This window comes from Rosa rugosa, chromosome 7 (genome assembly GCF_958449725.1).
Source record: "Rosa rugosa chromosome 7, drRosRugo1.1, whole genome shotgun sequence".
NCBI lineage: Eukaryota > Viridiplantae > Streptophyta > Magnoliopsida > Rosales > Rosaceae > Rosa > Rosa rugosa.
The window spans coordinates 10,635,887-10,696,912 of NC_084826.1; the positions used below are offsets into that span (position 1 = coordinate 10,635,887).

General features: G+C 39.6%; 5 protein-coding genes, 2 long non-coding RNA genes, 1 other non-coding gene and 1 pseudogene across 8 annotated transcripts; 6 read left to right on the plus strand and 3 right to left on the minus strand.

Annotated features, from left to right (window-relative positions):
* Positions 1-10,494: 10,494 nt before the first annotated feature.
* Positions 10,495-14,092, minus strand: LOC133720485 (uncharacterized). The gene is made up of 3 exons (XR_009851893.1): positions 13,518-14,092; positions 12,956-13,075; positions 10,495-12,275 (listed from the first exon to the last, which is right to left on the minus strand). It is a non-coding gene; the product is annotated as an uncharacterized LOC133720485 (long non-coding RNA).
* A 1,870-nt stretch (positions 14,093-15,962) lies between these two features.
* On the plus strand, positions 15,963-17,874 carry LOC133720487 (2-oxoglutarate-dependent dioxygenase 11-like). The gene is made up of 4 exons (XM_062146818.1): positions 15,963-16,292; positions 16,521-16,774; positions 17,016-17,340; positions 17,430-17,874. Exons 1-4 carry the CDS (start codon positions 16,035-16,037, stop codon positions 17,682-17,684), a joined length of 1,092 nt encoding a protein of 363 aa, XP_062002802.1. The 5' UTR covers positions 15,963-16,034; the 3' UTR covers positions 17,685-17,874.
* Positions 17,875-17,996: 122 nt separating this feature from the next.
* Positions 17,997-21,139, plus strand: LOC133720488 (oxoglutarate-dependent flavonoid 7-O-demethylase 1-like). The gene is made up of 4 exons (XM_062146819.1): positions 17,997-19,200; positions 19,777-20,024; positions 20,232-20,556; positions 20,659-21,139. The coding sequence occupies exons 1-4, from the start codon at positions 18,934-18,936 to the stop codon at positions 20,899-20,901; spliced, it is 1,083 nt and encodes a 360-aa protein (XP_062002803.1). The 5' UTR covers positions 17,997-18,933; the 3' UTR covers positions 20,902-21,139.
* On the minus strand, positions 20,065-20,138 carry TRNAT-AGU (transfer RNA threonine (anticodon AGU)). The gene has a single exon. It is a non-coding gene; the product is annotated as a tRNA-Thr (tRNA).
* A 19,611-nt stretch (positions 21,140-40,750) lies between the features above and the next one.
* LOC133722418 (protein SRG1-like) lies at positions 40,751-42,775 on the plus strand. The gene is made up of 4 exons (XM_062149318.1): positions 40,751-41,229; positions 41,494-41,735; positions 41,862-42,186; positions 42,341-42,775. The coding sequence occupies exons 1-4, from the start codon at positions 40,933-40,935 to the stop codon at positions 42,596-42,598; spliced, it is 1,122 nt and encodes a 373-aa protein (XP_062005302.1). The 5' UTR covers positions 40,751-40,932; the 3' UTR covers positions 42,599-42,775.
* A 436-nt stretch (positions 42,776-43,211) lies between these two features.
* On the minus strand, positions 43,212-45,400 carry LOC133722419 (uncharacterized). The gene is made up of 2 exons (XR_009852727.1): positions 44,579-45,400; positions 43,212-43,727 (listed from the first exon to the last, which is right to left on the minus strand). It is a non-coding gene; the product is annotated as an uncharacterized LOC133722419 (long non-coding RNA).
* A 93-nt stretch (positions 45,401-45,493) lies between these two features.
* Positions 45,494-48,544, plus strand: LOC133722817 (protein SRG1-like; annotated as a pseudogene).
* Positions 48,545-49,555: 1,011 nt separating this feature from the next.
* On the plus strand, positions 49,556-51,968 carry LOC133722410 (protein SRG1-like). Its single transcript, XM_062149304.1, has 4 exons — positions 49,556-49,922; positions 50,005-50,237; positions 50,978-51,302; positions 51,445-51,968. Exons 1-4 carry the CDS (start codon positions 49,674-49,676, stop codon positions 51,700-51,702), a joined length of 1,065 nt encoding a protein of 354 aa, XP_062005288.1. The 5' UTR covers positions 49,556-49,673; the 3' UTR covers positions 51,703-51,968.
* A 609-nt stretch (positions 51,969-52,577) lies between these two features.
* Positions 52,578-56,239, plus strand: LOC133723555 (2-oxoglutarate-dependent dioxygenase 11-like). The gene is made up of 4 exons (XM_062150405.1): positions 52,578-52,852; positions 52,931-53,163; positions 55,387-55,711; positions 55,835-56,239. The coding sequence occupies exons 1-4, from the start codon at positions 52,604-52,606 to the stop codon at positions 56,090-56,092; spliced, it is 1,065 nt and encodes a 354-aa protein (XP_062006389.1). The 5' UTR covers positions 52,578-52,603; the 3' UTR covers positions 56,093-56,239.
* Positions 56,240-61,026: the final 4,787 nt, after the last annotated feature.

Genomic DNA, 61,026 nt, shown 5'->3' on the forward strand with positions numbered 1-61,026 from the left:
AGCCCTAGCAGAGCTCTGCTAGGTTTCATTTTTAAATATCTACGAACTATTACCTTAGCTCTAAACCTTTAATTGAACACATTTGGTTTTTGTGTTGCTTCTTTAACAAACATGGCCATTTTCGTCAATATGGTGTTAAATTGTTCACGTAGAAGAGCTCCTATGTTTAATCTCTTTAGCCAAATTGGTCCCTGAGTTTTACCAAAAAAGTGGTTTAACCAAGAAATATAACTATACAAGTTAAACAAACTCTGCAGATGGTAAATCATGGAGCCGCAAACAAGTTGTTGCAGGGCATGAAGGATGTTGTAGCTGAGATTTTTGAGCTCCCTTTAGGAGAGAAGAATAAGGTTTGTATGCCCTCAGATGACATACAAGGCTAGCTATGGCCATGCTTATGTGGTTTCTGAAGACCAGATATTGGACTGGTCTGACGCGTTGGGCATCGTTGTTTTTTTTTTTTTTTTGGCGATGGGAGGATTTTTATTCAACAAGACGCAACATTACAAGCGAAAGACCCAAACTGGGCCCAAAGAAAAAGAACAAACAAACGAAAACAAACAGCCCAACAAGCTTCAAACACAGTGCAGATCAACCAGGAGAGATGAGGCAGTGACGTCGCCGCCACCAGCCAAACCCAAGGGTGACACAGAAACGTCACCAGATCGGCGGGCGAAAACTTGGAGTCCAACCAACAATCCCAAACAAGAATAGTGGCACAGAACCCATCGAAATATCTCCATAACCCAAATCTCTAAACCATACAAAACATCTTCCGAAACAAACATAGGAACCAACAAAGAAGAAAAAAATAAACGATCCGCAGAGGGATCAAAGGGACAGACGGCCAAAGACCATGCAGACCCTTGTTGCACTATCGAATTCATCGGATGTACACGCGATAAGGGGACAACCCCGTTTAAAGAGACGATCCAAACCACACCGACGTCGGAGCTCCAGAGGACCAACGAGCTATCAGTGAAGTGGGCATCGTTGTTTACCCATCCCACTATAGAAAGCTTAAGCTTTGGCCAACCACGCCCAAGAGATTCAAGTCTGTTTCTGAAATCAAATACAAAGTCCATGAACAAAGTCAAGAAGAAATAAGAATTATTTTTTATTGGCCTTATTTGTTTTGGTTCCAACAATTTTGTCATGCTGGCGTTTAGAACAATACTTATTGCTCTCGTTGAGAACGATTTCTAGACCAGGGCTACTTGCTTTAACCATCTGAATTTGCAATGATATGTTGTTAGTAATTGTTACATTTTGTATTGGTGAAGGGAGATTCTTGAGACATACTCTAGTGAAGTTGAAAAAGTTGGAAAGGAGCGAGCTCCTGAGTTCTATATCATTACTTACGGTGATGAAGAAGGATGCTCTTCTTGGACTACATCAAGAGTTGGTACAAGATTTCACAATCAACTATTATCCACCATGCTCTACGCCTGAGAAAGTGCTAGGTCTAACTGTCTAAGCCCCCACTCCGATGCAAGCACCATAACCATACTTATGCAAGAAAACAATGTTAACGGATTACCGATTCGGAAAGCAGGGGAATGGATACTAGTGCAGCCAATTTCAAACGTTTTAGTTGTGAATGTCGGAGATGTTATTGAGGTACGGAAGTAGTAAAAATAATTTCATGTTGTAAATATTTGTGGATAATCATGTAAATAGATGTTGAGTAATAGGTGTCTATCCCTATAGATTGGTGATTGATAGGTTGTAATTGTAGGAGTGATTGGATTGTAATTAAGCATTACCCTTTTGTGTATACCATGTAGTCCTATATAAGGCTCCTCATGGTGAGATGAATAATACTTCATTCTTTACACTCTCTATTCTTTGTGTCATTTCTCTCTTCTCTCAAACTCTCTTATTTTTCATTTTACAACACGTTATCAGCATGACAAGCTCTAGGATTCAGATTGCGAGTTGCGGAGAAGAGGTGGTTCATCATTCAATCAAGAGAAGAAGCGAATAACTCCTGAGTTATTGGATTGGCTGAGAAGACAACCTTCTCAGTTCTGCACATATAAACTGAAGATTCGTCTGTTCTTCATCAAGTATTTTTCTTTCCAAAATCTAATTTTATATTCATACTTATTGAGCCTATTGATTGAATAAGAAAAATCACCATAATGCATGAACTCTAATATTTGGTATATATATTTGGATATATTCATTCATGTGTCTTGAATTGTTTGGCTTTGGATTGTTTGATTGGAAAAGAAAAGAGAAAAAAATTTATGGACCACAAATTTGAGTTATGCCATTATAATTCCTTATGCTAGAAGCATTATGAGCTAAATTATTACGGGATTATTACATAAACATTATGCCAGAAGCATTTACCCAATTTATTACCTATACGAAATGTCAGAAGCATTAATGGGATTTGAACCCATTTCCTTAGGTACATAACCCCTGCATTAAGTTGTTTCCGTTATGATGTAATAACATATATTGAATTTGGTTATGTTATAATTGTGAATTAAATGTGACTGAGTCAGAAGCTCAAATCAAGCCCAAAGTCACAACAACAAATCTGAGCCAGAAGTTTAGGCCCAAGTTGCAAGGCTAGCACAGAAGCTCGCCACGTGTTGCCATGAAAATAGTTATGAATCTTCTCAAAATAGGCTCATCCAGTTGGATGCGATGTCTAGGTAAGGTTCAAATGAGGCTGTGTACTTAAGTGAGCCTCGCTCCACCTAAACCTCATCCTTCCTTACCTGGTCGTATTCAATTGGAGTTACCGAAATGGTTGAGTAATAATTTTTCATTCTTTGGTAGACCAACCTGAGCCCAGCAGGCCCACTCTCCCTCTGCGGGACCTAGCAGCCCAGCAGACCTCACACACCATTTGACTTACGCATGAAAGCCCGGGTCACAAGCCCGCAGACTAAGCCCGATAGGCTTCACTATCAAGCCCACTCCTTCTTTGGTCCAGCAGAATCAAAAATAAAAGGAAAAATGATTTGATATTGTAAATAGATTCACCATATCTAATATGTGTAATTAATTGCCAAAAGCATTTATTCACATAATTGTGTGATAGTTAATATGTTAAATTAGTAGCATGCAATTAATATCTCAATTGATTTGTGACTTTTATTTATCCAAATTTGTGAGATTATTAAAATTTACTTTATTCAATATTATTGAGTTACTTGTCTAAATTTTCGCACTAGAATATATGTGTAGAAAATGCAGGTACCTAATGAACTAGAAGTTCTAAATGAACCAGTAGTTCATACATATATCGAACTTGTAGTTTCGATAATGCCGTTTAAGAAACTTGAAGTTTCCTTCATAAATTCACCACACATGATAAAACCAGTAGATTTTACATGTCTAATCCGATTTTTCATACCATGTTATAGAACCTGAAGTTCTCATTACTTGCTTATGGATGATATTACCCAAAGCACTAATATTATTTGTTCATTTCCTGTAAGAAATGTCAAATCTCAACATGTTTGACTTTGTTGCTTTGGAGGTTTCCAAAAGAAACTATCTAAAGTGAACTCAAGATGTGAAAATTCATCTGACTGCAAAGAAGATGAGATCAACAATCAATGCTAACAATGTCGTCATTGAGGCTTTTAATATGAGTGCCAAAATTTTCAAAAAAGAAACATATGGAGAAAACACTCCAAGTTGAGTATCCGATGAAGAGGATACACAGACTCTTTGGGTCGCTCTGGAAGAGCACTTTCACCATCAGATGACAATTTTCTTGCTTGAAGCAAGACATGATTGGCAGAACGAAATTAGCCCATATGACTGTCTGCCACTTGGCCAAAGCCCAAGAGGCCATGTAATCAGGCTCCACGTGACCAAGGCCCACGTGGTAGGAACCATGATGTCATAACTCAGCAAGCCCGAGTTGAAAGGAACACTGGTCCGACCTATCGCCACCAGAATCAACATGATCTTTGTTATCGATGTGGAGAAATTTACTGCTGGTCCCGCACCTGTTGTGCGATAGCCGAAGCAGTAGATGAGTATTACGCCAGTCGCGGAACTCAAAATATCAACTTTATTGAAGGGTCATTTTCTATCGATTCCACACTAGAGATCATGGATTGTCAGGCAGTTACTGAACATACCGAGGATTAGAACTCGAAGACATGGGTATAATTGGCCCATTGTGCCATATCTATTTCATCTTAATGAATGAAACATTTTCAGATTTTGGTGATTTATGTTTTCAATTATTTTGGATTATAGAAATGTGGTTATGTTCGAATATATTTAATTCAATAAACTTATTTATACATGTGATCCATTGAATTAAATAAATGAATAGGCATATTCTGTGGGGAGGTTTGTTGTCTGGTTAAAAGTGCTATTACGCACACCATACTCCCAGATCGGAGATGTTTTTTAAACTTATTATCTATTCATACCTCTGTGACAACCGTATCAGGGCAATCCAACCTGATAGAGGGTTATGGCAAAACCCACTGTATGTTGTCCAATGGTACTGAACCTACCATTAATGAGACATTATATTTTCCACATTCCAGAAGAGCGTTATTGAGTATTAAGGATATTCGAACCAACGGTTATCACGTTGAAACCACTGAGAAAAATGAGTGTAATATCTTTGCATAACCTCCAAGTGTGTGGCCAGAAGCGTACATTGGAGAAATTGAAATCTGTTAGGTAGAAGCTAACTAATTCAAGCAACTACTTGCTATGGCATGACCGTTTGGGACACCAAGGTCAAAGTATGATGCACCGTATCCTCAACTCATCGCAGGTGCATCCCCTTCTGAATAAGGGTCTTGTATATAATGACACATTATGTCATACTCGTTAAGAATATTTAATACTAGACCATCATATGCAAAGACTAGTACATACACCACCATTTTTCTGCACAGAATGTAAGAGAAATTTGTGGACATATCCAACCACCATGTGGACCAGTTAAATATTAATGGTTTTGGTTGATGTATCGACAAAGTGATCACATGTTACACTATTATTGTCCGCAAGAAAACGCTGCTTTTGCTGAACTCTCACCCAGATCATGAAATTGAGGGTTCACCACTCGGATTATCCCATAAAATCTATAAGACTTGATAATACCGGAGAGTTTACATCGAAGTTTTTCGATGATTATTGCATATCCCTTGGGATTGATGCCGAACATATAGTTCCATATGTTCACACCCAAGATGGTCTCGCAAATAGAATCTTGGTAACGCGCACCAAGCTTCTAGTTTTTGCGTGGGGCTATGCAATCTTGCATGCAGTCATGTTGGTCCCGTTGAGGCCCACTGCTACCAACCTTACTCCGCATTACAGCCGGTGACTAGGTACGAACCTGATGTTTCGTACTTATGCGCATTTGGGTATGCAGTCCTCGTGCCAATTGTGTCGTCACAACGTACAAAATTGGGTCCTCAACAAAGGATGGGCATACATGTCGATTATGAGTCCTATCCATTATGTTCTCTTTAGAGCCCTTGACAGGCGATCTCTTTACCGCTAGATTTGCGGATTAATTGTTACTTTGATGAGACAGTCTTCCCGCTGTTAGGGGGAGATAAGAACGTCACCGTTCCTGATGAACGGCATGAATTAACATGGAATGTCCCCACAATGTCTCATCTTGATCCCCAAACCGCACGAAAATAGTGAAGTGCGGACAATTATAGATCTATAGAGTATAGAATACAATATGCCAGACACTTTCTCTGATCTAGCAAAAGTGACGAGATCATATATACCTGCTGCAAATGTGCCTGTAAGGATAGACGTCCCTGTAGGATGTGTCGTCCCAGATGGACGAGGTACGACCATGGAGGCTAACCAGTCATATGTCCCTGCCCAGAAGTGAGGTAGACCATTAGGTTCGAAGGATTCTTATCCCCAGAATAGGGTAAACTTGGCACAAACGAATCCTCTTGACATCACAATCTCAAACCGATTCATCTCACGAGATAAATCCGGATTATGGGTCCTAGAAGAGACCATGTTGGGGGACGCTTCAACATTTGAACCCACTCCCGAGAATAGAGAAATCTCGGTAAATTTAGTGAGATTTGAAATCGGATTGAGATTATCATCGATGATATATTAGTATTTGCGGTGGCCACCGAAATTGTAATAAGCGATGACCTCGAACCCTGCTTTGTTGATCAATATCAACGAAGAGACGACTGGCCAAAAAGGAAATAAGCAATCCAGGTCAAATTAGATTCCTTGAAAAAGAGAAAGGTGTTTGGACCTGTTGTTCCTACATCTCCCCATGTTAAACCCGTAGAATTTAAATGGGTATTTGTAAGGAAGCGTAATGAGAAAAACGAGATTGTGATACACAAGGCTCATCTAGTGGCGCAAAGATTTTCTCAACGCCCTGTGATTGATTACGAGGAGGCGTATTCTCCCGTAATGGACGTCATAACGTTCCGCTACCTTATCAGTTTGGTAGTTTCCGAAAAACTGAATATGTAGCTTATGAATGTGGTCACAGCTTATCTCTATGGGGATCATGATACAGAGATATACATAAAAGTTCCTGAAGGACTTAATATACCCGATGCAAATAAGTTCTAGACCATGGAACACGCTCTTCATTAGTTTTGCGGTGTTCACTTGATGGATTGAAATAATCCATACGGAGGTGGTATAACCATCTAAGTGAATATTTAATCGGGATGGGATATGTGAATAATAAACTATGCCCATGCGTGTTTATTAAGGAAGCAAGTTCCTAGTTTGGAATTGTGGCGGTCTATGTCAATGACATGAATTTGATTAATACTCCTGAAGAGATCAAGGAAACCGCAAAGCACCTGAAGTTGGAATTTGAGATGAAAGGCCTTGGGAGAACAAATTATTGTCTCGACCTGGAGCCTGAGCACAGTGCAGATGAAATTTTGGTCCATCAACCAAATTACATCCAGAAGATGTTAAGATGCTTTAATGAGGATAAAAGCAAGCACACCCATGGTCGTCTGAAGTCTAGAGAGAACCGTATCGTCTTGCAGATGATAACGAAGAGATATTGGTGCCAGAAGTCCCATATCTAAGTGCAATAGGCGCATTATTGTACTTGGCTCAATGCCCTAGATAGGACATCTCATTCGATGTGAACTTGTTAGCTAGATATAACTCTGTGCCAACACGCCGCCACTGGAATGGCATAAAAGACATTTTTCGCTACTTTAGAGGTACGGCAGATATGGGCTTATTCTATCCCTACGCATCAAGGAATGGATCAAACCCCCTTGATCCTCAGAATGATGCTTGCCTTGTTGGATATGCTGATATAGACTATCTATCAGACCTGCACAAGGCACGTTCCCAAACTGGTTATGTCTTTACCATTGGGAATACTACAATTTCTTGGAGGTCTACGAAATAGACATTTGTTGCTACCTCTTCGAATCATGCTGAGATACTAGCTCTTGAAGAAGCAATATGTGAATGTACATGGCTAAGAGCAGTTACAAAGCATGTTCGAAGCACATGTGGACTGCATTCCACCACTGATGAACCAACCATTATCTACGAGGATAATGCTGCTTACATAGAGCAGATAAAGATGAGTTTCATCAAAGGAGACAACACCAAACATATTGCACCGAAGTTCTTCTTCAATCAGCAACAAGAAGCATTAGAAGATTGAAGTTAAGCAGACTCGATCTGAAGACAATCGTGTAGACCTCTTCACCAAGTCAGTACCAAAGTCTACATTCCAGAAGCATGTCCAAGGTATTGGTCTACATAAACTATCTGAATTACCTGAAATGTAATTTTCAGGAGGAGTCGAAATCAGGGGGAGTATCTTGAAGCATACCCACTTGACCATCGTGTACTCTTTTTGTCCTTCGTCCAGGGTTATTTTGTCCCACTGGGTTTTGTTACCTGGCAAGGTTTTAACAAGACACATCTTTAGCATGGTCAACCCACTTATACTACATCCTGAAGATGCTTTGATTCGACATATATATGCATTTGCTCATCTTTTCCCTTCGACCACGGGTTTCTCCCACTGGGTTTACCGGGCAAGGTTTTGGTGTAGCAACTCTAATGCATCCCTCTCGTAGACATACTACCTACTTATGGTGCTGATAAGAAGACTTCACCTATCTCTAAAGCTGTGATACTGCTACTCCACACTCAAGCGCGTTGTGCTCTTTTTCTCTTTCGACCAAGGTTTTTTTTTCCCACATGGTTTTTATTACTTGGCAAGGTTTTTGATGAGCCAACTTAGAAGCGCTCAGCCTATGCAACACTATTGACATGGAATATCCAAGGGGGAGTGTTGTAAATATTTGTGGATAATCATGTAAATAGATGTTGAGTAATAGGTGTCTATCCCTATAGATTGGTGATTGATAGGTTGTAATTGTAGGAGTGATTGGATTGTAATTAAGCATTACCCTTTTATGTACACCATGTAGTCCTATATAAGGCTCCTCATGGTGGGATGAATAATACTTCATTCTTTACACTCTATTCTCTGTGTCATTTCTCTCTTCTCTCAAACTCTCTTATTTTTCATTTTACAACATTTCAGATGATATGAAATAGAAAAATCAATCGACTCAAATTGAACGATAACGAGTACATAATTATGCTCATCAAGCTTACTATATATATATATATATAGAAAACCGTTCGAGAGCGGACGTCCGCAATCCAAAAAAAGTGCGGACGTCGCTTCTCCGTCCTCGATCGAGCAACGACGGCGCGGCGCGGCTTGCCGGAGGGACGCTGGGGGTCGTGCGGAGGGGTCTGCGGTCCGGTGGAGTCGCCGGCGACGATTCTGCGGTGCTGCACAGAACCTGCAACTGCAGGTGAGGTGGCTGCCCAAAAACCGGCAAGCCCGACCTCGAATGCCGCCTAGAAGAGGTCTGGGACGCCTCCGGCCTCCCTCCAGCCAGCTCCGCGCCGCCGCCACCGCCTGGAAGCCGCTGCTGCATCGACGTCCGCACTTTAGCTAAAGTGCGGACGTCCGCTCCTGATCGGGCCTCATATATATATATATATATATATATATATATATATATATATATATATATATACAGTCCGGCTACACTAAGGATGTCCTTAGTTTTTCTTAGGTACGAATTTCCGGTTTTCACCCACTTTCCGATCAAATTTTCACATCTTAACCGTTCAGTTTTTAGGTCCTAATGTATAGATCACCTCTGCAAAATTTCAGCCAAATTGGTGATCATTAAGGCATCCAAAACTGCAAATTACAACAATGTAAACGAACGGTTCCGGTTCAACAGATTCGGTTCGTTCGTGTAAATTGCAGTTTTGGATGCCTTAACGATCACCAAATTGGCTGAAATTTTGCAGAGGTGATCCATACATTAGGACCTAAAAACTGAACGGTTAAGATGTGACAATGTGATCGGAAAGTGGGTGAAAACAGTAAATCCGTTCCATAAGAAAAACTAAGGACATCCTTACCTGAGAAAAATCCTATATATATATATATATTATCTCTCTTAATTTCATTACAGATATGAAGCAATGGACAGTACAAGAGGATTGAGCACAAAGGCCATAGCTGTGACAACAAGAAATAGAGCGAGGTTCTCTTAGGAAATTGGACCGTTTGATCACATGGTCGGGTTGCCAGGGTCCATCCAAATGTACAAAAAAGTCAGATATGGAGATTATCTGGGGCAATCGATCGATGAACATGAAATTGGAGGGGAAGGCACACACTCAAATGGCAAAGGTTGAACCTTAATCGGATCGAATTTCAAGTCTTCCATATGACTTTAAGTTGGTTGTAACTTTTGTAATCTGGAAATTGAAGGTCAAGCATGGATGTAATTCCATTTTTTCTTTGTATGTTCAGCAATTTGTACGACATATGCCAGCAGTGAATTAACTAGAGGTTTTAGTTCAATTAGCCAGCCATAGCCAAATTACAGGATTTCGATAACTAACAAACATATATATGAGAGAACGATGAGTCCATTGTTATATAAACTGTAATACAACTAAAGAAAATTAACCAAAAAATTTTCAATTGACCTGATAGTTTTTCATTTGCTCATATCACGCACAAATGTGGCAATATAGACATCATTTTATGTTTCGGATATAAGAGAAGAAATTTGACAAGACAGTGACTTTGAAATCAAAGAAGATAAAGGTAATAACTCTTGTATATTTGCTTGATGTGTACGTTCATATACAGTAGGATGCTATTTATATAACCATTGATGAAGGCCTAGCTACTACTAGAGTACTAGACAATAGATCACAATCATCACATGTGCTATCTGAAGGAATTGTATTTTGTACAATTGAAGTGTGTGGTTTGGATGAAGTCTGGAGCTGACATATAGCAACAAAACTGGTTTCTTGTATTATTGATTCGGTGCACTAGTTGTCTCATCTTGTGGGGAAGAATTCCAGATAGTTCATTTGGGTAAGGATTGCCTATGTGCATCCTCATTGCTGATGCTACTGTGATAATCACCTTGCTGTGAGATTAGTGTTATTAATAAGTTGGTTACTAAATCTTGGGAGTGGAGTGGACTGATAGTAAAGCATAACAAAATGGCAAAATGCACCATAATCAAGCAGCTTAACAGCTTTGTCATAAAAAAATAAAAAATAAAAAAAAAGAGCAGCTTAACAGCTTCGATAATATATAGTTAATTATATCAACGTGGCTCCACTTTGAGTCTTTGCATTAAAAAACATAAGATTATTTCTCAAGTAAGAATATTCATGCATTATATATGACCGTCAAAAGGCAAAGATATTACACCAACTTTGATTTTTAATCAGATTTCTAATTAGTTCTACCAAAACACGTTTTATACCTAACACGCTTTATACCTAACACTTTATCCTCCACTGACACATGCTGCACGCCCAAATTAAAAAGCAAGCAATTAAGCAACCCAACGTACCCTTTTCTTTTAGGGAAAATCGTCCAAACAGTGTCTGAACTTTTCCAGACTATTAATTTTCATACCTATACTTTAAAAAACCTCATAATGGTACCTGAAGTTTTGGCCCCGACCCAATTTCCGTACCTAGCAACAGTAAAATCGTTAACAGAGTTAACTTTTGAAGGATATTTTCGTCATTTTACTGTTCATCTTCTCTGAAAATCGTCTGCTTCCTCTTCCTCTTCTTCTCCTCCACCGAAACCATCACCAACACCTCTCTTGGAAGTCCTTCTCCAGCAGAACATGTAGAACACCTCCTTTGATGGGCTGCTGTAGTCATCTTCTATCTCTCTGTTGGTCAGCCTCTTCTTCCACCACAACAAGTAGTAAAGCTCAGCAATTAGAGCCAAGAATACGCAACCAAAAACCACACTCAAACCAAGTCCTACACTACTCAAAGATTTCATCTTTGTCTCCAAATCTCATCAGAAAACCACTAATATCACCTTTAAAGACTCCAGCTTTTTTCACCCAAGCATATTATCAAACAACCAAGATGGTATCATCCAAAACATACAATGCTCATAGTTTTGGGGTACAGAACATTATTTAGAGCCATATCAAACAAGGGAAATGCAGAAAAATACATCTGAAACAAGAATTAGCACACAATTAGAAGAAACCCAATACCCTCTATGGTTCTCTGCTGAGCTCCACTCGAAGATTCTCATATGGGTACACTTTTGGGGCAAACAGAATTTTGGACGCCTTGTTCCAGAACATGGTGGCGAGGATGAACCCAGTGACCACAACGGCGCCGAGCCGGATTCCGAATAGCTCTGACATTCGTCTCGAGTTTTTCATGGAGCGTTTCGCGAGGACGGCGATTTCGATCCAGATGGGGTTGGCGAAGGTAGGGACCATGGAGTTGGGGCTGGCGTCGTTGTTGGTGGCGCCGGAGACGAGCTTGCCTCGAGAAATGCCGGCGGAGATGGCTTCTTGGAGAGGAACCATGTGTCGTATGTCGGTGGCGGAGCGGTAGTGAGCGTTGTGCCAGGACGTGTTGAACTCGACGAGGGATTGGGTCCCGCCGGGGGAGCCTTCCAATTCTCAGATCAGGTCCAGAGCGAACTCGGTTTTGTTTTCGAAGTCGAGTACGGGCCAGCCGAAGTCGGCGAAGTACGAGGGAAGCTGAGCTGGCGAGCCGCTGAAAATGGTTTGGCCGCGGCTGAGGAAGAGGAGCCGGTCCAACAGGCCCAAGATTCCATCCACAGAGAGAGAGAGAGATTTGAGCGCAGAGGATTTTAGTGAGAAATGGGAATGTCATGGTTTCGGTGGAGGAGAAAAAGAGGATGGAGAAGAAGAACAATGGTGAAGCTGCAGAGAGAAAGGAGAGTCAAGAATTTTAGAGACGATGAACAGTAAAATGACGAAAATATCCTTCAAAAGTTAACTCTGTTAACGATTTTACTGTTGCTAGGTACGGAAATTGGGTCGGGGCCAAAACTTCAGGTACCATTATGAGGTTTTTTAAAGTATAGGTATGAAAATTAATAGTCTGGAAAAGTTCAGACACTGTTTGGACGATTTTCCCTTTCTTTTAGGAAAAATTTCAGTTTACTACTCTGATGTTTGGCCTCGACATCATGTTAGTCGCTACCATTTCAATTTAATCAGTAACACCCCCGTACTTTCAATTTCCATCAACCGTACCCAAAATTTTCTCAGGCATCCAAATTGGACGTTAAGTGCTGAGCTGGCACTGACCAACTGCTGCCGTGGGCCCATTTAAAGGGCTAAATTATGACCCTAATGGGTACCCATCAAACTCTCCCTCTTGACAACTTCGATTAACCTAATTTTTTTCTAAACCCAATCTCACTTAAACTCTCTCTGAAATCCGAATAGAGCAACAATCTATTTAGAGTAGAAGCCATAGCAAAGATCCTCACTTCCACCCTAACTCTTCACAGAGACAAGGTAACAATAACAAGTTGAACAAAAGCAGAAAACCCTCCACCCAAATCAGTTTCCAGAAAAAAAAAATTTCTCATTACCTTCACCACGATCCTCAACCGCCCAACCAGACCCAGATTCCGCTACCCATTTCCCCGATTTCTACAAAGCCCCTTTCGCTTTCGTCACAAAAACAAAGCTGGATTGAACATGAGAGATAGCTAGCACAATAACAAGCCCAATTTCACACATCAGAGCCTTGATGAATGAATTGCAGGAATAGAATGACAAATCCATACCACATTCATAGTATATATATAAATTGCAATAACAGAATGACAAATCCATCCTCAATGTTTAAGAGGCAGAACATAATCTCTCGTGCTTTGAAGATCGAAGAAACTCGGAAAGGCAATAGAATCAAATGCAAAACCAATAGGCAAGTGCATATATGCTATCAAATTGCAGGGCAAACAAAAATACCCATAATTTACGATTAAATTCTGAAATCAGATTATCGAAGGTTTCCAGAAATCCTAACACTCGCTCAATTAATAAAAAATAAAACAATATTCATTTTCCTATTGTTCTTCTTTCAGCAAAGAACATATTTTTCCAGAAAATTCAACTAAAATTAAATTTAATTAATATGTGAAAATTGACCTGGCCGATGCGCCGATCATCTAGTGCTTGAGGAATTCTCTTTACCCAGAATCTTAATAGCGAAATTCTCAACAATCTTGATGTTCCGAGCAAACTTGACCTTGTAAAAATTGGACTCCCCTAGAGTCCAACCCAGATCGTACCATGGGACAGGAATCCGACTCGAGGTGCTCCACTGCTCCTCGTCGCCATCTCCGGCAAATTTCTATATCCACACCCCTTTCTCTCTTGCACGGCTGCCAAACCTGAGACTTGTCCTCTTCGTTGTCGGAGTTAGCGGAGCGAGCGACAGCCTCGAGCTCCTCCTCGTCCTCTTTCTCGTTGATCGGCTCCTCCTTATCAGAATTGGACAGGGCTTCGTCGGAAGAGACTTGGGGATTCGGGGCTCATGCCATGGATTCTGAGATCGAGGGTTTGCAGGAAACGCAGATGGGCATGGTTGGGAGATCTGAAATTGTGGTTCTCATTAGTTTTTTTTTTTTTGGCGATGGTTCTCATTAGTTTTGGAGAGAACCCATTAACCAGCTAGGTGGGTACCAAAATTTGGGTTTTTTTTTTCTCTGAGTTTTGGATGAAAATTTAGTGAAATGTCAAATTTACCTCTTTCTCTAGGCCCACTCGTTGAATTTGTCATTGCCACGTCAAAAAAATTTGAACACGGCTGATTAAAATTGAAAACATAGGGGTGTTGCTGATTAAATTAAAAGATAAGGAACTAATATGATGTGGGGTGCAAAGCATAGGGTGGTAAGCTGAAATTCTTTCTTTCTTTTATGGGAAATTCGTCCAAACAGTGTCTGAACTTTTCCAGACTATTAATTTTCATACCTATACTTTGAAAAATGTCATAATGGTACCTGAAGTTTTGGCCCCGACCTAATTTCCGTACCTAGCAACAGTAAAGTCGTCAAGGGCGTTAAATTTTGAGGGGTAAATCTGGAACTTTAGGTATTCTCAAGGGAAAATCTTCTAAACAGTATCTGAACTTTTCCAGACTATTAATTTTCATACCTATACTTTGAAAAATATCAAAATGGTACCTGACGATTTAAGCCCGACCCAATATTCATACCTAGGAACAGTAAAATGGTTGACTCCGTTGAACAGTACCAGAAAAGTATGCCAATAACTACCATGCCCAATACGAGATTCAAATACCAATATCAACATGGTATACCTAGATCTAAATATTCATATACCCGTATCCAGAAGAACTCAGGAAGATCGGCGTACGATGCCAGACCACCGCCAACAGCCGTACTCAGACCCATACTTGATCGGAACCCGACCTTCATCTACATCGACGACCTGAATTCGGAATCGTCCTCCGACACCCCAGAACCTGACTTAGGGTCTCGCGTCAAGGCTGTCTAGCAGATTGCCCAAACTACGACATCTCGTTTTGACAGAGATCGGAATCGCTTCGCCATTCCATTTCCGACAGAGATCGGACCCAGACTTGACCCAAAGTGGAATTACCAAAATTTCAGATTCCTTTGCTATCAGACTCGTCGGATTCCAACCTAAAGCATTGAAATTTCCTTGTGCATCCACCCGAATAATCTCCATGATTCCAATTATCTGGTGAACTAGGCTTAAAACCGAGCAAACCCTTGCAAACCAAACCATTTTTGCTGTTATAGCTACCAAAATTTCCACATGCATCTACCTAATCACGACTTTTCTTTCCTTCTTCTCTGTTGTCTTCTCCCAAACCCATCAAAAAAAGAAAAATTGAAATTGATTTCAGCTGCAAATAATTGAATTTGATTTTTTGGATTGTGGGTTTTGGGATTTTTGATTGAAATCGAAGCAGAGAAGATGCTGGAGAAGATCGCGTTGCCGGCGAAGCCATCACTGAGAGGGAATAATTGGGTGGTTGACGCCTCACATTGTGGATTCGATCTGTAATAGCGAATTCCAACATATCTTCTAGTACCAGAGCTTCTGTTAGGAGTAAAGAACCCGAGTTCAATTTTTTCTCCTGATAGAAAACTGAGGTAGGTAGCTGAGTTCTGCGGCTCTCAACTGAGGTAAGACGAAGACCTTTGACTTCGAGGTCTGGGGGGCAATGTTTGAACCCAACGGTAGTTATTGGCATACTTTTCTGGTACTGTTCAACGGAGTCAACGGTTTTACTGTTCCTAGGTATGAATATTGGGTCGGGCTTAAATCGTCAGGTACCATTTTGATATTTTTCAAAGTATAGGTATGAAAATTAATAGTCTGGAAAAGTTCAGACACTGTTTGGAAGATTTTCTCTTGAGAATACCTGAAGTTCCAGATTTACCCCTCAAAATTTAACGCCGTTGACGACTTTACTGTTGCTAGGTACGGAAATTGGGTCGGGGCCAAAACTTCAGGTACCATTATGACATTTTTCAAAGTATAGGTATGAAAATTAATAGTCTGGAAAAGTTCAGACACTGTTTGGACGAATTTCCCTTCTTTTATATACATACCTCCTCCTCTAGTCGTTAAAGCCAACCCATCTGCTATACACAACAGGAAATTGAAATGAGTAGTCTTGATATGGCATCTCTGCCAGTGGAACCAAATGTTCAAGAACTGGTTAGGAGTAATCCATTAAAGATCCCCGAGAAGTACCTTTTAAAGAATATAGATCAACAAGACAAGCCAAAGAGCATAGCAAACACTAGTCATGATTTTTCTTCTGATGATATCCCCATCATCGATTTTTCTCTGCTCTCAAGTGGGCACGCGGAGGAGCTTAACAAACTGGATCTGGCTTGCAAGGAATGGGGATTCTTCCAGGTAATATGTGCTATTTATAACTGTATTTGCGATTACTATAATTAATCGAGCTAGGCTGTAGCACTCTAGATTGCTATTGATCGATGTGTAAGGATGTTAATTTTTCAAATGTTCATATAAGTATGAGATACATGCAATTACCATTTCGAGGACTTATATATACGAAAACAGCCGGTGGAAGACTTCCAAAATGAAAATAAAACTAACATTAATTGGAACTTCATGTAGCTCGTTAATCATGGAGTGGCAAGAGAAGTGTTGCAGGGCATGAAGGATGGTTCTGCAAAGTTCTTTGAACTTCCTTTAGAAGAGAAGAATAAAATTTCCATGTCAACAGCAAAAGGCACAAGAGAAGGCTATGGACAAGCCTCTGTGGCTACTGAAGAGCAGACACTCGACTGGTCCGACGCACTGGTTCTCAATCTTTACCCATCCCAGATAAGGAACCTTGAGTATTGGCCAACCACACCAAGGGGATTCAAGTATGTTTCTTTTTAATTTGTCTATATATATATATATATAATTTTTTTTTCCTGTTATCCTGTAGCTTAGGTTAACTATTTTCACTTCTGCTCACCTTTTATGAAGTAATCTGGCATTTCTGTTCTACGTGGTTAACAAGTTTGCAATTTGAGCCCATATCATCGTCAATAAAACCAAACACGAAAGCTCTATTCTCTTTTTTTTTTTTTTTTGAATAATGCATACTTGACGTTTGTGAAGGGAGGCTATTGAGGCATATGCTAGTGAAGTTAAAAGAGTTGGAGAGGAGATCCTTAGATCTCTGTCTTTAACTATGGGGATGGAGAAGGATGTTCTTCTTGGACTGCATCAAGATTTGGCAGCAGCATTGCGCATAAACTACATTCCTCCATGCTCTATGCCTGATAAAGTACTAGGTCTAAGTGCACATGCGGATGCAGGCACCATTACTGTACTTATGCAAGAAGATAATGTTATCGGATTACAGATTCGAAATCAAGGACAATGGGTGTCAGTCAAGCCGATTCCAAACTCTTTCGTTGTGAATGTTGGAGATGCTCTTGAGGTAGTTAGCTAGCTAGTGTTGCATAATCAAATTGAAGGAGTACAAATTTCTTTAGGCTTTATAATTTATATTGTTGCTATATATGACAGATATGGAGCAACGGGAAGTATAAAAGCATTGAACACAGAGCTGTGACAAACGAAAGCAAGGCAAGGATGTCTTATGCATCATTTATCTTTCCACATGTCGATGTGGAAATTGAGCCGTTCGATCATATACTGGAGTCATCAGGGACCATTCAGATGTATAAGAAGGTCAAATATGGAGATTATTTGATTCAATGCTTGAAGAGGAAAATGGAGGGGAAGGAACACACTCAAAATGCAAAATTAGGAAGTACTTAATTAAATAAGCATATCTTTCCATTTTCATTTACTAGAAAAATAATTAAGCATATTTAGACATTTATATATGCATGATGATGATTTTAAATTTTTACCTGGCTCGTAATCGATAACATACATTAAAGTCCCATTTTATTGTTGTTGTGTTGTATTCGGATTATATTGCTTTAGCCTTTAGGGACTTTATCTATCATCCCACTCAGTGGAGATCGAGTGCTTTTCGTTGAATGTTAATTACTTTCATCTAAATGAAGTTTAACCTTTCCTCTCGTGATGCAAAGTGACAGAAAATTCGTTGGCAAAAACTCCCCCAAAAAAAAAACCTCTCACATTTGTTGACAAAATGGTCATGGGTAAAGCTCTAATAAAAAAGATATAAACATAATAATGAACATTTCAGAAAACCGACTAACATGGGTTCGAGCCAGCTGGCAACAACAAAGCAAACGCGTGCGCCCCAGCTGACTTGGATCGCATTGATTGACTGGTAAAGTCTGTATCACATGAAAATGTTGAAATGGAACCCTTTGATCGAATGGTACTGGAATCCCTGGGGTCGGCCACTTTGGATGTACAAAAAAGTCAAATATGGAGTCTGAGGCAAACCAAGAAGATGACATTTGATGGAAGGCACCCATGTCAATAAGTTGCCGAGATTATTGGAAGTTAAAGCAGATGGTTTTAATTTTCAAAACCCAGCCGAAGACATGCATGCAAGAGATCCAAAGAGCTAGATCGATTAAGCTTCCATCATCACTTTAATAAATTTAGTCCGTGTGATCGACAAGTTTCTGTTGTTTATAGTTTAGAAGTATTGCATCCTACTATTTAGATTATGCCTTTATGCTTGTTTGCCTAGCTATGAATGTCGAACCATCACTAAATTATAATCAACTTCCTGTTATTTTTCTCCAGGATACGAAAAATGACTTTTGGTACCTGAAGCTCCTAATTACAACTTTATTTCTCGGCCTGCAGGTTATCCTTGGAAATTCCGAAGCAAGGTAGTACAATATATCCAATAAGAAGACGGTAAATAAACCACTAAGCTAAACTAGAAAGATCGAAAGGTCCAACTCTTCTACATGTAAACACGTAACTAAGGAATATCGATACATGGGAAGATGAATATCCCACCTTAGATTACAAACAAGACTCAGTGACCGGCCGGCCAGTTAGTAGAGCGTACTGGTCTATAAAACTATGGGTGCTTGAAGTTTTTAAGTGCTGAACTGTACAAAACGGAAACATGAGTTCAGGTACACAAGTAGAGGTTGCACCAACTTTTGCTCCATCTCTGCCAGTGCCAAATGTTCAAGAGATTGTGAGGACTGACCCTTTGCAGGTCCCCGAACGATACCTTAGGGATCAAGAAGCGATTCCAGAGAATAAAGGTCATACTACTTCTGACCTATCTACGGAGATTCCTATCATTGATTTTCCTCTTCTTTCGAAAGGGAACAAGGAGGAGCTTGACAAATTGGACATGGCTTGCCAAGAATGGGGATTCTTTCAGGTTTTCTATTTATCATCTCCTAAGAAAAATTCATGTGCTATTAATTCACCCAATTTAAATTAAGTTTAATTCAAATTAATCACCTTGGTGACTGTTTTTACTTATATTATGAGTAAAACGGCACTAAATTGTTCTATACATATATGAATTTGTGAAAATCGTCAATACTATATATAAGAAATAATGAACGAATTTGTTCATATATGTCCAAGGTGTACAGTAAAACGCTGCGCACAGAGCTACAACTAAGCTTACCTAGACTCTAACCAATACCCATGTAGCTTTTGTGAAAAGTGAAAACTAAAAACAACTGCATATTACCTATGTTTCTACCTAATTTTAGTATAACCCAACCCATATAAAGGGGTAATAAAGCTTGTAGTCCACCTTCATTCAAGTGCTGCAGCTAGCCTATTCACTCCGTCTTAAAAGTTCCTTGCTCTGCCTTTTGTAAAATAGGGAGTATTTTAGAAATGTGTGCATACGATTGCATTAGGTATACTTACTAACTAGGGTGGATCGGAAGTTACAGGTTTCGAGGGCTTCGTTAATGTAAGTGTTTTATTTATTTTGTAGGTAGTAAATCATGGAGTGGAAAAAGAAGTGTTGCAGGGCATGAAGGATGTTGCGGCCAAGTTTTTTGAGCTTCCTCTGGAAGAGAAGAATAAGGTTGCTATGCCTTCAGATGACATACAAGGCTACGGCCATGCCTATGTGGTTTCTGAAGACCAGATTCTGGATTGGTCTGATGCATTGATTCTCATCGTGTACCCAACTCATTATAGAAAGCTTCAGTTTTGGCCAGCAGTACCAGAGAAATTCAAGTAAGTTTCTAAAATTTATTAACAGAGAAAAAAAATGTATTGCTCTCGTTGAGAGTCGAACTCAAGACCTCCCGCTTACTAAACGGGTGCTCTAACCAACTGAGCTACGAGAGCTTGTTGGTCAAAGAGTAAAATTGTAATGTTTTTACGTAAAGTAGTAATATTTAACTCTGACTTCCCATTTGTGGAAAAATTTGTTTGGTGAAGGGAGGTTCTTGATACATATTCTAGTGAAGTTAAAAGAGTAGGAGAGGAGCTTCTAATGTCTCTATCGATACTCATGGGAATGGAGAAGGATTCTCTTATTGGCCTCCATAACCAGTTTTTACAAGGTGTGAGGGTGAACTACTATCCTCCATGCTCCATGCCTCATAAAGTACTAGGACTGAGTCCACACTCGGACACGAGCACTATAACCATACTTATGCAAGAGGACGATGTCACCGGTTTGCAGATTCAGAAAGGAGGAGAATGGGTGTCAGTCGAGCCAATTCCAAACGCTCTTGTTGTGAATGTTGGAGATGTTCTTGAGGTAATGAGTACGAGCTATAGCTAGGGTACTGAACTATAACAAATTTAAAGAGAGTAGTACTAGCATTGTCTTTAACATGCATGTTTGTTATATCTCTGACAGATATGGACTAATGGGAAGTACAAGAGCATTGAGCACAGAGCTGTGACGACCAAAAACAAGGCGAGGTTATCCTATGCAACATTTCTTTCCCCACATGACGATGTGGAAGTTGAACCAATTTATGATATTGTGGAGTCACATATGATGTACAAGAAAGTCAGATATGGAGATTATCTCAGACAGTCCATGAAGATGAAGCATGCGGGGAAGGCACACACTCAAATGGCGAAGATCGAAAGCTAAGCAGATGTTTCTGTTTTCGGAAGCTTAGAGAAAAGATTAAGAGAGAATTTAGTCTCAAGTCTTCCATCATGACTTTTTTTTTTTTTGAAAGATGAGTGAAAGAGAGGAGTAACCTCCCTAACACTATTGAATTAATCAAAGAAAGAGAGGGGGACAAAACCAAAACCTCGCGAAGCAAACTAACAATGATATAAAACTAGCAAAACCGAAACTGAGAAGACCCAAAATGTCACTATTACAATAGGACAAATTAAAAGAATGAGGCACATCCCACCACACCAGTTGAGTTAACGACGTACCGTGATTAGCCAATGCATCTGCAACTTTATTCCCTTCATGAAAAATATGAGAATATCGAAATGTCATATTTGCGATGCAACTTAAACAATTAAGCCAATGAATACAAAGTTGCCAAGGTACAAGCAAAGGAGAGCGTAGGTAGTCTAGCACAAGTGATGAGTCAACCTCCAACCAAATGTGTTTCCAATCACGAACCCAAGCAAGCTCAATAGCCGTTATAACTGTCAAAACCTCCGCCGTTATAGAACTAGAAATGTCAATGTTGGAAGAAAAAGTACCCAGAACATGACCTTTAAAGTCACGAAATACCGCACCAAAACCTCCAACACCCTCTGCATGCTTCCAAGCACCATCTGAGTTAATCTTCACCCACCCAATGATCGGAGGATGCCAAACAACCTCAATTACTCTAGGCGCTCTCAGCAACCAACACTCTGCTCCAAAACACTTTAATATTCGAAGATCTTGAACTGAATTACTCATTGGACCCTTTGCAAGCCGACTAGCCGCTCTAATGTAATACCCCGAAAAATCCAAATTAAATTCCGTGGATTTTTAGAAATGATTTCACGATAGTGGGAGCGAGTAAGAGGCTCGGAGAAGTTGTGGAATTAGTTCGAACGATTAATTTTCGAAAAAACGAACGTTATTTAGGGGCTCGCGAAAGTTGACTTTTTATACGTTCAAAATTTGGGAAACCTTTCTTCATGAAAGTTGTAGAGCTCGTCGATACGATCGCGTGCATATGCGGAACGCAAAAATCGGAGTTCGTATGAATTAGTTATGATTTTTTGAAAAAGTTTCCAATTTAGTATAAAGCTTCCATTTTTGGAAATTTCCAAAAATAAAAACAGATTTTTCCAAAATTGGAAAATCTGCTGCGATTTTAGTTCCCCGCCGGAAATCGCCTCCAAAACTTCGATCGACGATTTCTTCCTCCTCCGGCCACCGATCCTCACCAAACTTCTTCCATTGGCTTCGTATGGTCCTTGCGCACCTGTCTGTGGCAGCCTTTCACGGCGGCGCGGCCTGTAGCGGCGGCGGCAAGCCCGGTCCGATTTAAGCTCGATTTTGGTCAACGCCGGTTTTCTCCTAGCTCCGGCCACCAAAACTTCCGATCCTTGGCTCCATGAACTCCCCTCAACCTGCTGATCATCATACTAGGAGGATTGCACCTAGAGTGACCGGTTTCACGTTCGTCGGAGCTCGGTAAGTTTTCAATCCGAAACGAAAATCTTTCGATCGGTATATCTCGAGCTGTAGTGCATCGTTTTGATTGATTCTTTTTCCAGTGGGTTCCCCTTGATGTTATTAACAACTCTCTAGAAGGCATCGAGGCCTGAAATTGAAGCTTTGACGTCGAAATCGAGCCTTGCCGGATTCTGCAAAATTCTGGAATTTTTCCGACCACCGAAGCTTTCGATCGGTATATCTCGAGCTACAGACCATATTTTTCTGTGATTCTTGAACCAGTGAGTTCTTCTTGAGTTTCTTAACAACTCTTCAGAAGGAATCGAAGCCTTAAATTGACGTTTTTACGTCGAATTGGAGCTCGCTGTTTTCTGCAGTTTCTCGCCGGTTTCTGGAAAATTCCAGCCACCTTCATACTGTTCAAGGTAATTTTCGACCCCTTCCGGTCATTTTCAGACTTCGTGCTAGTTATGAAAGTTGTTAAGCATGATGAGAGGAAGAAGAGCAGCCCGGCCCCGACACCATTGGTGGTGGTCGGCGGCGGCTCTGCCACTAACTCCGGCGGCCCTTTCCGGCCACCTCCGGGGATCAAAAATATGGTTTCTGTACATTTTCAGATTCTATATTTCAATACGATCATTTTGATATATTATGCGCAATTTTTGGATATCGTATGATGAAGTTATGAATTTTTAAGTTTCGATCGATTTCGATCGTTAGATTTGTGATATGTGAAGTTAGGACCGTCAGATGGACTTGTAGTTTTGATATGATGATCTTATGACTGTCCCAGTGGCTTTGTGTGGTCATGGGCGAAGATCCGACCGTTGGATCTTCGTATAATTGAGAAATGGTGATTCGGAAGGCGATTCGTGAGAATCCGACCGTCAGATTTTCATATAATTTTGTGGAGATGTTTGTAAGGATGATTCGAGAAGATCTGACCGTTGGATCTTCATTATAATTTTGGAGGATGATCCTAAGGGCGATCCGTGAGGATCTGACCGTTGGATCATCATTAAATTAAGATTCGACCGTCGGATCATCATATAATTAGAATCCGACCGTTGGATTTCAGTATATGTGTGGTTTATGAGTAATTTACTAAGTCAAGATAGTATCTGATTAGGTGATTGACGAATCGAGTTGGTGGACGATTCAGATGGATATGTGGCTTTTAGAAGACGCAGCTGGAATTGGAGGTGAGTAAACCTCACGTGGTTCATATTACGAACCCAATATATTTAATTGCTTTATTTTGCAATCATATGAACTATTGTTGGTGTATTAGACATTCCTGTGTGAATGTCTGTATATATATTATTACGTGAAATAATATGTATTGTTGGAGTTGTGTTGAGTTTATTGTTGAGAAACAATATATTGTGAGGGGTATTGAGTTTATTGTTGTGAAACAATATATTGTGAGGGGTATTGAGTTTATTGTTGAGAAACAATATATTGTGAGGGGTATTGAGTTTATTGTTGTGAAACAATATATTGAGAGAGATGTTGAGTTTTATTGTTGAGGAACAATAAATTGTTGTGATCTGTGGAGATCAATAGGTCACGGGGTGACCATGGCATACTATCAGCGAACCACGCTCTCGCGCCGGGTAGGTGGAACTGAATAGCATTAAATCGTGAACCACGCTCTCGCGCCGGGTAGGTGGAAACGATCAGTTAGAGCTCTAGTCTGTCTGCCAAATATTGAGTGACCTTATGGGGGAAATTGAGAGTAACTCATAAGTGTCTATATATATATATATGAGAGTGAGAAAGTAACGTGGGTTTGTGGTGGTCTTGTAATTTAATAAATCAACAGTTCTTTCTTGTTTACTCATACTAGCTGTCAAAAGCTTACCGGGTTTTGTGTTGTTGCAACTCCCGGTACACTATTCAAATTGTGTAGCGGGTAATCCTACAGGACAGGAGAACCAGGACGGTGATCGTGCGGTTAGAGCAATTGTTAGAGTTTTACAGCAATTGTACGTTGTGAGGTGTGTTATGCTCATTTGAGCTTTACAATATTGCTTGTGAGAGTGAATTGTAATAATGAACTCGAAGTTTCGAGATTTGGATTTTGTAATTGTAATTATTCATGTTTCGGATTTGAATTTATTTTTCAAAATTCGGGGCGTGACAGTTTGGTATCAGAGCGTAAGGTACATATTTGGTGATAATCAGTACCTCCCGAGTGATGGCCCGTCTGCAGCGGATCCCCATCATATACTCTTCGGTACTGGTATAATCATTGGGTATGTCTTAGTATGGGGTCTAGACAACGTGTAAGTCCGTAGGACGGTAGAGTTGTCTACTAAGTTCGTATTAGAATAAGTTTAGTTTCCGCGAGTTGTGATCTTCGAGGAATAGGAACCTCTGGATTTAACTCTGATGAGTCGGTGAGGTAGAGGTCGAGTCTGATGTAGGGACAGGATCTTTCTATGGAGACAGTTGAGGATGAGGTGGAGGCATTAGAGGTTGAGTTGCCTAGTCTACCTGTAGTTGATGTGATGGATGTTATTCTTGGGTTGAAATGGTGAAAGAGATTGAGACCCTAGGAATAGTTGAAAAGAGAATTGATCTCACCAACTCAAGATGATAGGAGTGTGAGAGATTATGAGACAGAATTCTCAAGACTATATTGGTGTACGAGTGTAGTGATGTAATTTGGGAGATACTTATGTTACCTTTAATAAGGGTAGTATGTTAAGTGATCATGGCATAGGTTGACTTTGTAAGTGAAGTGGTGGAGTTTGTGTAGCTTCTTTGAGTTATAACCTTTGAGGAATGGGAACCTTTGGATTAAACTCTGGTGGAGTTATTGAGGATGGTTTCCACGAAAAACAGTATCCTTATGTGCATTGTAGTCGTTGGTTGTTGGGGTCATGGTGTTTGACCAATGCTTGTATCTAAAGTCGTTACGAGTATTTGACTAGTAGTTGTGATACTTTCCATTAGTTGGATATGCAGATGTTTTGAGTTGAAGAATACTTAGCAGTTATTGGTTGCTTAGTGATGGAATTGTGTTATAATGGAGCATTCATTCATGCACAGTTGTTTGGTGTTTAGGATAGCTACTATATATTAGCTAAATGTCGGGGTGTGGTTTGAGGTCTGCGGATGGTATTGGAAATTATTGTGGAGTGCTGCTTCACTGACTATTGTTGAGTAGTAATGCATAATTTGTTGTTACTATGATGGATTTTGTGTATGGTTGACTTATGGAAAGATTGATATGACCTCGTGATAGGATTGACTGTGAAGAGACATTGTGTTGATGTATGAGCTTAGGTAATAACGTTGTTTTCAACTCTAGGAGTGCTAGTGTTGTATAACTAATTTATGAGGCCAGATACTGTTGTGAGGACAGATTATGGATTATGACGTGGTTAGTGTGAAGTGCTATAATCACAGAATTTTGACCCACTAGATGTTGACTTACCACCAAATGAGCAGTGAGGTGATTCGTGGGTGAGATACTGAGTGTTGTACCATTATCGATTAGTAGATGCTAAGATGGTACATATTGCTTGTTGAAGCAATTGATAGATGGAATGATCGAGATTTTTTTTTAGAGTTGTAAGTGTAACTCTAAAGATGTGGGTTTTTCCTAGCTAACTCAGGAAGTGTTTAGCTTTATTAATCCCTAATTCTAGCGACGAAATTATTGTGTTTGGTTTGACTCAGAGGATACTAGCTTGACCTCTGTGTGACTTAATTGATTGCTAGGTTTTGAGTGATTGTTTTTATTGCATCATTATGAAAGATGTGTGCAGTAGAGTTGTTTATGGTTTTGAAAATAGTATTGGGTGACCAAGGTTCGATCCTTGGTGTTGTTGTTGGTTAAACAAAAAGAAAAGAAAACATGCACACCATCTTATTGATTTTACATTACAAAAAAAAAAAAAAAAAAAAAAAAAGGAAAACGAGGACTATGCTATACTAAGCCTAGTCAGCAGCTCCGGATGGATTGAGGCTGAGCTCAAGAGAAACGTTTGAGCCACTGTGGTAACCGCCTGAGCCACCAGAATTGTAACCAAAAGCGCTACCTTCCTCGGAAGTAGCCTTCAGGTTACCAAAGACGTCCTCGCCGTGCACGGGGAACAGAGGAAGAGTTTGAACCTCCTGGTGATCTCCTCCTCGTTGTTGCAGGGATGTTTGTCCTCCTGTTGTGCCAAAAGAGTTGTACTGGTATTAGTGTTGAAGTGTGAGGAAGAATATGAAACAAAATTTAAATCAAGAAATCCTTCATTACCAGTAGAATAGGTGGAACCAAAGTTGAGATCAATGGATCTACCATCATCAGTAGAACTAGTGGACCCAAAATTGATGTCAATGGATCCACCAGCTGGCCCAAAATTGATGTCGATGGATCCACCAGCACCAGTAGAACCAGTGGACCCAAAATTGAGATCAATGGATCCACCAGTACCAAGAGAACTAGTTTCCATGGGCACTGGAGCAGCCTGATTACACCTATTCATCTGCTTCTCTCGAGCCCTGACGTTCTGGAACCAAAAGTAAATGTTCTTACCCTCAACATGTCCATACTGGTTCAGCTGGAGGCAGATCTCGTGAATGTGCTCTGTAGTTGGGCACTTAAATCCCTTGACGTAGTAAAGATCCTTGAGGATTCTTATTTGTTCTGGAGTAGGAATCCACCTGGTACGGCTTCGCCAGAAATCCATGTTGGCACTACTTCCAGCTGCTTGGGTGTTTCCTCCCTCCTCTGTTGGTTGCTGTTGTTGTGGTTCCATTTGTTGCGGGGTTTGGAGCTCCATTAGTTGCAGAGTTCGTGGCTCTTGGGTCATGGAGTGAGAGGATGTGAAAATCGAGGAATACATGGTTTAGTGTTTGAGGGAGATTTTGTTAGAAGGATTGGAGTTGTTGAACTGGTGATTGGAGATCTGAGATTCTCAGAGGAAAGATGAGATCGAATCTTCAAATGGAAGAAAAGATCTGAGAAAGAAGGATTGAAGATTTGGAGGAAAAGATTGAAGATCTGAAAGTTCAGAGGAAAGATGGGATTGAATCAACTAGATGGGAGAGAAGATCAGAAGAGAAGGATCGAAATTGATGAAGAAAAGATTTGAGAAGAGAAAGGCTGAAGAGTTGAGAGAGAAAGACTTGAGCTCGGAAGAAAATTTCTTTTCTTTTGGAGTGAACAGTTTTTCTCCAGAATGCACCTATTTATAGAACAAGGTGAGCAGATCTCCACCGTTGGATGAACGATCTCAGAATTTGAATCCACGCGTTGGATTAAAGTCGCCCCGAAACCCGGAAAAGCTGTTGGCGCGTGTTGAGCGTGTAAGGGGACAGGCCGAACCTCGAGACGCTGTGGCAGACAGCTTTAGCCGAAAGTGATTTGCTTTCCGTAAATCACGGAAGAAACGTGTCGTGGCACGTGGAGTGTACCGACAGTTTGTTGTTATTCTATCGCTTATGATAGAATAAATAAAAGAAGTTGCATGGATAGTAACGAGAGCAGCTGGTGCTCTAGTGGCTGAAGAGCAAGGCTCTTGTACAAGAGGTCAGAGGTTCGAACCTTGCCTCTCGTTTATTTTTATTATGTTCGCTTATGACATAATAAGTATAACATTTGTACACATTATATTAAGCACAGCTTGTGCTCCAGTGGTTGGGGAAAAAAGGTTTCGTGCGGCAGGTTGAGGTTTCGAACCTTGCCTTCCCCGTTATTTTATTTATGTCGCTTATGACATAATAAATATAACACGTGAGCATATATTAATGAAGGCAGCTCTTGCTTCAGTGGTTGGGAGCAAAACCTTCGTGTTCGAGGTCGGGAGTTCGAACCTTACCTCTTACAAATATTTTTGAATCTCGTATATGCTTGATATACGGACGTATATACGGTCTGTACGGTATGCATATGTATATACAGTTGTACGGTATGCATACGTATATACGGTCTGTACGGTATGCATACGTATATACGGTATGTACAATTTCATACCGTAGCCGAGCTGGAAGTTGGTGGGCCGATTGGTAGGCCCAAATAGTAAGCTCAAATAGTAAGCCCAAATAGTAAGCCCAATTGTTCGGCCCGATTTGTAGGCCCAATTGTTCGGCCCGAATGGTAGGCCCAAATAGTAAGCCCAAATGTTAAGCCCAATCGTTCGGCCCGAATAGTAGGCCCAAATGTTAAACCCAAATTGGTTTGGGCCGGTTCGAAATTTGGATGGTTCGGTTTCTTCGGCCCAAATGGCCAGCCCTAATGCTTAGCCCAAGGATTGAGCAAGCCCAAGTCATCATCGCTGGGTGACATATTTTATTGGCGTACTTTTGGGGATGAATTGTTTTGAGTGATGCATCTCTATTGTTGTGTAGAATAGTGCATGCTTAAGTTTTACTATAGAGATTTACCGTGATGCTAATGGAGTAGCGAAACGCTTTGTGGGAGTCTTTACTGTGCTTGTATGCCAGTACAGGGTGATGATCTATGTGAGGATCTATGAGATAATCTCTGTGAAGATCTAAGTGATGATCTCTGTGATGATCCACATGATGATTTTGTGTAATTGATGTGGAGTGATGTTGAGCAGTTGTTTTGTGAATTTACATCGTGACGAAAGGATTTAGTGGCCATAGGAATGTATTTTTATACAAAGGGCTGTGGCTTTGTAGATTACTACAACTTTGGGAATGATAGAGATTCGATGATTAGGTCAACCTTAATTAAGAGGAATTGACTTACGCTTAAATTTCGGGACGAAATTTCTTTAAGGAGGGTAGAATGTAATACCCCGAAAAATCCAAATTAAATTCCGTGGATTTTTAGAAATGATTTCACAATAGTGGGAGCGAGTAAGAGGCTCGGAGAAGTTGTGGAATTAGTTCGAACGATTAATTTTCAAAAAAACGAACGTTATTTAGGGGCTCGCGAAAGTTGACTTTTTATACGTTCAAAATTTGGGAAACCTTTCTTCATGAAAGTTGTAGAGCTCGTCGATACGATCGCGTGCATATGCGGAACGCAAAAATCGGAGTTCGTATGAATTAGTTATGATTTTTTGAAAAAGTTTCCAATTTAGTATAAAGCTTCCATTTTTGGAAATTTCCAAAAATAAAAACAGATTTTTCCAAAATTGGAAAATCTGCTGCGATTTTAGTTCCCCGCCGGAAATCGCCTCCAAAACTTCGATCGACGATTTCTTCCTCCTCCGGCCACCGATCCTCACCAAACTTCTTCCATTGGCTTCGTATGGTCCTTGCGCACCTGTCTGTGGCAGCCTTTCACGGCGGCGCGGCCTGTAGCGGCGGCGGCAAGCCCGGTCCGATTTAAGCTCGATTTTGGTCAACGCCGGTTTTCTCCTAGCTCCGGCCACCAAAACTTCCGATCCTTGGCTCCATGAACTCCCCTCAACCTGCTGATCATCATACTAGGAGGATTGCACCTAGAGTGACCGGTTTCACGTTCGTCGGAGCTCGGTAAGTTTTCAATCCGAAACGAAAATCTTTCGATCGGTATATCTCGAGCTGTAGTGCATCGTTTTGATTGATTCTTTTTCCAGTGGGTTCCCCTTGATGTTATTAACAACTCTCTAGAAGGCATCGAGGCCTGAAATTGAAGCTTTGACGTCGAAATCGAGCCTTGCCGGATTCTGCAAAATTCTGGAATTTTTCCGACCACCGAAGCTTTCGATCGGTATATCTCGAGCTACAGACCATATTTTTCTGTGATTCTTGAACCAGTGAGTTCTTCTTGAGTTTCTTAACAACTCTTCAGAAGGAATCGAAGCCTTAAATTGACGTTTTTACGTCGAATTGGAGCTCGCTGTTTTCTGCAGTTTCTCGCCGGTTTCTGGAAAATTCCGGCCACCTTCATACTGTTCAAGGTAATTTTCGACCCCTTCCGGTCATTTTCAGACTTCGTGCTAGTTATGAAAGTTGTTAAGCATGATGAGAGGAAGAAGAGCAGCCCGGCCCCGACACCATTGGTGGTGGTCGGCGGCGGCTCTGCCACTAACTCCGGCGGCCCTTTCCGGCCACCTCCGGGGATCAAAAATATGGTTTCTGTACATTTTCAGATTCTATATTTCAATACGATCATTTTGATATATTATGCGCAATTTTTGGATATCGTATGATGAAGTTATGAATTTTTAAGTTTCGATCGATTTCGATCGTTAGATTTGTGATATGTGAAGTTAGGACCGTCAGATGGACTTGTAGTTTTGATATGATGATCTTATGACTGTCCCAGTGGCTTTGTGTGGTCATGGGCGAAGATCCGACCGTTGGATCTTCGTATAATTGAGAAATGGTGATTCGGAAGGCGATTCGTGAGAATCCGACCGTCAGATTTTCATATAATTTTGTGGAGATGTTTGTAAGGATGATTCGAGAAGATCTGACCGTTGGATCTTCATTATAATTTTGGAGGATGATCCTAAGGGCGATCCGTGAGGATCTGACCGTTGGATCATCATTAAATTAAGATTCGACCGTCGGATCATCATATAATTAGAATCCGACCGTTGGATTTCAGTATATGTGTGGTTTATGAGTAATTTACTAAGTCAAGATAGTATCTGATTAGGTGATTGACGAATCGAGTTGGTGGACGATTCAGATGGATATGTGGCTTTTAGAAGACGCAGCTGGAATTGGAGGTGAGTAAACCTCACGTGGTTCATATTACGAACCCAATATATTTAATTGCTTTATTTTGCAATCATATGAACTATTGTTGGTGTATTAGACATTCCTGTGTGAATGTCTGTATATATATTATTACGTGAAATAATATGTATTGTTGGAGTTGTGTTGAGTTTATTGTTGAGAAACAATATATTGTGAGGGGTATTGAGTTTATTGTTGTGAAACAATATATTGTGAGGGGTATTGAGTTTATTGTTGAGAAACAATATATTGTGAGGGGTATTGAGTTTATTGTTGTGAAACAATATATTGAGAGAGATGTTGAGTTTTATTGTTGAGGAACAATAAATTGTTGTGATCTGTGGAGATCAATAGGTCACGGGGTGACCATGGCATACTATCAGCGAACCACGCTCTCGCGCCGGGTAGGTGGAACTGAATAGCATTAAATCGTGAACCACGCTCTCGCGCCGGGTAGGTGGAAACGATCAGTTAGAGCTCTAGTCTGTCTGCCAAATATTGAGTGACCTTATGGGGGAAATTGAGAGTAACTCATAAGTGTCTATATATATATATATGAGAGTGAGAAAGTAACGTGGGTTTGTGGTGGTCTTGTAATTTAATAAATCAACAGTTCTTTCTTGTTTACTCATACTAGCTGTCAAAAGCTTACCGGGTTTTGTGTTGTTGCAACTCCCGGTACACTATTCAAATTGTGTAGCGGGTAATCCTACAGGACAGGAGAACCAGGACGGTGATCGTGCGGTTAGAGCAATTGTTAGAGTTTTACAGCAATTGTACGTTGTGAGGTGTGTTATGCTCATTTGAGCTTTACAATATTGCTTGTGAGAGTGAATTGTAATAATGAACTCGAAGTTTCGAGATTTGGATTTTGTAATTGTAATTATTCATGTTTCGGATTTGAATTTATTATTCAAAATTCGGGGCGTGACATCTAACATGACCCGAAATGAGTTGACAAATTGAAGCTGTAGAAAACGACTTGCCGTCAAATCTGGTCTTGTTCCTAGCATGCCATACAAACCATAATTAAGATCGATGTGAAAGTGATCAACCAATGCTCTTTAAGCTGTGAACTACGTCCCGTACTCAAACCTTTGTGAAATATATCCATAAGAGTATGAGGAATAGCACCCAAATAAAAAAAAGACGAGAAATAAGACCATATAGCAGCTGTAAAAGGACAAAGCAAGAATATATGTTGTAGGGATTCAGTACATTCACCACAAAGCTCACATCTTGAAACCCAAGCCACTCCCCGTCTTTGAAGAAGATCTTCACAAATTATTCTCCCTTTTAATACTTTCCAAGCATGAAGAGACATTCTAGGCAATATAAATTTAGACCATATAAGTCTTACACCAAGGCTGGGAAGGAGTTGGATGCCTTAAAAATTGATAAGCATGCTTTGCCGTTAACTCACCTATTGATGAAGGCATCCAAATGAGCTTGTCCTCCATTGATGCGTTAGTTGCAAAAGAAACTTGCCTAATTTTATTACACAATGCTGGAAAGTGAACTTGAAGAAGATCTGGAAACACCCAAGAACCGCCAAAAATAAAATTAGAAACCAAGTCCTTATTAATAGGCCTCCCCATAAAATTATCATGCCAAAAAGAAATCTTGCCTCCTAAACCAATCAACCATTTAGAATTTTCTTTGACAACACCCCAAAAAGGACGAACTCCCGGCCATATAGAGGAAGAGGCATAAGAGCGACGTTGAGAAAATCTATTAAGAATCACAAGCTGCTTCAACCCCAAGCCACCCTCATCCACAGGAGCTCAACAAGATCTCCATGCCACTAGAGGAATCCCACGTTTATCAATTGAATTAGACCAAAGAAAATTACGTACGGCACCATACCTCAATACGACGTAGCAAAGAGACCGGCCACTCATACACTTGAAATGCATGTGTAAACAAACATACTGTAGATGACCGATTTGATAAGTTGGAGTCTTCCGGCCATAGACAAAAATGAGCCCATCCAACTTGATAATTTAAGCCTGATTTTATCCACAATCGGTTGAAAGTGCAAAACCCGTGGCTTGCCTTTAAAAATAGGAGCACCCAAATAAGTGAAAGGGGCTAAACCCAATGGAATACCCAAGAAACTCGAAATTGAATGTCGCCGCCGATACATATACTTGCCAATGAAAACTTGCAACTTGTCCTTATTAACTACTTAGCCTGAAACACCCCCATATTCCTCAAAAAAGCTCATAATTTTACGCAAATTGCGTTTATCACCTGGACATAACACAATAACACCATTTGCAAATAGAACATGTGAAGGAGCAATTGAGCCTCTAGGAGAAGTGATTACATGCATTATTATATCTAAAATACTATAAATAAGTTAATCCTCAAGCTAATTATTATGTAATTAACTTATTTTAATTTATTGTGTAGGAAATAAGCGGAATTGCAGAAACGAGATAAAATGACGTGAAATCGGGGCAAATAATTGAGAAATGAAGAAAAGAAAAATTTCTGTTAATTAATCATTGGTTTCATTAATTAATCATTGAATAATGATTAATTGAAGTTCACCATCAGAGCCATCATCACGTGCCAACGTGCAGCCACTAAACAAAATTGTTTAATTAAAGTAGCCAATTACATGATGACATGTGGCAGTCCATGACCTTACTATTATCTCGAATGAATGGCAGACCATTCTTTCTCTTCTTGGAATCATCTGCTGAGAGCTCACCCATCACCTTATCTCTCCTCTACCTCTTCCAACAGTCAACAACCACAATTAAAAGGAGGAGACCACATATATATTGATTCGACCCCTTTCCCAAGAACCCTAACAGAAACACACTACAGCAGCGCCGCAGGGCGGCCCTTTGGGCTGCTCTCATTCCTCTCCTCCTTCTTTATTTTCCAGATTTTTGTTAGTTTTATTTTAGAGAATTGAAGAATTACTCACCCAAAGGCCAAAGCTTCAAGGATTCATCAAAGGCCTCTACGTACCTCTACAAAATTCAAGACTTGGGTAATTGTGGGAGTTGTAATTCAAGACTAGTCATGCTAGCTTTTTAGCTATTTGTGATTATTCTTGTTTTCTCCTACACTTCTATACTCTTTTCCCTTTAAATTTTGTATCTTTGATGTTCATAATTATGGGTTGTGACTAATTTTCTTGTTAGTGGTTAGAGTTGTGTCCCTAACCCAAATTTTGTGTAAAAGATGTTTAATTTAATCTGATGATGCAATTTTCATATGATGGAGGCTTATATCAATTATTGTTGGGTTGAAATGCATGTCTAGGAGCTTAGTCAACTCTAGGGTGTGTATTTTGAGCATGTCTAGGACGGAGTTAGAGGTTTGACCTCCTCTAATTCTTAAGCTAGAAACCTTCAATTTCGTATTCGAGGGGTTATAAGCATGGTGATTTACACCCGTTGCGTGATTGCGAGGGCGGGTCGCTTAGTAGTCTAATTCCTCGATCTCTACGCCCAGGCCCGGCTCTGAGAAATTCAAGGCTCGGGGCAAAAAATAAAATTGGGCCCTTTATATAAAAAAAAAATCAAAAATATTTTATATTGATGAAAAAAAATATGATACAACCGGAGGAACATAAAACCAATACTCCAAAAAATAAAGATTACATCGCTCTATATCGATCAAATCTCATCTTAAATGACTTCTTCTTGCATTTTTAGATGCAAAGTCATCAATTATGTGTTCAACCTCAACATTATTCACCTTGATTTTCTAAAGAAACACCTCTTTTCTTAAAAAAAACTTATCTAAAGAACCTCTTTGGGAGCTTATAAAATCTTCTTGCTGTTTTTTTCTTTTTCTTTTTTCACTACCAGTACCAGAAGCATATATCTTAGGAAACATTACTCTAATAAAAAACAAAAGGACAAATATCAATTGAATAATAGAACCTGGATATGAGAACTGAGAAGTCTAATATGCTGTGTTGCTGTCTACGGCTCTAGGCAAACCTCCCTCGGTCCCTCCTTGAGTCTTTGTTCACAGTTTCACTTTCACACCAATGACACCAAAATGAGACTTGGGAGTTGTGAATTGAGATTTGAGAGGAAGAAGAGAAGAATCTGCCGAAGAGAGTGTTAGGAGTAACGGTAACCCAGGCAACCCAGCTATTCTCCCTTATTCTCTTTCATTAACCCCATGCTGTCTTCCGATCCTTTTCTTTTGGTCGAGTGGCAGCAGCTCCACAAGTGAACTGCTCGAGAATGGCATGCTGTTGTCAGTGTGCAGCAACCCCTAAATGTTCCCACTTCCCACACGTCTCAAGAATGGGCATGCTGCTCAAGAATTCTTTTGTCTAGTTGCATCAACTTTTATATATTCTAAATAATTGCCCATGAGGGGTCATCAATGCAAAATATGATTAAACTTTGATTTCTTTTGTTTTTTTGGTAATAAACTATAGCCAAGGTATTTTAGAGATTCAGTTTTTTTTTTCTCATCTACTGCCTCAATATTTGGGCCCTCGGTTAGGGTCGGGCCTGTCTACGCCTCTTGATGTGAATTAGGGACCCTTGAACCGGCTCTAATTCATGTCAAGTGAGTTCTTACGACCCTTGAACCGGAGTAGGAATACCATGAAAGAGAATTTTGGTCCTTGAGCCTTGAACCACCTTGGATACGACTACCACCAAAGTAGGAGATTTGCATCTACATTAGATAAGCTTCCGATACATGAGATTTGGTGAAGGAACCTCCCTAACACCCGGCATTCTCATTTTTATTGTTTACATTTCATTTTTATTTTTATTGCTTTACATTTCATTACTATTTGTTAAGTTAGAATCAACCCCCAAACATTAAACTCTTCCACTCATTTGTGCATAATCATCACTAGGCTCTTAGTTTTTATTAGGCTTTGGTGAAAATCAAAGCCGAGCATTGCTAAGGCTTGGTGCTTTAGATTAGCATTTTTATTTGTTTTACTTTCCTTTATTTGCTTAGTGACTTTAGTTCCGACTATCCAAGGATTGTGGGTTAGCCACTAATCCCCGTGGTACGATAATTTTGGGCTTAATACTTCCCTATCTTGACACGATTCGTACGCTTGCAAGAGTATGTGCATCAAGTCAAGAATTTATACGATGAAGTTGTCCATTAGAAACCATGATAGAGAGTTGCCTAGTAATGTCAAAATAAGGATAAGCATGTATGTTTTTCCCTGTGCATTATTTTTGATAATTAAGAAATGTAAAATCCCATGTGTGCAATTTGCATAACAAAACTATGGAGATGCTACTAGTTCAATCCAAGAAGTCATTTTCTTTGTTGCAACACGATCATCTGTGAATCATCAATCTATGATAGTTAAATGATCCATCAACTTAAAAACTCCAAATTGGGTAATTAAACAAAAATAATCTTAATTATCTTATAAACAAAACTACTGTGAGATCAATTATTGAGCTTAGGCGCTCAATAGCTTTAAAGGTACGTCACTATTGCAAGGGGGTCAGAATGTACTGAGTTTTTTGTCCTTTGGGCGCGTCGCTACTGGTATCCAGTTAGAAATGAAGAAGCTATGGCCTATCAGTAAGTGAGAAAACAAGTTTATTGCGAAATATAAACACAATAAAATGACATTTTTTTTTAGTAAAATGAGGTCAGCCCTTTATTGAAATTGAAAGGTTACAACGATACCATGCCAATAGGCATAAAAAAGAAAATAAACATTGCGAAAGGAAAAGATGCAAAAATTACATTTGAAATACAAAGAATTAAAAATGCAAGAGCAGCAACGTCGAGACGCAACCCTGATTTTACACTACAGATTGCAGCCGTGTAGTGAATTGAGTAGTCGGTGGTTTGACTACCCATCGAACCCCAACGCACAAATTGACAAAAATCAACTTGGCGTCGGAATGAAGGCTGTAACGCCCCAAGCTGCACCTCACCAGCTTAAGCACGTCACAGTGCCGCGAGTCTCTAAAACGTAAACCGAACTCTCGATTTACATCCTAGAGAACCGCTAGGCATTTTGTTTGAAAAACTTTTTGTAAAAACACAGCAGAAGCTACAAATATGCTTGAGGTGAAAAACTTGAGTTGCTGAAATCTATTTCACTCGTTCAGAACTTGGATAAAGGCTCACACAAGGTTGAATTTTACTTGAAGAGATTTCAACTAAATGATGACACGAGACTAGATAACCACAAGTTCCAGAACACAAAGTTCGAGAAATAGAGTTTAGAATAAGGTTCATATGGTAATTTACCGAACTTGTTCTGCACACCCAGCTCCATCCGCTATTGTCCCGTCACCAGTGCACAGTACCTGCACTCATACTGTTGTAGGGTGAGCTTTCGTCCTCGCTGCTCAACAGGAACTCTAACTCGACTAGGTTTGAAAATCAACAGATAAATGTTTGGAGCTCCAGTATGAACACATGCTTAAACCAATTATTTAAAAGAACGACAAACTTCATAATAATGCTTTTTGACTCGAAAATCGATGCATGATACAAAATTGAATATGCGCGCTAAATCTTACCAGATGGCCGGTCCCTTAGACCCACTACACGACCTTACCTCAATTTACTTCATCACCAGGTAAGCGTAGCGAGAGCGTCCGCTACCTAGCTACGCACACGTACCGAGCCCGTCATTAGGATCGGAATACCCGGACGACCGGCGTAACTAACCCACCGGAGGTTAAGGGGATCGAACCCAAGGAAGTCAGAGCCACCCTTCGCTCTAGAGCCATCACACATTTCCTCACAGATTGGTTAGTATGCATTGCATTTTACATAACCAACCCATACCACTTATCATGCATCACATTAATAAAATATAAAAGAAAATCACCAACCGAGGAGAGTCCTGAATCCCTACCTGGATTTCGACGCTTTCTCTCACGTACTCCGAGAGTCGTGAACCTTCCGTTCCTCGGGTAACTGGAGTCCTAGATTCCGACATTTCAATAGTCAATATCTTTTGAACAATTATATGAAATCTCGACGATTAATATATCGTCCAAACCAACTTTTCCTGGTTTGACCAGGAGTTGACCAAGGTTTGACCGACCTTTCCTGGTTTGACCAGGATTGACAAACTTTGACCATTGTTTGACCAATCGTTATTGGTTCGATAATTAACTTAAATTATCGAACATTCACTTGAAATTACGGTATTGACCATATATATTGAGTGCACCAAATTTACTAAGGCCACCCAATGTATATATATAATTTTCACTTTCTTTATTCACTACTTGTTATCACTTCAGCACTCCTCGATTTTACTTCTAACTCAAATTTCGTCGGATAGCAATTCTAACAGAATTGCTATGGACACCCATACTTTCAAACTTCCATACAATGTGTAAAAATTACTAAGGACACCCAAGCTTCAAAAATTAACCATTTTTCGATTATTCCACAACCAATTCACAATTCCCTATCACAATAGCCACAATTCAAACATGCAACACAATACCCACTCCGCAATACAACCACTTCTAGTCAAAATATATTCAAGCTTGCTAACTACAACAACTGTACACCCAACACACAATCTAGATAACTGAGCTCCATCACAACTCCACAGTTTATTGCACACACACAAACAATCGATTCCAAAATTCAAAACCAGCATCAAATTCTGTTTTACCCAACAAGAACCAACTTCCACTCAAGAAGTCGAATTATACCTTCGGAATTGTCGACTGCAACTGAGCCTAACGCACTGCCGGAATTGGGAAAGTGTTAAGCTGATGATGAACTAATGCTTCTGATGCAATCGACCCAGCAAGCTTCCCAATTTCACTTCAATAGACGCAGTCAAGACGGAACCCGAGCCCAGAAGTGTCGGAGAAGTCGCCGGCGCTCAAGAACACGGCAAAGTCGTAGCGAATGCGGCCCAGAGGGTGGCTGGAGACGCCTGAAAATCCAGAAATCGCCGGTAAAGCTTCGAGCTTCTGAGCTTCGAATCTCTCTCCAGGGTCTGTGCATGGACGAACCAAGAGCACGAGGATGTAGACGACGAAGAGGTGAAGAAGATGGTGGTCGGCCGTCGTCGATCGGTGGCCGGACGAAGTGGCGCCGGTCGGATCCTACTGTGGGTTTCTGGGTTTCGTCGGGTTAGAGAGAACTCTGGTTCTCTTCCCCTCTCTCGATCCTTCTGGATCTCCCAACAGAACACTTTAGATATATAGACTGATCCCATTTAAGGATGGAGGGCTAGGATCAAGCGGTGGAAGCGGTGGATGGTCCAGATCAAACCTCCTAATTTCTATTTCTTTAAGCAATTTCCTTAATCCCAAAACTTCCAAAATACTTAAAAATTAGCTCGGGTATCCGGAAAATTTCCCGAAAATTTCCACGAACTCGTCGTGACGTGTACTTCATTATCCATCTTCTAAATTGAGGATTTCACTTCACGAAATTTTCTGAAAATATTCTCGAGTACTTTTCCGGGGCTCACAAAGGCACTCTCCCACCTAAAGATCGAAGCCGGCCAAGGGTGTCAGAACATGGCCATGTTGGCAGACGATTTTTCACGAACAAATACCATAGCATTGGGTCCCAAATCCAGTACCAGCGAGTAGGGGCCCCATGCCATTCCAACTGTTGAACAAAATCCCAACGAAAAGAGTGGGCCTGAACCCAAGCCCAATTGCGAAATGGGGTCGGAAGCCAAACCCAAAATTGAGAATGGGTCAAAGCCCAAACCCCCGACCCGCCCGGATCCCAAATCCGGACTCTCTTGCCCCGGTCCTAGACCCGATACTTGAGGTGCACCACCCAATTCCATTGCCGGCAAGACAAACCCGGTACCACAGCAGCCTCAGTGCCATATGCACCACGACCACTATGCCTCAACCAAGGCACACCCAGGCAGTTGAGATCCAAATGAAAGACCTCGTTCCCAGCCTTCCAAAACCGCAGATCTGGCGCCCCCCGACGAACGCCGCTACCGCCAATCACACCACCACCACGATCAGCCTCACATCGACACCAGCAGCCGACAGACACCAGTTCATCCACCAGATCAGAACCGGTAAACAAACCTGTCCACACCCCCCACGAGCACAACAAAACACCAGCCACAACAAGAGGAAACAGAGAGAAGAAAATCAGGCCAAGACCTGCAGATTTATCCATGGATAGGAGAAGGTATAGAGCTACATCCACTAGGGACGACGGCTCACAAACCCTAGCAGAGCTAGGTCATAGAGAAGAAGAAGGTTTTCCTCAATTAATTGTTAGGTCATAAGTTTTTCTATACCATATCGAAACCTTTGTTACACCGTCTCACGGACATGCAACAATTTAGTTTTACAATAAAATGACATGGCTAGATAGAAAACACAAATCACCAAAATATTAAAAGAAAGTACTTGTATCAAAATCGTGACAGAAATTGTGAGACCATAAAAATTACATGAAAATTAACCAGCAAATTAAAAGTTCTTATATCTAAAATTGTGACAGAAATTGTAAGACTACAAAAATTACAAGAAAATTAGCCAAATTAAAACAGCGAGAGCGAAAAATGGAAATGTGCTCAAATTAAAGGAATCTCCTACATTTTATATGTGAGATATATCCTTGAAGGCTCAAACTCAAGTGGGTCCAAGCCTCCAAGACTCCAACTAATATTCAAGTGAAATGAAATTGCGGTCAAATTAGAGGATCAAAACTCAAAAGTGTAATTTCCGCTTAAATATTTTCCCCCTCGATCTCAAGTGGATCCATGTCACTCCAGTTACAGTCTCTCAAGGTCACAAAGTGAAAAGGTAAGAAGGAGTTCTGTCGTGGGTCCTCGTCTACTAAAGTGACTGTACAAAACAGATTATGATCGTAGAAACCATTGCGATCATCTCAGATCCCCATATATAACATCCGAGCTGTAGCTAATCAGTATCGGGCCAGAGAAAGAAGATGAGTTCAAACACAGATGTGGCGTTTGTGCACGAGGATAACGATTCTGGGAGTTTTTCCCAGAAACCACATAGATCACCTCTTCCGGTACCAAATGTTCAAGAACTGGTAAGGAATGATCCTTTACAGGTTCCCAAAAGATATATTAGGAACGAAGAAGACATGCCGAAGGAAGCGGATCTTTGTCATCATCTTTCTTCTGAGATTCCTATCATTGATGTTTCTTTGCTCTCCAAAGGGGACAACGAGGAGCTTCGCAAATTCGACCTGGCTTGCAAAGAATGGGGATTCTTTGTGGTAAGTAAGTCATCTGAAATCCTTACCAACGATAGATTAGACACTCTTATTGACTACCTGTTATGCATCATTGATAAAAAGCCACAATAGCTTAATAGTAATTAAGTGGTGATACTCGATCTATCTCTCCCATGCTGTATATATGTTTCCGTAGATCGTTTTCTTCAGTAAATTTATTTATCGAGCCATCATATTTTCCTATGAGGTGTGCCGTGTAGGTTTAGGGGTTGCCTAACAGGTTTCTGAGTTACATAAATATTGCAGATGATAAATCATGGAGTGGAAACAGAAGTAATGCAGGGCATGAAGGATGCTGCGGACAAGTTCTTTGAACTTCCAATAGAAGAGAAGAATTTTATTGCTGTGCCATCCGCTCAGAGACAAGGCTATGGTTTTAACCAAGCAATTTCTGAGGAGCAGATTTTGGATTGGTCTGACAGAATTCTTCTCGGCCTTTACCCATATCGACATAGAAAGCCTGAGGTTTGGCCACCGACACCATTCAAGTAAGTTCATAAATATTTTATCTTTACCTTGGATCTTATTTACCAAAAAACAAAAAAAAATACACTGGTTGACTTCATATTCAAATTTTTTTTATAAAACATGCATGTATTGCCACATTGGTGAAGGGAGGCTATTGAGATATATGGTAGTGAAGTTAGACATGTTGCAGAGGAGCTCCTAAGATCTCTATCTTTGATTATGGGGATGGAGAAGGATGTTCTTCTTGGACTACATCAAGAGCTGGCTCAATATCTGTCTGTGGCCTATTATCCTTCATGCTCTATGCCTGATAAAGTACTAGGTCTAGCCCCTCACTCCGACAAAGCTAGCATAACCATACTTATGCAAGACGCCAGTCTTACCGGACTACAACTTAAACATGAAGAAAAATGGGTACCGGTGAAGCCAATTCCAAACTCTTTCGTTGTGAATGTTGGAGATACGATTGAGGTATAGCATATACCATATATATATATATATATATTTCTCCTAAGACAGAAACGTTGAGAAAAAAAATATTATATATACATGCTTAGTTAGTTTATTAGTTGAACTTAAAATTGTTCTATACACAATTCATGAGGATTCATGTATGCTATGACAGATATGGAGTAATGGGAGGTACAAGAGCATTGAGCACAGAGTTGTGACAAATGAAAGCAAAGCAAGGTTATCTTATGCATCATTTTTTGCGCCACATGAAGATGCAGAAATTGAACCCTTTGATCAAATGGTACTCAACTCTCCAGAGTCCATTCAGATATACAAGAAAGTCAGATATAGAGAATATATTAAGGAAATTATCTCGAAGAAGAAATTTTATGAGAAAGAACAAATTGAATTTGCCAAGATTGGAAGTTAGAGCATATGCTTCAATTATCAAAAGCCAGAGAACAATAGGAATAAAGATGTATCTAAATCCAGTCTTCCTATCATTACTTTAAGTTGGCCTGTTCTATGTTGCCTAGTTTGTGTGTTAGATTTGGTTTTCATTGCTGTACTATTTCTATTGTGGTTCAAGATAGATGTTGTAAGAGAATTTTTTTTTTTTTTTTTTTTTTTTTTGTAGATCAAACAATAACTAGTAGACGATTACAAGAGAGTCGAATGTAGGATCTCCCACTTATGAAGAAGAGACTTAGATTAAATGGTCGTGGGCGTTTTAATAGAAAATTAGTAAATAAATAGAATTTCATTAAAAGGCAACTGACCTCTGCAATTAGAAGAGAGAGGGAGGCCGTGTTGAAAGTTGAAACTGATGATGAAAGCTCTAGATGATTATATACTGGCCTTGAACTCGTGTGCACACACTGATAAATAACCGTAAGAAAATAGATTAATACAAAAATCATACTCATGACCGCTTGGTTTATTGTCATAAGTTTTAATTTAATGAATGACAGGTCTTTAGTTTGACACCCTTGGTTGCAAAAATTGTTCAGACATTTTAAAATTTAGTGAAGCCTAGTAGGCGCTTCGTTTTTATAAAATACTTTTATTTTTATTTTTATTTTTTGGTTACAAGGAGGGAAACACTAACTAGGTAAGAAAAATCTCGGCCTCAGAAAACCCTCTTTATCTTCTTAGAGTCTTCCATTGATACAATCAGGCGGTTCCTCAAAAAAGTGTTGTCCCAAATTTAAAGTATGTCCACCCTGTACTAAATCATCTGCAGACATGTTACATTCTCGGTAGATATGCATTATCGTGCAATTCAAATTCCTCAACCAAAGAGCTTTGCAAACTTTGATGATGCCATGGAGAGAATGGATATCATCCCACTTCCCTTTAACTGAACTAGCCTTCCTGCACGCGCTATCGCGCGTGCGGAAGTGCGGCTGAATGCTTTCTCAACTTCCTTTCACCTTCTAGGTCATCCCAAGCCAACTGGACAACAGCTTTGGTTCGACTCTGGTCTGAAAGTTGCTTCATCAATCATCCATTTCTTGCCTATCCCATTGCTTTTCATGTACCAACTTTTTAATTATAGCCTGAGAATGATGTAGTTCTATTTTCAATGCTTTTACCATATATTAGATGCAAAATAAACAATCAATGCAAAATCCAAAATATAATTAGTAGCTAGCTTCCTGATTATATATATGTTCACCTTACCCCAGTTCATACTTGAGTAATTATTAAGTCATGAATCAACATATATACAACAAATGGACAGCCTATAACCCCAACAAAAAATAAGTGATTAACGGTTCAAATTCCATGGATCACTTTAGTCGTAGTCCACTTACACAGCACTTGGGAAAAAACTATTAGCAAGAACTAAAAGAAAAATTACCACACATCGACTCTAGATGACTGTTCTGATTTTGGCTTCTGAATGGGTTTTGCAATGCTAAAAGAATGGATTTCTGTTTCAATTACAATTTGAAATAGGATACTTTTATTGAGATTGTAATTTGATATGAATTCTAATACAAAATCATAACATGTTTGTTTGTGGCTGAAGTAAACTTAATTCCTCAAACCATTCTAATACTCTGTTCTATCAGCACAAATCAACGTTTCACTTCTTTATAGAATTCAGTATACAATTCGTAAGCAATTGTGAATTGTGGGTTTAGAGCATAATCATTTACACAACTACCCAGACGTTCAACATGTACAAACTATAAAGCTAATCTTGCATATATAGCACAGGAAATGGGACAGAAAACTTAAATTCCGAAAGCAAAATTAGACAGATCAAATTCCCAAGATGACCAAATTCCATCAAAATCTTGACAAACAAACAAACTTGGGTATCACCCAGACCCAGAATCAATCAGTTAAAATGAACTATGGATGAAGATTGAGCAAAAGAAAAGACTAAAAAGAGTCTTACAAAGTATTTTCAAACTGAATATTAGCTTCAAGCTCGTTAAGCGAATCCTTGCAAGAATTTCGGTTTTTTTCGCTCCTCAATCACTCTTTCACCTAATAATCTCTCCCATCAAAAACCTTAATCATCAATCTCCAATACACAAAACCCAGAATTACTCAACCCAACCTTGTGTCGGGTAATTTCGATCAAAGCGAATCAAAATCCAGACTCTTCCTCTTCATCTTCTTTTCCTTTCCCTCCTCTACATCCTCTTTCCTCCCGTCGGCACAACCCGGGCCTTGATCTATCCGCCTCCTCTCCTTTTTTCTGCATTTACTTTGCTAACCCTCCTTGCTGCCTTTCACGTTAGCCAAACCAAGGTCAATTTCGGAAGTTCGAAAGTTTCCCCAAGATGAACAGTAAACGGCTGCTCGCTTTATTAATAGAGATTAACCACAAGGGAAGAATCAAACTCAACCATAACATGGGTAGCATTTCGTCCTAAAGCCATTTTCAAACCAATACACAAAGTCCATAGTTCAGCTATAAATATTTCTCCTACACAAAGATTGGCAGAAAAAAGTCAAAAAACTACAAACCCAGTCTCCATCGCTGTTTCTAATCAGCCCCCCCAGCTGCAATGCAACCATTTTGAGAATTTGAGATAACCACCTATATCAATATTAAACTTATATTTAAATTAGTCAAAATGAAACTCCCAAGGCAAAAATGTAATTGTGGTCAAATTAATTTCCCCTAAGATATTTCCTAGAGCTCAAGTGGATCCAAGTCACTCCCATTATAACCTCTCAAAGTCAAAAAGGTTAATTAGCTAGTTCTGTCGTCCACTATAGTCACTTTACGTACAGAACAGATTGTGAAAGCTCAAAGACACCTTATGGAAAAGAAAAAAGAAAAAAAAAAAAAAAAAAAAGCTCAAAGACACCATACTAATTTTAATAGAGGGAACTAATAATCAACAAGTAGAAACCACTTGGATCATCTCTGATCACATATATAACATTCAAAGTGTAGCTAACTAGTAAACGGGTACAGAGAAAGAAGATGAGTTCATACACAGATGTGGAGTTGATAAAAGAGGATAAGGATGCTGGGAGTTTTTCCCAGAATTCCGGTACCAAATGTTCAAGAACTGGTTAGGAATGATCCTTTACAGGTCCCCAAAAGATATATTAGGAACGAAGAAGACATGCCGAAGGAAGCAGATCTTTGTCATCATCTTTCTTCTGAGATTTCTGTCATTGATGTTTCTTTGCTCTCCAAAGGGGACAACGAGGAGCTTCGCAAACTCGACCTGGCTTGCAAAGAATGGGGATTCTTTGTGGTAAGTCATCTGAATCCTTACCAACAATAGATTCGACACTCGTATTGACTACCTGTTATGCATCATTGATAAAAGCCGCAATAGATTAATAGTAAGTGGTGATACTCGATCTATCTCTCCCATGCTGTATATATGTTTCCATAGATCGTTTTCTTCAGTAAATTAATTTATCGATCAATCATATTTTCCTATGAGGTGTGGCGGTGTGCCGTGTAGGAACACTCTTTGAGAGGGTCTGTTCGACTTCTAGGTTTAGGGGTTGTGCAACAGCTTCCGAGTTACATAAATATTGCAGATGATAAATCATGGAGTAGAAACAGAAGGAAACAGAAGTAATGCAGGGGCGGACAATTGTTCTTTAAACTTCCAATAGAAGAGAAGAATTATATTGCTGTACCATCAGATCACAGACAAAGCTATGGTTTTAATAATGCAATTCCTGAGGAGTAGATTTTGGATTGGTCTCACAGAATTCTTCTCAAGCTTTACCCATATCGACATAGAAAGCCTGAGGTTTGGCCACCGACACCATTCAAGTAGGTACATAATTTTTTTTTTTTTTTTTTTATCAAAATAGGTCAGCCCTTTCATTAAATTCAGTAAGCAGTATAAAAACGAAACACCCCTATGGGGTCGACAGAAAGCAATCGTTCCTTAGAACCTCTTAAATCCCTATTCTAGAAGAACAAGAACCCAACAAGTCCCGAATACACCCACCTTTTAGAAAATCCACACGCCTTTATTCTAACAAAAACTAAGAAACCTTGAAGCAGACATAAAATGGAACCAACTAAGGCATTGGTTTTTGGGTTTAGGGACTATGGGCCATAGAGACCTGAACATAAATTAAATAGTACTATGGGCCATAGAGACCCAATCCCTCCAACCCCCTAGCAAAAGGGTAATCCAACCCACTTGAAGCCCTAGATAGACCTTAAGGCCCCAGGCCCGCTTTCCAGGCCCAATGAGACCCATTAGAGTAAACCATAGATGACCAAATTCTTGCCACCAAGCTGCCGCCACCAAAAACCAATCATCGCCTCGGCCGGCCGGATAACACCAAAAGTACCTTCCACTGCCCCTAACGCCGTCGGAGCCGGCCTTGACCGATCACCACCAGAACACCGCTGCGGGTCACGCCAGCCCATTACCCAGCCTTCAACACTGTTCTCTTTGCCGAACCAATTGTGCTAGCGCTGTTGCGAGAAAGCAACCACCTAGAATTCAGAACCCCCATCGCCATCGCCTAAGCTAATCCACTCAGGAAATAGACAGAATCCCATTCCGCATTGTCATGGCCACCATTTGTTCCTGACGCCCAAACAGCACCAGAGAATGAAATATCCTCGAAACCAATCTGACCCAGTCTACCCGGATCCCACTCACCATCGCCACCAACAGCTACCTTGCCAGCGAAACCAGCGAGAGAAAATAAGATGAGGCCGAAACCTGTAAAGAACTCCATGAATGGATGAGATATAGGTCTTGCCGGACTGAAACAACCCGCCGCACCACAACCCTAGAGGAGAACCTCTAGGCTAGGTCAAGTTTTCTGTGAAAGATACTTAGTCTTAATCTCCCTGCTTATTAATGTACATAAAATTTTTATGTTTACCTTGGATCTTATTTACCAAAAAACAAAAAAAGGTACACTGTTGACTTCATATTCAAATTTTTTATAAAACATGCATGTGTTGCCTTGTATATTGGTGAAGGGAGGCTATTGAGATATATGGTAGTGAAGTTAGACATGTTGCAGAGGAGCTCCTGAGATCTCTATCTTTGATTATGGGGATGGAGAAGGATGTTCTTGGACTACATCAAGAGCTGGCTCAATATCTGTCTGTGGCCTATTATCCTTCATGCTCTATGCCTGATAAAGTACTAGGTCTAACCCCCCACTCCGACAAAGCTAAGACGACAGTCTTACCGGACTACAACTTAAACATGCATGAAGGAAAATGAGTACCGGTGAAGCCAATTCCAAATTCTTTCGTTGTGAATGTATGTTGGAGATACGATTGAGGTATAGCATATATATATATATATATATATATTTCTCCTAAGACAGGAAAGTTGAAAAAAAATATTATATATACATGCTTAGTTAGTTTATTAGTTGAACTTAAAATTGTTCTATACACAATTCATGTATACTAGCTATGACAGATATGGAGTAATGGGATGTACAAGAGCATTGAGCACAGAGTTGTGACAAATGAAAGCAAAGCAAGGTTATCTTATGCATCATTGTATGAAGATGCAGAAATTGCGCCCTTTGATCAAATGGTACTCAACTCTCCAGAGTCCACTCAGATATACAAGAAAGTCAGATATGGAGAATATTTGAAGGAAATTACCTCGAAGAAGAAATTTTATGGGAAAAAACAAATTGAATTTGCCAAGATTGGAAGTTAGAGCAGATGCTTCAATTATCAAAAGCCAGAGAACATTAATAGAAATAAAGATGTATCTAAATCCAGTCTTCCTATCATTACTTTAAGTTGGCCTGTTCTATGTTGCCTAGTTTGTGTGTTAGATTTGATTTTTGTTGCTGTACTATTTCTATTGTGGTTATGTTGCAAGAGAACATTTTTTTTTGTTTTTTTGTTTTGTAGATCAAACAATAACTAGTAGACGAATACAAGGGAGTCGAATTACTCGAATATAGGACCTCCCACTTATGAAAAAGAGACTTAGACTAAATGATTATGGGCATTTCAATAGAAAATTAGTAAATAAATGAAATTTCATAAAAAGCCAACTGAGCTCTGCAATTAGAAGAGAGAGGGAGGGTGTGTTGAAACTGATGATGAAAGCTCTCAATTCTTATATACTAGCCTTGAATTCGTGTATAAACACGGATAAATAACCGTAAGTAAATAGACTAACTTAAAAAACATACTCATGACCACTTGGTTTATCGTTATAAGTCTTAATTTTGTGAATGAGAGGTCTTTATTAGTTTAACACCCTTGGTTGCAAAAATCGTTCAAACATGTTAAATTTTAATGAAGCCTAGGCACTTCGTTTTTATAAAATACTTTTATTCAGTAAAAGGTAATCAAGCATTTGAAAATTTGATAAAGCTGAAAAGCTTGATTTTATAATATGAATAGATAGATCGACAAATACATAGATAGATAAATAGATAGACACATAAACAAATACATAGATAGACACATAAACTATGACAAAAATTGCTTCCTTTCTTTTGTAGGTGACACAATATGTGGAATTTTAGCCATTCGATCAAATGGACAAATGTTGGAGTCACCAAAGTCAGGTTCCATGTAGAAATTGCCTCCTCAAAAATTAGTCCACCCAAACCAGAGTAGTGAACATGAAGCATGTGATCAAACCAAGTCGTGTAACAGAAACCATACTGCTTTGTCAAAAAAAAAAAAAAACAGAAACCATACTGAAGTTAAAACCTAACCAAAGGAATCTTTTTAGTCTGAGAAGAATAAAAGATAAACATCGGACCATTTCTTTTTTAAATTTTTGCTTAAAATATAAACCTGACTTAGCTTAATTACAAAGCAATTAGTACAGCAAATACAAATTAATAGTCAACTTGAGCTCTAATGCAGTTGGCAAAAGCCGTCTTGAGAAATAAGAGAGACCAATATATAAGACAACATGCAGAATAGTTTAACAGACAAAGCAAATCAGCTGTGACCAACTTAATCAATCTCTGCCTCTCTGGTCTATATATCTAAGAGTTTAGAGGTGCTGGCTTAAAGTTGTTCAAAGAAAGGAAAGGGAATAATGGGATCAAACTCAGCCCTCTATGCCCCATGTCCGCCACTACCAAATGTTCAAGAAATGGTGAGGAGTGACCCTTTTCAGGTGCCTGAAAGATACATCAGGAATGAAAAGGACATTGCAAACGATGCAGACTTGTGTCCTCAACTTTCCTCTGAGGTTCCCATCATCGATTTTTCTCTGCTCTCAAATGGGAACAAAGAGGAGCTTCACAAGCTGGACCAGGCTTGCAAGGAATGGGGATTCTTTCAGGTACTTCATTGAACACCTTGCGTGCAACTCTTAAACGTTCTAAACCTTGGAATTAATCCTCCGACGACTCTTAATTTTGCAGATGGTGAATCATGGTGTGGCGACAGAATTGATGAAGGGCATGAAGGATTCTGCGCAGAAGTTCTTTGAACTTCCATTAGAAGAAAAGAACAAAATCGCTATACCACCAAATGACATACAAGGCTATGGCCATTCCCATTCGGATCAGATCCTGGATTGGTCCGACAAACTTGTTCTTATCGTTCACCCACACCACTATAGAAAGCTCGAGGTCTGGCCGGCCACTCCATTCAAGTATGTCACTAAACCTTCTTTTTTTTTTGGATAGAAGTATGTCACTAAACTTCAAAGAAACAACTATGCTTTTCTATAATATATATGAACATGGAAAATGTATGACTATATAGTCTGACCAAAAGAAATAGAGATGTTTTTTCAAAAGGTAATGCGACTGCATGATCCAAAGAAACGGAATAGGTACGGCTATGGTATATCAATTTATGTCATAAATTTATTTTATATCTAATTAAACTAAAGTTACTAAATTGACAACAAATATACTATATTTGTTTTACACTATTTACATATAATTGAATTTAAGGTCATAGGTGGAATTATTATTTCTAATAAGATTGCACAAAAATGACTCATATTATCACAATATTAACAATTTCTTGTTACATCTATAAATAGACGTCAAAGCAAACATTACACTACTGTGCAATTTTTTCCAAATCTTTTAGCAAAACTCATTCAAACAAATAATCGAACAAATAAATTGATTCTTAAATTGATTCTCTTCATACTTATAATTTGATATAGGTGTCTTCTTTTCTTCAATGAGCTAGCAATTTTACCGTGCAATTCAACATGCATCAAATTTGACTTCCTAAAGATGATTGGAGCAGAACATTGTTCTTGATCGAGCATTAAAACACACATGAACAGTATTTACATTTACCTCAGCCTTGATTATTTAACCTAAGCACTGGTTGACTTTAGCTTGATGATAAATATATATTCATTTGGTGTAGGGAGGCTATTGAGGCATATTCTAGTGAAGTTAAAAGAGTTGGAGAGGAGCTCCTAAGGTTTATGTCTTTGATTATGGGGATGGAGAAGGATGCTTTTCTTGGGCTACATCAAGAGTTGGTGCAACCCATGTCGGTAGCCTACTACCCTCAATGCTACATGCCTGATAAAGTACTAGGACTTGGCCCTCACTCAGACAAAGGCACCATAGGCATACTTATGCAAGAAGACGATGTAACGGGACTACAAATCAAGCACGAAGGAAAATGGGTACCGATCAAGCCAATTCCCGACACTTTCGTAGTGAATTTTGGAGATATGATCGAGGTAGCAAATCATACTATCACATCTTTCTCACTGAGACTGATTTTTTTGTTTTTTTTCTTTTTGTACAATGTTTTCATTTTCATTTTTCTTTTTGTACAATGTTTTCATTAAGCTTTCCACTCATAACTGTGCCATATGACAGATATGGAGTAATGGGAAATACAAGAGCATTGAACACAGAGTTGTGACAAACGAAAGCAAGGCGAGGATATCTTATTCAACGTTTTATTTACCACGTCATGATGTGGAAATTGAACCCCTTGATCAAATGGTACTCGAGTCGCCGGAGTCCCTTCCGATGTACAAAAAGGTCAAATATGGAGATTATCTAAGGCAAACTAAGCATATGAGATTTGAAGGGAAGGCGCATGTCATTAAGGTTGCTAGGCTTAATTGGTAGTCACAGCATATGTACTAATTTTCAAAAGGCAGGGGACATGAAAAAATAAATATTTAATCAAATCTTGAATGATTGTTTTTATTTTTTATTTTGAAAAGAAAATCAAGCAATTTAGTCAACAAGTAAAAGTAATATTACATAGTGACCCATCAGTCAAAATGATCATGGCTTTCATAATTGGACTTGTTATTAGTATGACAAGCATTTTGTATTTAATTTGTTGAGCTAGAACATCTTGTGAATTGGTTTAAAAGTATTGTCAATGTGGTACTCTTGAACGCATTGGAGTGGCGAGAGAAATGGTGCAAGGTCTGATGCATTTTCCCAGCGTAGAAAGCTGAAGTTTTGGCCCAAATCCAGGGGTTCGTCTATGGGAGTTGAAACAGTTTCGCTTAAGTGGGGAAGGCAGAGGTAGAGAATTGAGTTTCAAGTAAGCTAGATCAGGGATTCAATCTTCTCCAATATAACAAAAGAATTAAATATCCGAGTTCTTCAGCTGGGGTCACATGTTTCATCTTCACTACTATGGATTTGCGTGGAATAATTGTGGCAGAGAAGAGGAAACAACTGACCCGGCCAGATGAATTATTCGTGTTTAAACGTAGCTGAAGGAATATTTTCAGTCAGAGAAGATAAATATAAAACTTAATTAATTGCTTAAATTAAACAATATGACTTGGCTTAATTACAAAACAAACAGTCACCTCAATTCACTTCATTGGCGAAAGCGGTCTTGAAAAACAGAACAGACCAATTACATGACATGCAGAAGGAGTTTAACAGACAAACCCAATTAATTAGCTGGCACCAAATTAATTGATCTCTGTCTATAATAACTTTAGATATAAGCAAGAATCCAGAGGTTCTATCTCAAAGTTGTTCACATAAAGAAAAAAGAAAAATGGGATCAAACTCAGCCCTCTATGACCCATGTCCACCACTACCAAATGTTCAAGAAATGGTGAGGAGTGACCCTTTTCAGGTGCCTGAAAGATACATCAGGGATGAAAAGGACATTGCAAACGATGCCGGTTTGTGCTCTCAGCTTTCCTCCGAGGTTCCCATCATCGATTTTTCTCTGCTCTCAAATGGGAACAAAGAGGAGCTTCACAAGCTGGACCAGGCTTGCGAGGAATGGGGTTTCTTTCAGGTATTTCATGAAACACCTTGCATGCAACTCTTCAAAGTTAAGAATTTTCAAATTGATCTAACTCTTGATTTTTTGCAGATGGTAAATCATGGAGTGGCAACAGAAATAACGAAGGGCTTGAAGGATTCAGCGCTGAAGTTCTTCGAACTTCCATTAGAAGAGAAGAACCAAATTGCTATGCCACCAAATGACATACAAGGCTATGGCCATTCCCATGTGGATCAGGTCCTGGATTGGTCTGACAAACTTGTTCTTGTTGTTTACCCACAACAGCATAGAAAGCTCGATGTTTGGCCACCAAGTCCATTCAAGTATGTCCCTAAACTTTACCGAAGAAACTTTGTTTTTTTTTTTTTGGCTCAAAAAGAGGGATAAGAGAGGCAAAGAAACCTCCTTACCACCCTATGTTAATAAAGAAAAAATAGATACAAAAAGAGGGGGACGAAGCCAAGACCTCCATAGCAGAACACACCAAACATTAAAGAACAACTAGCTAACGAAAACGAAATTGTGGAAGACCTAAACAGTCACTATTGCAAGTCGAAACAATGAATGGAAGAGTCACGTCCCACCAAAGAAACTTTGTTAATTTTGTACATTATATCATTGGAGACTCATACCTAGTTGGAAATTGTTTATTAATTTGATTTTTTTGATAATTGTTTATTAATTTGATTACTATCATCAGCGTTTTAGTTTTATTATATAGTATTTGTTTGCACAGTTTAGAGTACTTGATATTCTGATTTGGTTCACTCTTTCCAAGATAATCATTGTTATAGAGGAACTTAATAAAATAAACGTTCTAATCCCCCTTTTCTTTTTTTGAGAGAATTCGTCAACCACTTTATTAATAATAATCAAAAGAAAAATTACAACTTATAGATGTAGAAACTACATCAAAATATAAAATAACAAGAACAATACTAGATGCAAAAATGCATCGGAAATAAAACCTAACAAGGGTAATGAGGGATGCAATTAAGCATTTGATGAAGCACCGGATATAATCCGGGCTATGTAAAACGGTACCAATAGTATGGCCGACCATACTTCCACGCAAAGAAATACGTCGAATAGAGGGTAACCTTCTATCAAAGTAACCGCCGGTAGTGTGACCAACCTTGCCTACTCCATGCAAAAAAATACACCGAATAGAGAGCAATCTCCTACCTAAGTAACCAAAGAAGCAGATCCAAAGTGCATAACAATTTAGGGTCCAGAGAAAGTCTCCTGGATCCCAAATGCGAACCTGAACAGCAATGGGCTCATACACCAGTTGCAAAGCCCCAAACATGAAGACCCAACCCAACACCCTACTTGGGCCGTCCACCAGAGCAAAGGCCCAAATTCTCAACCTGCTTTGGGCACCCAGAAACGCTCTGGACACCCATCCCTTCCCTGACCATGGCCTCGATCTCTGCTCCACCTCCCTTTGTCGGAGAAGGAGCATCCCAGCCCCTCCAACTTGACACCGATCTCCGCCACCAAGGCCACCAACCAGAACGCAGATCCCGCCCAGAATACACTCTCTGCTCCCCTCTAATTGCCGCTCCACCGCACCAGGAAACTGGGTCGAAACCTGGCAGATCCCCTCACTCAGCCACACTGCCACCAATCCACAGCCGCACGTCGGTGACTTGAGTCGTGCCCGAGTTGGCCGAAGACTCTCGATTCTCGGTGCAAATCCGATCCTAGAAAGCAACACAGCCATGGCTTCTCCCCTTTGAATGGCAGCCCGATCAGAGGAGATCTGAGAAAAAGAAAAGGTCACAGGGCGAGATATGAACCACGACCTGATACTAGGCATGACAGGAGCCATGCGCAAGATAACCGACACCGAGAGCGGTACCGGAACAGCAGTCCATCGACGATGGAGGAAGGTACAGAGAGGCCGGAGGCGGCCCTCTCCCAACCCTAGCAGAGCAAACCCTCTAGGTAACATCTACTATTTCATAAGATTTACTAGGACTAATTTTAATCCCCCTTTTCTTAGCTTAGCTTGTATTCTTCTTTTTGTTTATTAATAAAATGACAAATAAGAGAAATGGCGGTGGATTCGGACACAAAACTTACCCTCTTTTGAGATTGAGGGTAAGCTTTGTGTACTATATAGTGTTTGACTCAGATGAATTAATATAGTATAATCTCTTGATTAAAAAAAAAAAAGTTCTAATCACAAAATGATTTAACATAGTGGTCGACAAGGGTGGAGTTGTGCACTTTCTTTATGTTCTGGACGTACGCTCTAGGCCGAGTTGCCTTGCATATTCTTCATATATTGATTGGTGTCCAATTTTTTCTCCAATGAGCTGGAAATTAATTCTTGCTTGTCAGTCAATTATATGCATCAAATTTGATTCACTAAAGAGCATTGGCACCATTGATGTCAGGAGCCAATTCAAACATTGTTCTTAAGCATTAAAATATATTCATACCAATAAAATTTAGGTTATTTACCCTCTTATTTACCACAAGAAATGTTAGAAACACCGGTTGACTCTAAACTTGTTTATAACTCTTTATTGGTGAAGGGAGGCTATTGAGACATATTCTAGTGAACTTGGACGAATTGGAGAGGAGCTCCTGAGGTCTGTCTCTTTAATAATGGGGATGGAGAAGGATGCACTCCTCCTGTTACATCAAGAGTTGGTACAACCTATGTCTGTGGCGTACTATCCTCCCTGCTTCATGCCTGATAAAGTAATGGGTCTCAGTCCACATTCAGACAAAGGCACCTTGGGTGTACTTATGCAAGAAGAAGATGTACCGGGACTCCAAATCAAACACAAAGAAAAATGGGTACCGATCAAGCCATTGCCCAATGCTTTCGTTGTGAATGTTGGAGATATTATCGAGGTAACAAAGCATCAAATGACATCTTCTTTAACTAAGCCGAGTTTCAATCTTCATTTACTCTGTTTAAGCAGTATAATGTTTTCACTATTAACCTTCACAGTTTATGGTTGTGTGATATGACAGATTTGGAGTAATGGGAAGTACAAGAGCATTGAACACAGAGTGGTAACAAACAAAAGCAAGGCGAGGATATCTTATTCAACCTTTTATATACCACATCGAAATGTTGATATTGAACCCCTTGATCAAATGGTACTTGAGACTCCTGGGTCCCTTCCATTGTACAAGAAAGTCACTTACGGAGATTATCTGAAGCAAACCCAGAAGATGAAAAAAGAAGGGAAGGCACATGTCACCGAAGTTGCCAAGATTGCCAATTAAAGGAGACGCTTGTAATGTTCAAAAGTCAGTATTGGATCATGGCTACAATAAACGGACTTGTTATTAATATAACAAAGCATCTTGTCTTTCTTTGTACTAGCACATGTTGTTAATTGTTTGAAAGTATTGCATATATGAATATGGTATTGGACCTTATCCCGAGCAGTGTTGTTAGTACTTAGTAGAGACCAACAATATGCCTAGTACTATTACGAGTACGTGAAGGTCTCTAGGGATGGGTTTGATGCAATGATTCCCATTTGCCACAAAATATGAATAATTCAACATTTACATAGAATTATAGACTGAAAGTCGGTAGGAAATGTTCAGAGTTTTAACGGAAAACCGAAAAGTTATGTTGAGATCGAGTCCTTAATTAATAAGAACTTTATGAAGACTTTGAAGGTATTTTGTTGGTCACATAATCGTCCATTAAAGCCAAGTATGCTGTAAATATTGACAGAGATCAAGACTGTTTTGTGGCCTTATTAGTGCATCACTTGCCACACTGCTTTAAATCGAATATTTTCATAAATTGGTCGCCGGCCAATTGTGTCCTCCAACTTGAAAATTTTACTTAATGGAGGATAATACGTACCCGGTACCCACTACAATGATTGGCAGCTTAATTATTTCATCTACTGGACTTATGTTGTAAACTATTATGGCTATATCATGTAAATTGTTGTATATTAGAAGATGCTTTTCTCTTTCCTAGTTTTAGGGGATCCATGTTTTAAGGAGGACTTTAAGGGTCCTTGTTTTATGGAGGACTTTAGGCTATATGTTCCTTGTCTTCTACTACATATGTAGTCCATTTCTCATACATGGAAGAAGATGAAAAACAGAAAATACTACACTTATTATCTGCATCTAAACTCTCTCTCTCTCAAGTTCTTAGAAGCAAAGCTCTCTCCATTTTCTGAAACACTTTCTATGTTCCTTTTACAACACGTTATCAGCACGAATAGCTCTACGATTCGGATTGCAGATTGACAAGAGGAGAGGTGAATAACTTGGGTTGCAGAGAAGAGGCAGTTCATCTTTCAATCAACTTCACTCTACCAGCTCTACAACCAAGTAGGTTTTTTCCAAACAAAAACCGATTTTGCTGTTTCATTTTACCTTCTGTTCTCTGTGTTCCAGTATTTATTTGAAATAGTAAATCAACTCCAAAACTCACCAAATTTTGTATGCTAGAGCCCTTATGTGTTTAGTGCATCTCTGTAAATTTTCGTATTTTTCTGGGTAGTTTTGCTTAATGTTTCAGTTCGTCTTTCGACTGTTATTCAGTAGAAGCTGCAATCATGTTTTTGTGATTTTTGTTGAAGCATTATGGACTTAATTTTTTGGTTACACTAATTTGAATTATGCCATTATAATTCCTTATGCTAGAAGCATTATGGGCTAAATTATTACGCGATTATTACATAAAGTTATGCCAGAAGCATTTGCTCAATTTATTACCTATACGAAATGTCAGAAGCATTAATGAGATTTGAACCCATTTCCTTAGGTACATAACCCCTGCATTAATTTGTTTCCGTTATGATGTAATAACATATATTGAATTTGGTTATGTTATAATTGTGAATATTAAATGTGGTTGAGTCAGAAACTCAAATCAAACCCGAGCCAGAAGCTCAGGCCCAAGCTACAAGACCATAACAGAAGCTCGCCATGTGTTGCCATGACAAAGACCAATTTGAGCCCAGCAGGCCTACTCTCCCTCTGCAGGACCTAGCAGCCCAACATGCCTCACACACTCTTTGACTAGTGCATGAAAGCTTGGGTCACGAGCTCGCAGCTAAACCCTGTAGAGTTTATTATCAAGCTCACTCTTTCTTTGGTCCAGCAGAACCAAATAAAAGGAAAAATGATTTGATTCTACTGAGATTTGAACCCAGACAACGTGCATGTCATTATGGCTATTGTAAATAAATTCACCATATTTCATATGTGTAATTAATTGCCAGAAGCATTTATTCACATAATTGTGTGATAATTAATATGTTATATTACTAGCATGCAATTAATATCTCAATTGATTTGTGATTTCCATTTATTCAATTTGTGAGATATTATTTCAATTTGCTCTATTCAATATTATTGTGTTACTTGTCTAAATTTCGCACTAGAATATATGTGTAGAAAATGCAGGTACCTAATGAACTAGAAGTTCTAAATGAACCAGTAGTTGATTCACATATCGAACCTGTAGTTTCGATAATGCCATTTAAGAAACTTGAAGTTTCCTTCATAAATTCACCACACATGATAAAACCAGTAGATTTTACATGTTTAATCCGATTTTCCATACCATGTTATAGAACTTGAAATTCCTATTAGTTGCTTATGGACGATACTACCCAAAGCACTAAGATTATTTGTTCCTTTCCTGTAAGAAATGTCAAATCTCAACAAACTTGACTTTGTTGCTTTGGAGGTTTCCAGAAGAAACTATCTAAAGTGGACTCAAGATGTGATAATTCATCTAACTGCAAAGAAGATGAGATCAATAATCAATGTTGACAATGTCGCCCGAGAGGCTTTTAAGGCGAGTGCCATAATTTTCATAAAGAAACATATGGAGAAAGCACTCCAAGCTGAGTATCCGATAAAGATGATGCACAGACTCTCTGGGTCGCTCTGGAAGAGCGCTTTAACCATCAAATGACCATTTTCTTGCCTGAAGCAAGACATGATTGGCAGAAAGAAAATAACCCACATGACCGTCAGTCAGGTGGCCAAGGCCCAAGAGGCCAAGGAGCACGTAATCCAGCTCCACATGGCCAATGCCCATGTGGTGAGAATTGTGATGCCCTAGCTCAGCAAGCCCGAGTTGAAAGGAACACTAGTCTGGCTCGTCGCCACCAAAACTAGCATAATCTTTATCATCGATGTGGAGGAATTGACTGTTGGTCCCGCACCTGCTGTGCGATAGCCGAAGCAGTAGATGAGTATTTCGCCAGTCGTGGAACTCGAAATACCAACTTTATTGAAGAGTCATTTTCCATCGATTCCACACTAGAGATCATGGATTTTCAGGAAGTTACTAAACATACCGAGAATTAGAACTCGAAGACATGGATATAATTGGCCCCTTGTGCCATATTTTCATCTTAATGAATGAAACATCTTCAGATTTTGGTGATTTATGTTTTCAATTATTTTGGATTATAGAAATGTGGTTATGTTCGAATATATTTAATTCAATAAATTTATTTATACATGTGATCCATTGAATTAAATAAATGAATAGGCATATTTTATGGAGAAGTTTGTTGTCTGGCTAACAGTGATATTATGCACACCATACTCCCAGATCGGAGATATTTTCAAACTTATTGCCTATTCATACCTCTGTGACAACTGCATCAGGACGATCCAACCTGATAGAGGGCTATGGCATAGTCCACTTTATGTTGTCCAATGGTATTGAATTTACCATTAATAAGGCCTTATATTCTCCACGTTCCAGAAGAACGTTATTGAATTTTAAAGATATTCGAGCCAACGGTTATCATGTTGAAACCACTGAGAAAAATGAGTGTAATATCTTTGCATAACCTTTCAATATGCAGCCAGAAGCGTATATTGGAGAAATTGAAATCTGTTAGCTAGAAGCTAACTTATTCGAGCAACTACTTGCTATGACATGACCATTTGGGACACCCAGGTCAAAGTATGATGCACCGTATCCTCAACTTATCACACGGGCATCCCCTTCTGAATAAGGGTCTTGTGTTTAGTAACACATTATGCCAAACTTGCTCGATCGTTAGGAATGTTAAACTCTAGACCATCATGTGCAAAGACTAGTATATACACACACCATTTTTCTGCACAGAATGCAAGGAAAATTTGTGGACCTTTCCAACCACCATGCGGACCATTTAAATATTTCATGGTTGTGATTGATGTATCGACAAAGTGATCACATGTTACACTATTGTCCACAAGAAAATGCTGCTTTTGCTAAACTCTCGCCCAGATCATGAAATTGTGGCTCACCACTCGGATTATCCCATAAAGTCCATAAGACTTGATAATGCCGGAGAGTTTACAGATTGTCACTTTGATGAGACAGTCTTCCCGCCGTTAGGGGGAGATAAGAACGTTACCGTTCCTGATGAACGACGTGAATTGACGTGGAATGTCCCCACTATGTATCATCTCGATCCCCGAACCGCACAATGCGATAGTGAAGTGCGGAGAATTCTAGATCTACAAAGTATAGCCCAAAATATGCCAAACGCTTTCTCTGATCTAGCTAAAGTGACCAGATCACATATACCTGCTGCAAATATGCCTGTAAGGATAGACGTCCCCGTATGACATGTCATCCCAGATGGACGAGGTACAACCATGGCGGCTAACCAGTCATATGTCCCTGCCCAGAAGCGAGGTAGACCATTAGGTTCAAAAGATTCTTATCCCCAGAAGAGGGTAAACTCGGCACAAATGAATCTTCTTGACATCGCAATCTCAAACTGATTCATCTCACGAGATAAATCCGGATTATGGGTCCGTCCTAGAAGAGACGACGTTGGGGGACGCTCCAACATTTGAACCCACTCCCGAGAATAGAGAAATCTCGGTAAATTTTGTGAGATTTGGAATTGGAATGAGATTATCATCGATGATGTGTTTGTATTTGCGGTGGCCACCGAAACTAAAACAAGAGATGAAATCGAACCTTGCTCCGTTGATGAATGTCAACGAAGAAATGACTGGCCAAAAAGGAAATAAGCAATCCAGGTCAAATTAGATTCCTTGACAAAGAGAAAGGTGTTTTGGACCTGTTGTTCCTACACCTCCCCATGTTAAACCTGTAGAATTTAAATGGGTATTTATAAGGAAGCGTAATGAGAAAAATGAGATTGTGATACACAAAGCTCGTCGAGTGGCGCAAGAATTTTCTCAACGCCCTG

Coding starts and splice junctions, on each gene's coding strand:
- LOC133720487 (XM_062146818.1), top strand. CDS start 16,035: ATGAGTAGTCTTGATATGGCATCTCTGCCAGTGGAACCAAATGTTCAA. Junction 16,775..17,015: donor ACCACACCAAGGGGATTCAA/GTATGTTTCTTT, acceptor ACGTTTGTGAAG/GGAGGCTATTGAGGCATATG. Junction 17,341..17,429: donor ATGTTGGAGATGCTCTTGAG/GTAGTTAGCTAG, acceptor TATATATGACAG/ATATGGAGCAACGGGAAGTA.
- LOC133720488 (XM_062146819.1), top strand. CDS start 18,934: ATGAGTTCAGGTACACAAGTAGAGGTTGCACCAACTTTTGCTCCATCT. Junction 19,201..19,776: donor AAGAATGGGGATTCTTTCAG/GTTTTCTATTTA, acceptor TTTATTTTGTAG/GTAGTAAATCATGGAGTGGA. Junction 20,557..20,658: donor ATGTTGGAGATGTTCTTGAG/GTAATGAGTACG, acceptor TATCTCTGACAG/ATATGGACTAATGGGAAGTA.
- LOC133722418 (XM_062149318.1), top strand. CDS start 40,933: ATGAGTTCAAACACAGATGTGGCGTTTGTGCACGAGGATAACGATTCT. Junction 41,230..41,493: donor AAGAATGGGGATTCTTTGTG/GTAAGTAAGTCA, acceptor TAAATATTGCAG/ATGATAAATCATGGAGTGGA. Junction 41,736..41,861: donor TGGCCACCGACACCATTCAA/GTAAGTTCATAA, acceptor ACATTGGTGAAG/GGAGGCTATTGAGATATATG.
- LOC133722410 (XM_062149304.1), top strand. CDS start 49,674: ATGGGATCAAACTCAGCCCTCTATGCCCCATGTCCGCCACTACCAAAT. Junction 49,923..50,004: donor AGGAATGGGGATTCTTTCAG/GTACTTCATTGA, acceptor TTAATTTTGCAG/ATGGTGAATCATGGTGTGGC. Junction 51,303..51,444: donor ATTTTGGAGATATGATCGAG/GTAGCAAATCAT, acceptor GCCATATGACAG/ATATGGAGTAATGGGAAATA.
- LOC133723555 (XM_062150405.1), top strand. CDS start 52,604: ATGGGATCAAACTCAGCCCTCTATGACCCATGTCCACCACTACCAAAT. Junction 52,853..52,930: donor AGGAATGGGGTTTCTTTCAG/GTATTTCATGAA, acceptor GATTTTTTGCAG/ATGGTAAATCATGGAGTGGC. Junction 53,164..55,386: donor TGGCCACCAAGTCCATTCAA/GTATGTCCCTAA, acceptor TTATTGGTGAAG/GGAGGCTATTGAGACATATT.